Source organism: Castor canadensis, chromosome 19 (assembly GCF_047511655.1).
Source record: "Castor canadensis chromosome 19, mCasCan1.hap1v2, whole genome shotgun sequence".
NCBI classification, from domain to species: Eukaryota; Metazoa; Chordata; class Mammalia; order Rodentia; family Castoridae; genus Castor; species Castor canadensis.
Window position 1 is genome coordinate 36,594,719 of NC_133404.1, and position 71,695 is coordinate 36,666,413.

At 46.6% G+C, this 71,695-nt stretch overlaps 1 protein-coding gene and 1 non-coding gene across 2 annotated transcripts; both read right to left on the reverse strand.

Moving 5' to 3' along the window:
• Nucleotides 1-6,321: 6,321 nt before the first annotated feature.
• On the reverse strand, nucleotides 6,322-45,966 carry St8sia2 (ST8 alpha-N-acetyl-neuraminide alpha-2,8-sialyltransferase 2). The gene is made up of 6 exons (XM_074061682.1): nucleotides 45,935-45,966; nucleotides 40,380-40,442; nucleotides 36,265-36,393; nucleotides 30,155-30,412; nucleotides 25,699-25,992; nucleotides 6,322-7,930 (listed from the first exon to the last, which is right to left on the reverse strand). The coding sequence occupies exons 1-6, from the start codon at nucleotides 45,964-45,966 to the stop codon at nucleotides 7,645-7,647; spliced, it is 1,062 nt and encodes a 353-aa protein (XP_073917783.1). The 3' UTR covers nucleotides 6,322-7,644.
• A 7,323-nt stretch (nucleotides 45,967-53,289) lies between these two features.
• LOC141419352 (small nucleolar RNA U109) lies at nucleotides 53,290-53,427 on the reverse strand. The gene has a single exon (XR_012444131.1). It is a non-coding gene; the product is annotated as a small nucleolar RNA U109 (small nucleolar RNA).
• Between the last annotated feature and the right edge of the window lie 18,268 nt (nucleotides 53,428-71,695).

Genomic DNA, 71,695 nt, shown 5'->3' on the forward strand with positions numbered 1-71,695 from the left:
AAAAGTTTTTTTATCTCAGCCAACAAACACAGAAAACCTGTCACCCGGGGTCTGGAACACATGACATGGCTGAGCAGTGGAGTGGTTTCCTGCTCTTCCTGAGGACCTGGTGTTCCTTATACAGGAGGGATTTCTCCCCACTCTGGGGGTCATTGGGGTGTGAATATTTGCTCGCACATCTGTATACTCTGTCCTTGTTCTTTTGTTCACAAATTGAGTCTATGAAGTGCTTTCTCTGAGCCAGGCACAATTTTAGTGTGGGGAGCAGCTTTCGTGAACAGGCCAGTCAAGGCCCCTGTCCTCACGGTGCTGGGAAGGAGAGGCAGGCATATGTCACACAGGCCTTCCTTCCACCACCAGCACACAGCAGTCCTGAAAAGCAGCAGCAACAAAACCTAGAGACAAAATAGAGCCAAGCTTGAAACCAAGGAAGGAAACCCTCAGAAACCAGAAACCAAAGAAAGACCTCAAACCAGAGGCCCCAGAGAGGCTGCTGTGGAGGAGGCACAGGTGTTCCGGAAGTGGGTCTGGTAGTGGTTCTGGCGAGGGCCGCACCTGCCACATGGGAGCTTCTGGAGATACCCACACCCACTTGGGATCGGTCACCTCCGAATTCCTGTGTTGAGACCCAGGTTCAGAGGATTTTAAGCCCCTCATGGATTCCAATGAGCAGCTGATCGAGGGAAGGCCTTTGGGGTGGGATGGGGGTCTAGTGCCTGCTCAGACTGGGAATGGCCTCCCAGGAAAGGCAAGAGCCATGGAGCGCTCTGAATGGGTCACATGGGACAAGAAAACCTCCACCCATCAGCTGGCTTAAGAGGTAGAAACACTGGCCAAAGGGCCAGTCACCTTTGAGAAATTCAAAGCTGATTTGTGGCTCTTAAGAGTGCCAGGAAATGATGACATTGACAGCACCCCAGGCAGACATTTTAGCGATCACCTTTGAGGATGGCTATTTCCACCATCCAGAGCACGGAGAGTTGTATGGAAAACAAATCATCCTTGAATATTCTAGAAAGGCAGCAGACAATAAATAAGAGAGCAATTCAATATACTTGTATATTGTAATCCTTCTATTTTATTTTTAGTTATTGTCATTCTCTTACTGTGCCTAATTTATAAGTTACTCTTTATCATAGGTATGCATATATGGTAAAAGACAGTATGTAGAGGGCTTGGTACAGTCTGGAGTTTCAGGTATCCACTTGGGGTCTTGAGATGTATCCCCCACAGATAAGAGGGAACTACTGTATCTTATGAAGACCACCTATGAGGATAATGTAATAGAAAGTGATTCGTTGAAGGAGACCAGAAAAGGACTTCCCAGAAGGTGACATTCGATTTGAGACTTGAAAGATGAGAGGGAGGTGGGGAAGCCTCCAGCTTTCAGGCAGAGGTAACAGCAAGTGCAAAGGCCCCGAGGTTGGAATAATTCAATAAAGTCGCATAAAAAAACTTGTGTGCCACAGTGGGGAGGGGAGCTCAAAACTTTGTGAGTAGTAAGATGCTTGGAATTTTATTTCCAGGGTGAAGGAGCATCACTGATGGGTTCAACCAGGACAACGACATGATCTGATGTTGGACAAGTAGAAGACTAAAAACTCCCACTGCACGCATTTCCTTTGCTCTTTGGTGCTGGGCCTCCCTGACTCTTCCCTACCCCATTTTCCTATCTAATCTATTCTAGATTTGCATTTTCACAGTGGCTCCATAAAGGAGGTAGGTAGGAGAGATGAGAAAGTCCCCTGGCTCCTGATTGACAGATTTCTGGTCATCTGGACCGTCCCAGAGCTCTTGCCCAGGCTGTGGAGTTTGTGAGCGCAAGATGCAGTCAAGCAATCTTTCCCACGGTTTCTAGAGTGAGTTATGTTGTCACCACCATTGGACATTGGAAAAGAAAGTACAACCCTGGGGAGCAAATCAGCTCCCCACCCCAGACTGTCTTCCCTGCAGCATCTAACTTCCTCTAAGCACTAACGGATGAGCTGGGCCTTCCTTCCCCACCTCTGAGGTGGGGGGCTCTACCTTTATGATCTCATTTTAGTGAATGGAGGCACTTTTAATCACATGGAAGGGGTGTTCCCTGCACCATCCCCTTGGCTCACCTCAGTTTGATGAACAAGAGGAAGACCTTATGGTTGGTGGGGCCCGCCATGCTTGGTGTTCACATGGGCCATGGGGCAATTTTCCACTTCTTGGCTTGTTGGGTCCTTATTTCCCACTAATTCCCCACTGGATACTCCTTGCTGGTGCTGGTTTGATTTTGGAGAAGACTCTAGTATTTGAAACTTGTCCTGGTTTGGAGCATTTGGATCTTTCTTGACATAGTTCTTGGAACTCCTTGGGAGCCCCATTTCCTACACCAGGTTCTGGGGCAAGGTGGGATGGCTGAGGAAGCCATGAGGAAGATGGAGAAAGGCCACAAGGGCTCTTTAGTGTCCTGATGAGGTGACTCTATTGGGCTTTGGTTTAAGACCACTAGTGTGATTGTAGACAAACTATATGATGGAGGACTGCATGGCTCAATGCACCATATGTGGAAATTGCCCCACCACCTGGACTGCTAAGGATGAAAATTACACTACCCTGATCATAAAGCCCAAAGGCCACTAAAACATTGCTTCTAGACTATAACCATGGAAACCACCCATTGTTGCAGAAGGCCCACCACCAGAACAGAAGCCTGTTTGGTTTTGCCTCCCTGAAGGATAACACTGAGTACCCCCCTCCCTCTCTTTCTGCCATCTTGTAGTGTTGCTCTAGGTCAAGGCTCAGATGCCCAGAAGAGTTGCAATTGACTCTCTGGGATCACCTTGCCAAGGGGAGAGCTTTGGAGAAGGGAGGCAAAGGGATGAGGATGAAGGAAGGAAGAGATGCCATTCAGAAGGGCTGGTAAGAGACAGCGGGTGGGGCCAGGCTGTTGGTGTCATTGGGGATGCTATTAAGGGCATTCATGAAGCAGCATGCACCTCTGGGGTCCCATCTGATCAGCAATAATAAACGTCCCTGTTCCATTCATTCTGGAAGGGGAGTCTTAATTAGGCATGAAGAGATTTATCAAACAGCAGTCCCCTGAAGCTGTTGGTCCCCCTGCCATCTGGAAGGATGGTTTCCTACCCTGTGACAGCAGCAGTGGGAATGATTGATGAGATCCTACAGTTCCATGCCCCAGGCCTGAGAAAACCCAAATGGCTTTTGTCCTTCCCAGAAAAGAGTGAGACTCTTGCCTGTATCGATGGGCCCATGTGCTGGGGTTCACGCTGGGGTTTGCCCTGATCTTCTGAAGGTTAGGTCCAGACATGTGGCAGCAGGCCTGTGCTTAGTTTTCATTTACAATATCCCAACCACATGAGTTAGCAGGAAAGCCCTGGGGTGAGGACAAGACAGGGGTGAAAATTCTACAGTGAGCCCGGAACAGAGTGAGCTCCTCAGTTTTATGCCCTATGTAATGGAAATCCTTATTTGTGCTTTGGCTCAAGCAACCCACATTATTTTTTTGACTTTCTTGTGACATTATGGATGCAAAATGATTTCATTAATTATAAAGGTCTTTAGGATTTAATCCCACAAACATTTATTGAGCAACTGCTGTGTGCTATGCACTACACCTAGTGCTGTGATGGATACAGATGAATAAAATAGTCCCCTGCCCATGGCGAGCTTACAGTCTAAGAACAGTCATACGACAAGTGTACATATAACTATAATACAAGGCAGAGTATGGTAAGTGCCGTGAGAAATGTACAAATAAAGTGCTATGGTGGCTCAGCGGAGGGAGAGATCCCAGTGGTTGGTGGGTCAAGGAGGACTTCATGGAGTATGTGATCTCTGTCTGGGCCTTGGAGGCAACTCAAGAACAGTTCTGGAGATGAGAACCACGAGGCCAAAGGCACAGAGACAGGAAACATGGCGCCCCTTCCAGAAAGGACAACTCTTTCGGGTTGGCTGATGCAGGGTGCGAAGGAAGAATGGGACCTGATTGGAAGATGTGTGCATTTGTTTGTGGGCCAGGGAGACTTACAAGGTTTGTGAAGAGCTGGGGATACACAACACTGCGCCTGCTCAGAAGGGGCTGGAGAATGTGGGAGAGGAGACTGAGATGTCACTAAGTTGTCCAAAGGACAATAAAGAGATGAGGACAGGGCTAGTGGGAAGAAGTAACAAGGGAGCACGTAGAAGAAGAGTTAAAGATGACATCTTTCTGTGTCTTCCAACAGAAAGATGAAAGATCATAGGGAAGGGAGACAGATGATCCACTCAGCCCCAGATGTGTGAGGTTCATGGTGCTGCTACAGATAGAGTGTGTGCAACAAGCTGTGAGCCATTCAAGCCTGGCACTGCAGAGCTGGGCTGGGTGGCCGAGAAGAGTGGAGACTGCTTGTGGGGAGGAGATGGTTACATCTGAAGGAAGGCGTGAGGTTGCTGGTGGAGGACGTGGTGATCTGTGGGGAAGACACCAGAGGAAGGAATGGCTGCATTGTGGGACAAGAAGAGAAAGAAATGATGGGCTGATCAACCTTGACTCCTTTTGTAAACCAAGGTAGGAGTGTCAATAAATAACTCATAAATACATACATAAATATATAAATAAATGGCTAAGAGGGGTTGGGGAGGGAGGGGAAAAACATGAGAACATGGCATCTTGGTGTCAAAGGGCTAGAGAGTACCCAGAAAAACTCACTGTAGAGCCTCGCAGTGAGAAGGGGATTTCCACGTTGACACATGGCGGGTGCTGTGACACTGGTCCCAGGGGCAGGCCAGAAAAGGATGCTGAAGCATGGAGGGAGAAGGGCAGCAGACCCTGCTGAGGTCTGGTGGTGAAAGGAGATGAGTGAAGGGGCTACAGGAGCCAGGATGGGTGTCATGAGCCTGTGCTGGTGGACAGAAGGGCAGAAAGAGGAGGGTGTGTGAAAGATCACATCCTGGCCAGAGGAGGGCTCTCATTTCTTCAGAAATGGGAGAGAGACCAAAAGATTATGAGGTGAGATCTCACATCAGAGGGCTCCATCTCTTCAGTGAAGGGGTCAGTTGGGGACTTGAGGCAAATGGAGAAGGTCTGAAGAGCTAAGGTAGACAAATTGGGGATCTTACTGACAGCCAACAGCAGAGGGGGCCAGCTGAGGCTGGTGGGATGCCTGACTGTAATTACAAGGTGGCAGTTAGCAGGGTAACATTACAATCTGTGACTCCTTAGGGCCAAAGTCAACCAGCCAGTGCTACAGAGTTCAGCGGACCTTGGCTGCAAGTGAGCACTAAACAGGCAGGGGAGGCCTGTTGGCTTTTTAACTGTGTGTGCCCAGATGGACAGTGACAAGGAACAAGGGAAGCTTACGCCCATGGAGCCTTTGTGATCACATGGCCAAAGCATTATGGCAGCGATGGACCCTCTGAGTTAGGGAGTGGTGTATGAGTAGATAGTCCTGGGGACTTCTGCCCCAGGACGGACATGGGGGCAGGTCTGAAGACTCTGTTCTCCAAAGAGTTCTGATCTCTAACTCCCCTGCAGGGAGAAGGTACTGATCTGATCAGGGCCAACTCTAGGACCCGATCTCTGGGCTTCCCTCAGGAGTCAGCATGAAACACTGTGGAATCCAAGGCCTTGACTAATCCATCAGGGCCCTGCTCCACAGGGCATTGCAAACTTGAGAAATTAAATGTCTTCTAGGGCCTTTGAGATCCTCAAGATGAAAGGCTCTGGAGACATGTAAAATATGATACTAATTATTTCCTCTGCTCACAAGGAGGCTGAACCACTTAGTTCCCATCAGGCTGTTAGGGCTATTGCTTTTTAAAATATTCATTTTATAATGCAAATCCCAAACTTCCGACTTTAAGCAACAACACAAGAATAAAGGGAAAAATGAAGAGATGTATCTTCGCCGTCCTGGTTTGGGATTGGAGCATCTGTGTGTGGGGTTAATGGTTCTGGGTAGCTCTCTATTACTTCCACTTGTTTCCCATCACCCATTAATTTAAAAGAAATGTCCTGTTCCAAATTGCCATTGATTAATTGTGTCTGGCTTGATTACTTTTCTTAACTCTTTTCACCCTCAAGATAATGGTTTTTTTCTTATCTTTCAAATATGTTTTAAAACACTATTATTTATCAGACAAGGAGACTACACCTAACAAATCAAGCTGGCTTGTGCTTCTCTACGTGTGGCCTATGACTCCAGCCCCTAAGGTACTGGCATTGAGCCCAGACTCTTCTGGAGAGTGTGTCCAGTATTTGGAACTGCATTTGGCTTTGGGTTTTTACAAGAAAAGAAGTCTTAAATATGAATCTTAACAGGAGGAAAAGGATTTTGCTATATTGTGTAATCATGGTGCCTGTATGGAGATGAGGGTGGGTGGCTGTGGGGTGGACATTAGACCTCTCCCTGCAGAAACTGCAGCATTGGACCTCTTGGTGTGGGCATGGGTGACCATCAGGATGGGAAAGTGACAAGTAAGTGACATGGGCACAGCAGTCTGGCTTCAGGGGCCCTGCAGAGTGCAGGATGCAGAAAGCAAATAAATAGAGCAGCCAAAGAGCAGGGAGCTAGAAGCTTCCTGCTTCTTCCAGTCTCCCACTCTGGGGCTCCACGAGGCATCCAGAAAGGCGATCATATGTATTTTAAAAAAGGATGTCATTTATCTTGACAGTGCCCTTTCAAGCTTTTGCTGTGTCTTTCTGGTGGCAGAGGGGACAGCAGAATTCCTCACATGACATTCTAAGAGGGTGGGATGGAGGCTAAGCCGGAGTAAAGTCCCAGGGTCTCTTCTTCCTCAGTGGATCTCAGATGCTTTAAAGAACACCCAATGGAACAATCACACTTTGGACACTCTTCTGCCTTATTCCAGGGGGTGGAGTAAACCCCCAGAAGAAGGTCTCAATTTTTCAAAGACATCATGTAGGACACTGTCTCTCTTTAGGGCTGTATGCCACTCTACCTGAAGCCCTTGGCAGTTCTTGTTCAGCCAGAAGATGGACTGTCCATTGTGTCTCCATTGGCCTTCTCACCATTGCTGTAGAGGCCTGTCTGGGACATGTGTGTCACCCACGGTGTATCCCTTGGGCAAAACAACTCTAAGTTCATGAACAAGGCTCTCAGTTCCACTGTGGCCTCTGCTGCTTGGTTTCCTTGTGCTCCTTCACCCAGCTGACCTCCAATCTCCTCTCCTCCACGAACAGCACCACTTAGACTGGCTCACGCTGTCCTTTCTGGGTCCTGGCTGCCCAGAATTCACATAGCCCAGAGGTCCGGGGCAGCTGACACCAAGTGGCTCTCCATTAATCCATGAGCCCAAAGATCCCTCCAACCTAGGAGGCAGGTCTTCATCCAAAGTCATGGGACTGGTTTCCCTGCACATCAAATCCTCCTGCCCCCCAAAGATGGACTGAGTCTCGATCTGGTTCAGGTGGATTATCCACACTTTCTTCCTGTGGTTTATCTGCCTAATGCTAGATGAACACCACACAGTTATAAATACTCAGGTCAATATATATATGCACGTATAGATATATATATTCTGGTCACTGTTTTACACTGTAACAAAGAAAACCACTAGCTTGTTTCTATTGTTTGTGCCACCCCGACTCCCATCTGCCTGTGGTGTAGCCGGCAGGAAATGTGAGCCACTGAGTCCCATGGTGTGCCCACCTTACGTGGCCCCATCACACTGGCCGACAGTCAGTTTCAATGCCCCTTGCTCATGCAGGCTCTTGAGGGCCTTGAATTCCAAGGGCATGGTATGGGGGCTGGCCTGGGAGGTGTAGCCATACTTGAGGCTGTCATAATAGTGATACTTGACAGGGTTCTGGTTCTGATCCAGTGGAAAGGGCCAGAAGCCATAGAGGTAGATCTGATTGCAGAAACGTGTGGCCAGGGTGTACATCAAGAGGCCAGTGGTGGGTCTTTTGATGTGGACTTTGTTAGTTAGCCAGTATCTGAAAAAAAAATGTCAAAAAAGAAATAATAAAGAAATGTGAGTTTGTGAATCATCCTTTCTAGAAAGAGGAAAATTTTATCCTGCCCCACAGCCCACCTCCTGACACTCTGGGGACCAATCAGATTGCAAGTTCCCTTTTCAGAGGAGACACCATCATTGATTCAGCACCTGGACTACCCTTGGGCTGGGTGCTTTCCCATACCTGAGTCAATGGGATTTCCAAACAAGTCTGTCCTTAGTACAAATGGGGCTCAGATGAAAAGTGGCTGTACAAGGTTGCCCCGCTGGAGAGGGGTAGCACCTTAACTTTGAACTGGGGCTATTGATATAGAGTGAAAGCAGAGGATGGCAACATTTTTCTATAAAGAGCCAGATGCTCAGTACCTTGACTTTGCAACCCCATAGCTCCAGTTACATCCACTCAGCCACTGTGAAGTTGTAGCATGAAACAACCACCGCCAACACACACGGGTGTGGCCAACTTGGCCTTGACCTTTGTTAGAGCACATTTTCTTGCATGGTGCCCATGGCCTCGAGGCAGCCTCACTGTGCCTTCCTTGTCAGTTGGCATCTTCAGTTGGACTTCCTTGGTGTCCCTGAATATGGGAACCCCACCCTCTAAGGCAGGTACCCTTCTCTAACCATGTGTGACCTCTCTGGAGAGCTCTTGGGTTCTGGACAGAGATCTGTCCTGTAAACCTGAGTTCTGCCTACACATTCTCTTCCAAAGATCTGTCACTCCATCTTGTTATCCAGCTCTAATAGGGAGTCCTTGCTTCCACTCTCTGGGAATCTGTCAAATGGTCATGAGAAGCAACACAGAGAGCTGGAGAGAGCAGGGACTAAGCAAGTTGAACACTGTATACCTAGGGGTCTCTATGTACCTTAGGGAAGGACACAGTGAGGAAGGGACCCTTTCCTTTCCTCCTGCTGGGAGGAGGGAGGTACATAACTCAGACAGCTCTGTTACCAACTCTCTGTGTGCCTTTGGGCAAGTCACTTCTTCCTACTGCTCCCAATTTTTCACATTCAGGCAATGACAATGCACATTCAAAATGGCCTCCAAAATATCCTCTAGGTTTCAATATTCCAAGACAATCAAGGCTTACTATCATTTGTGGCCTAGCCGCCTTAAATCCCCCTAAAAACAATGCTTATGACTTGATGGAAAGATGTAATTCTTTTTTTTTTTTTTTTTGGTGGTACTGGGGTTTGAACTCAGGGCCTCACACTTGGGCTAGGCAGGCACTCTACCACTTAAGCCATGCCCCCAGCCCAAGATGTAATTCTTTTTTTTTTTTTTGGGTAGTAGTGGGGTTTGAACTCAGGGCTTCATGCTTGCTAGATAGGCTACCACCTGAGTTACACCCTCAGCCCTTTTTGCTCCAGTCATTTTTGAGATAGGGTCTCTTGTTTTTGCCAGGGTAAGCCTGGATCCTTCTATCTATGCCTCCCAGGTAGCTGGTATAATAAGCTCATGCCACCACCACAGTTTATTAAAATGGGGTCTTGCTAACATTTTGCCTGGGTTGGCCTTGAACCATGATCCTCCTGATCTCCACTTCCTGCATGGTTGTGATTACAGACCTGAGCCATGTGCCCGCCATGAAAGATGTAATTCTTGATAACAAAGTCCTGACTGTGCTCTACCTTTTTCTGTCCTCAATGTCTGTGGGACTCCCTTCCCACAGGCTGCTATTGAACTGGGAAGGCCAGCACAGTTTTAGATCCCAGCATAGTGACAGATTTGAAAGTGAAAGTGTGCAGACACAAAACAGCAGTCACATATTGCTGAAGGGCGGAACCGTCTTATATTACTGACATGTTTTAGCTAAAAGGGCTGGGTTTGAGGGGCAGGCTTCCTAGAAGCCCAAGAACACCCGCCCTTCTGTAAAGCAGTTCCTTCTGTTAGCTCAAAAAAGGGAACCCCCAAAACACTGTAGCATTAACCTTAAAGCCTTATTTTTGGCTTATTTATTTGGAGAAAGCATTAGCTTTTAAATCAGATGAGGTTATAGAGTTTCAATAAGTCATATAATTTCAGTAAATTATGTAATATTCAATCAAAATGCACGGGAAGGATCCCCACACCCACCCCTCCAATCCAACCATCAGTCTGGTGTGACTCGAGTCTCCCCTTCTGCTTTGCTGATGGAGGCTGTGGTTCCTGATGACTACAGAGTGAACATGTGTCTCCCGGGCACAGGGGGAGCCTCCTGAGTGGCCCTGTAGACAGCTACAGTTGTTCCATAAGCCTGTCACCCTGAGTCTCCTTCCTTGCACTTTCTCCTAGTTCATCTTGTCTGGGCCTAGAAACTTCCCCAGCTCCTGAATTTTCCAAGAGGGAATCAAATAAAGGGACAGAGGCAGAGAACAAGGCAATGGGTCTGGTAACCCCAAAGCAGTGCAATTGAAAAATAGGAACAGGTGATGTGGATGCACCACAGATCCCATCATGTCTTCCCTGCATCGAGAAGTCTCTGTGGTGAGAGTTGACCGTTGCTATCTATCCTCCACCTGGTAGCCCTCTGGGCTTTTCTCTCTGAAACTTCTCCCTGAAGTTCTACAGATACAATCAACCCAAGTTCCACTGTGAAAAACAAACTTGGGGAGACCTGACCCCACTGTACCCCAGTTTCACCTCCCTCTACACTACACCATCTCCCCAGAATGAGTGGCTCTGTGCTATTTCATCGAGTCACCTCCATTAAGACTCCTATGTTCTTTTGTTCTGGTTCCTGTGAGCATCTGAGGTCACCCGGGCACCAGTCTCACCGGGCTGTGTGTCTTTCTTGTTGTGCTGTGGACTTCCTGGAGAGCCGTCTGTCTTGCTGCCTCTGTGCTAAGTTGCCTGTGCTGCTAAGAAAGTAAGTGGCCTTTTTTGGGTTGGGAAGACATGCTTTCCAGAACAGGTACAGTCAACCCTTGGCATTCACAGGTACCTCTTTCCAAGGGGACCACTTGGAAAAACCATGCACGCTAGGATGCATGGAGTTCAGTGCTGTGCTGTGGATGCTTGGTTCACTTTTCCCATCATGCCTCCCAACTTCTGCTAAAGACATGCGCCTTTCAACCCATCTCACATTTTCACTTGATGACTTCAATTATGCACATTCACTTTTACCAGGCGTTTGGAGTATTGTTTGCTTTTTTGGGAAGCAGCTTTTCCTAAAATGAAGGCTGGGAAAGCATTTAGATCACACACGATTTAAACACAAATGACAATAACATGAGACTGACTGAGGGCTTCTCCACATCCACTGAGCTGTGGAAGGCACACAGGGGAATTAAAAATTTTTGTCTCTAAAAATTTTTTTTTCTTCTTAGATTTGAGATCCCAAGGGGCCATGTCCAATTTTCCATGGGTTGTGCAGGAGAATGGGATGGGTTGCTACTTGTCTGCAAGAAAAAGTTCTGGGAATGTGGAGGACAGCCTATAAGTGGCAGGTCCCACTGGGACCCAGGCTGGGTCAGCCAATGTCCCTTGGTGGCCCAAGGTATCTTCTCCTTGGCCACAGGGAGACCTGAGGTAGACAGAACCCAGAAACAGCATACCTGCCTTCCAGTCTGCTCTGCTCCCCAGGATGCAGACAGGGTTGGCAGTGATGCCCCACTCTGCCCCACTGGCCCCTCCTCTGGGGGAGTATTCTCCTCAGCTTTCCTGACCAGGAGGGACACCTCAGGCTGAATTCACAACAGGACCACATGGTGCAGCCCTGGGTATGCCTGGTGCTGGGTTGGGGGGGAAGCTGACATCAGCTGGCCCAGCTACAGATAAGGCAACTCTGCCAGGACCCTGATGCTAGGGACCCTCTTCTTCCCCAGCCATGTGGGGTACTCGTGCCACTGGTTCAAGAGTTCCCAAGATGCCAGAAGTACTGATTGTAGCTACCTGGTTGTGTCAAAAGTCTGCTCAGAGCTCTAGGGAAGGGTAAAAGGTCTGTTTTAAAAGGTCTTTTTCTTGCCCTTGGCCCTCTCCGAACCTTTCAAATTACACTCTATACTGCTCCCCTCCTCCCCATCACTCCACTGAGGTCTCCTCAGTGGCTCTCTGTCAGAATTATACCCATACCCAGTTCTTTACAGGGTGGGCACGCCACCCAGGCAGGGCCCCAAGGATTGAGCAAGGAGCCCAGCTGGCAAGTGGTGGGACTGGGGCTCCCCTTCACGCCCTTTGATTCCAAGTTTACATTCTTTCTCCTTTGTGATGCAACCCCAACAGACCCATGGGAGGCCAGGAAAGTGGCTGGTCTAATATGATTCTGCTAGGCTTGCCGCCCCTGGCCATCTGCTTAGTCACCAGCTAATATGTCAGAGACAAAGTGTTGACTTTGGAGTGCTTGACGTTCAGTTTGGGGGCTTACTGGACAAGGATTACTTCCTGTGGGGGCATGGTGCCTCTTGCCTGTAATCCCAGCTACTCAGGAAGTAGAGGCAAGGAGCATCTTGGTCTGAGATTGACTCAGACAAAAGTGTGAGACCCTATATGAAAAAGAAACTAAAGTAGAAAGGACCGTGGGCATGGCTCAAGTGCCGAAGTCTTTGCTTAGCAAGGCTGTGAGTTCAAATCCAAGTACCACAAAAAAAATTAAAGGGGTAGGGATATTTCCACAGAGCCCTTGGCTCTGTGCTCAACAGGATTAAACTGAGCTTGGGAAGACCCTGGGACAAAGGCCAGGGCGGTAAAGAGAAGAACCCCAGATTCCCAGAAAAGCAGCAACTGATGTTAGCTCCTCCCACACATTCTGGCCAAGTGCTCCTCTGCCTTGGCCTCACCAGGCCCAGGAGTAGGAGCTCGCCCCCTCCCCAGCCAATCCATTGTCTTTTCAGCCTAAAGCAGAATTCCCATTTAGGCTGCATGCTGGATCACCTGCAGTTTTCGGAAGGACCTGGCTCCCAATCGCAGGTGTAACCTGGACACTGAGAGTTTTACAACCTTCTCCAGTAATCCAGTTACGCAGTCTTGACTAACAACAACTGCTCTGACTGGTAGATGGATCAATGAAAGAACCCAAGAATGAGATATATTTAGAGAAAATGAGGGAAAGAAAAGAGTAAGTGTAAGGAATAGCTGTAGGGTTTTTAAGACAGTTGGACCCGGGGAACTCATTTAGCCCAGCAGCTTGGCACTGACATAACTGAGAAAGCTGGGACTCAGGGTGAGTATAAGAAAATCCAGTATCCAGCTTTCATATTGCCAAAGCAGTAGGGAGTAGTGTGGACTGCGGTATCTCCAGGGACAGGCACTTTAATAGTTGTTCAGTGTGGTGGTCTCAAAACTTCTGATTTTTTTCCCAACTGTATCAGAAATAAGGATTTTTATGCAAATTCTTTTTTTTTTTGGGTTGGGGGCAGTACTGGGGATTGATCTCAGGACCTTGAGCTTGCTAGACAAGTGCTCTACCAACTTGAACCATACCCCTATCTGTTTTTGCTTTAGTTTGCTTTTCAGATAAAGCATCATGCTTTTGCTCCGGGCTGGCCTCAAACCTCAATCCTCCTTCCTCTGTCTCCCATGTAGCTGAGATTACAGGCACACACCACCACGTCCAGCCCACATTCTCCAAATGTTTAAATTGTTGGCAACTAACAAAAATATTTGGGAGGGAGACTGGGGGTGAAAGCACCACTAAAAAAAAAAAAATCAAAATTAAGAACAAAAAAACCCCAGCATGTGAGATTCCACTGGGTGAATCAAATGGGTGTGAATCGAATATATGTCAAATCTATGGGCCACCTGCATTGAACCTGGAATCCAGGATGATTTACCTGACCTGGTTAGGTCTCCTGACCCCTGCTTCGTGGGCATCTTCACCCCATGGCAATTCTGGGAGGGTTGAGGCTGGGGACAGGTTGCTGCATTAACAGCCAATGTTATCCAGGAAATGGGAGCCACCTGCTTGAGGATTCACTGAGATTCTCTCTTTGAGCAAATTTGAACCTCAACACCAGGCAAATGCCATCCGAGGGATTTGTGGTTTGTTTGTTTTCCGATAGTAAGGCCTTCGCAGGGGGAGGACTTTCAGAAATGAATTTCTTTTCAGGCCAGCAATGCTCTGCCCAGAAAGGGAGAGGGAAGGATTTAATCAGTGGTGAGACATCCAAGCAGCTTGTAGCAGAATTTTAGGTGACATGCACACTTGCTGAGCCTTCATATGTGCGGGGCTCTCCCCTGGGTGCCTTTCCCCACGTGCTCCTTTGGTGAATTTCCCCCTCATCGCTCCCCCAAACCTTCCTGGGAATATCCCCTTTTTTCTAGCCCTTCCTCCCCAGCTCACCCTTTAATCAGCTCTACCTGATCACTAAGTGCTTTGTTTCGACTCTTACTGTGCTTAGCAGCCAGGACCGATAATGTATTACTGGATGGGCTGGTTTCCCACATGAAACTTCTGTGATCTCCCCAAGAGCAGGGGCCATGCCTTCCCTCCTTTGTAGGATTCAGAGGCATCTGATTCCACACACACTACATCCCATGTCCTGTGGTAGAGACAGCAGCTTCTGACAAATACTTCCTGTGTTCCCTACATCTCCCAGCATCCTTGTAATTGAGCAACCGTCATGTGGCCACAGGTTGCAATAAGAGTGGCTTTTCATCCTATCCACTGACTTGAAAAACTTCAAAGCCTTTTGCTGAGATGATTGGCTTAAGAAAGATGCATCTGAGATCCCTGGATCAAAGAGCAGAAGAGAGACCTGGACATCTCATGTCACTCTTGTCATGAGTGAGAAGTAAACTTCTGTCGTGCTCTACCACTGGGGTTTGGGTTTTGTTATGGTCGCATGGCTTAGTATTGACTATCCTGAGTTCTGGTGTGCTCAGAACAACAGAAAAATGGGAAGATGTAGAAAAGAAGAAGCGGCAAGCTGGTAGTGTATGCACCTACATAACTGTGGCCAGGGGGACAGGAACAGAAGGTCCCAGTCCTGGGTGCTAGACTTCCCTCCCAGAATCACTAAGTGGGAAAGGTGTTAATGGTCAGCGAGGTACCAGGATGAGTGAAGAGTGTGGTGGCTGTCAGTGGAGGGACCTACTTATTTCCTGTTCTTCCTCCAAGGGTAAACAAGAGCTCCTGGGTGATGTCTGACAGGGACACAGGGGAGCCTTTAATGAACAGCTTGCAACAGAAGCCGACTGACTTATGCAGGAACAAATCACTCTCCTCTTCCTTTCCATCTCCTCAGTCATTCTGGCCAATTTAGAGACTGAGTGCATGGCTGACTTGTAGACTACGTCTTTCCTTAGGATAACAGCTGGGTGTTAAAACACAGACTAATTAATTACGCCTTCCCAAATGAGGTTAGCTGGGTGCATCCAGAATGTTGTATTGAGAACGCACCTTTAATATCCCAGTCTTGAGATTTTAATTAGAAGGCAAAGTAATCTCAAAGAAGCCAGTGATTATTCTTTTCAAATTGGCCATCCCAATGGTTGTGACGATTAAGCGCTGGATTTTATGAGCACGGACAGCAATTGATGAGGATTGCCAAAACCATCTCTAAAGCACACCTGTGCTTCCCCTGGATTCCTGGCAAGGATAGTGGCTGTCGCTGTTGGAAAAGGGACCAAGAGGGACTTTTACAAGAAGGTAGTAACACCGTGGGACAGAGCTCATAATGTCCATAAGGAGCAGAACTGTCTCACAAGACCAGAAGCAAAGCCGGAAACGGAACACTCAGGCTGTTACTTCCTGTATTCTGGATCCAGGGGCTCTGTCTCCATTGCTGTCCTGTCCTTGGGAGTGTTGTTGAGGGCTCTAGTGTGCTATGTGATATCTCAGGTTTAATCTTCCCTGAGAAAGATGTGATGGAGAGATGTGGCTTTTGTCTCAGAATTTGGGGCTGTCATGAAGAGTTAGTTAAGCCATGGGGATGCTGGAGACTCATTTCTGTTCCTCTGATCTCCAGGCTCATCTACACCAATGCTGTAGCTCAAGTACACAGGCTACCTCAAATATGAGCATGTCACCAAAACTATCCAGTGACTCCAGGACTCCACAGAGTAAGTCCAATGGCCTCAGTCAGGCTAGGATGTGCTCATGAAGTGAGCCTGAAAAATCTCTTCCACCATCTTACGGGAACCACCCCATAGTCAGGAGAAGCTTTGGGTTCTTCCAGGACACTTCCCTGTGTCAGCAGTCCCTCCATACAGTCTTAGCTGCAATGTCACTTCTTGCCAGAAGCCACTAGGACCTCCCTAGATGGTTTTTGTGCTCTATGTTGCTCACTCCTATCACAACATCTATCATGCTACTCTGTAATTCCTTGTTTGCCTGTCTTTCCTTCTACACTTTAAAATTCTGTAAAGAAGTGGACTCCCTTCTGTATAACCCTAGGCTCTAGCATAGCACATGCATAAAGCAAGTGTTTCATGAATCTTTAATAAAAACTAGCAAGCAGAGGCTTGTCAGGACAGGTGAATGGGACTAGGCTCATTGTAAACCCTTCTAGGCAGCCAGGAGGCCTGTACATGTGAAGGGTGGGCTAACACCACCCTAGACAACCAGTTGCCAAAACAAAGGAGGGAAGACACGATGGTTGTTCATTGAAGGACTCCTGATAAAGGGTGGTTGCTCAGGTGTGGAAAGACTGTCACTCATGCCTAGGTATCATCTCTGGCCCTGTGGAGTCAGCTGGGGCCCTGCAAGACCATTATAGGGAAATTAAGCCTTGTGGCTGGATTCTGGAGTTTAAATTGGTATCACTCCAAACAAACAAATTACAGCCAACCTCATGCGTAATCAAAGGAATCCAATTTCTAATAACAACAACCAGATATCATTTTTCACTGGATTGGTAAACATAACAAATGTTGATAATACCTCTTTTGGAGAGGTTAAGGGAAAACAGGTATTTTCAATAATCACAGGTGGAAGTATAAATTTGTATCTGTCTCTTGGGCAATTTAACAATAGCTTCAAAAATTACCAATGCACAGCTCCATCTCTGTTTAGCAAAGACATGTCAAAGGAGCAAGTCTATAGATATATATATGCACACATCCTAACACCTCCATGCTACATAGATCTAGGTACATGCAACGTCCTGCTTGGCAACTGTGAGGAGCAGCGCGGTGGTGTGTGTCAAAATGGAATAATTTCCAGAATTTAGCAAGGTGCAATGTAACACAAACTCTCTTTCTGGAAGGACACACACAGAGAACACCAGCTTCACAGGTTGCCTCTGCAGAGCCAGGCGAGGGATGGGGGGGTATACTTTTCACTTGAAATCCTTTCATGCAATTTGGATTTTCCTTTTTACTATTTGAATTGCTGTTTTTAAAAATTCACATATATATCAGGAGACTCCATTAAACATAAACAAAAGCTAGGAGCCATCTGTGCCCTTAATGCCACAGACATTCCTCCTTTTCTTTTCTACAGAGCATGCTTCTAGAAAGGTGAATCTGGTTCCTCTTACTCCCTATGCACTGGACCAGAGTAAGACCAGCAAGGAGAAGGATGTGGTTTCTGGATTAGGATGGCATGCCTGAAGGGGACTCTGCCAGCCTGTGCTTTGACCTTGCTTACTGTCACCTGAGCTGTTCTCTGGCCCTCAGACTTCTGCTCCCACTGATAGGCAGCTGGGCCTCCCTCCAGTCCTAGCAGGAGGCGAGCTGAATCAGTGCTATCCTAAGGCTGAAGCTAAGCACTCCTGGTGCCTAATTAGGCACCAATTCACAAGCCTTGTCTGCACCAGGCCAGCAGGCCGCTGTCCTGCCAGAGGGGCGGGAAGCCCTCTCTGTGGGTCACAGCCTCCCCAGTCATTGTAATTGAATTAGAGCCATTCATGACAGCTGCTGATCACCCTCCCACTTCCTGTGCCATACTTAACTGCCTTGCTGCTCTTCCCCTCTGTGGCTCTCATTCCTGGCCAATATCCAGCCAGGGTGCTGGGCCACTCTGCAGGCTGGCAGAGCCAGAGGCCCCTTGGGAAAGGAGAACAGGCCAGGGCCTTGCTGGCACCAGATGCTGGCCCCTGCCAGCTGCAGGGTTCTGCACTGGGTTCCTCAGTTCTTGCAATGCCTGGATCACTGCCTCAGATGGCCTGGAATGTGGTCAGTGCCCTCTGGGTCACTCACTCCACTGGCACCAATGCGTTGAACCAAAGACTCTTGGAATGGGAAGGGACGCCATCTTGCCCAACTGTTAAGGGTTGGATTATGTCCCCCCCAAATTCATTGGTTGAAGTCCTCACTCCCAGTTCCTTTGTGTGTGATCTTATTTAGAGATACGTCTTCACAGAGGAAATCAAATCAGATCACTCTAATATAACTGATATCCTTATAAACAGGGAAGTCTGGAGACAGATGGGGCTACAACGAGAATGCCATGTGAACATAAAGGCAGCCATTCCCAGGCCAAGAGAGAGGCCTGTAACAGATCCTTCCTTCATAAGGGACCAGTCCTACCGACCTCTTAGTTTTGGGCTCCCAGCATGTAGAACTGTGAATCAACACATTTCTGTAGGTTAAGCAACCCAGTCCGGTGCTTTGTTATAGCAGCCCTAGTTAAACTAATGTACCAATTCCATCTGTGTGACATGGCTTTTCCTGCTCATGGCCCCCGCCAGGGGGATTGCTGCTGTAGAACATCTCCAAAAAATGCCAAATTCATCACCTCCTAAAAGAGTCATGCTTGTTTCTGAAGATCTTACGTTGAAATGTTCTCACCAGTGCCTGGATGGAATTTGGCTTCCTGGAGACCCTCTCCCAATCCTACTTCCACACCTGGAGCCTCCCAGGGAAGAACCTCTAAGTCCCTCAAGGGTAGGATCCTTGTTTTATTAATTTTTGTATTTCTCTAGCACAGAGCACCCTGGTGCCTTTAGGTGCCAAATGACTATGGCTGAATGAAGGAAAATGGCAATCATGGTCATTGGAGCCTTCTTGTCTCCTCAAATCTTTCAAATTTTCATTATCTCTGCCACTGTATTTCCTTTTCAGCCTAGTACCCCAAAACAAATGTAATACTCCAAGTAGGATCTGACCAGGCAAAGTAAAACAAAGCCAGGCTGATCACCTTGACTCCCAAAGATGTTAGATGTCCACTGCAACAGCCTAGGGTCACGTATCCTTGAGCGACCACCCACAGATGGCAGGCCCTGTTCATCTCTCTGTACTGGTACCATTGTTTTGCACTACATGAAGAACTTTTTATTTGTCCATATTAAATGTCTTCCCTTAGATTGACCTGGGTTTAACTCTGAGACTTTGAATAATAAGAATTCTCCAAAAGCTATGTCACTGGTGAATTTGTTAAGCAGATCATTGATACTCTCATTTAAGTCACTGGCAAAATGGGGACAGGGACTGAGCCTGGTGGCAGGCTCACAGAGATCTCAGTAAGGTCAACATTAGCCTAACAGGTTACCTAGTAGATTGGGTATGAGCAGTCAGCAGAGTGATGACTCTTATCTGGTAAGGATCAGAGAAGGAGATGGCAGTGGAGAGACCTTTGAAGCCTATATAATCCCAATCCTGCCCTCCTTATCTGCATGGCTTTACACAATTTATATAACATTTTTGAGTCTTGGTTTCCTTATGAGTAAAAGGGGATGATATTGGTATCTATTTGTAAAGTTCCAAGGAGAAAGCTAACAGTTATCCTCTTCTGTCCCCTGAATTGTCAACCAGGCCATGGCTCTCCAAGTTGTCCATGAAATGCTTGGTCAAAGTGGCTGACTTGAGTCCTGATATAAACAACTACACCGATCCCAGGGTACCTGGCCACTGTCCTCCTCACTAAGGGACACCAGGATAATGTACCCTGGCATTTTCCAGTGAGCACACCGGCTTATGAAGTTTATCTCCTCATCTTTGTGTTCGTGAATCATTGGATTGATAACCTCTTTAAACTCTGTCGAGGAGTTGATATCAAGCTCACTGGTGCCCATGGCTTCCGCATGTTTAGAAGACTGGAGCAAAGATGCCAGCCCACATCGTCCTTCTCATGATTTGGAGGAGATCATGGCCAGCTGCCCACTGGTCTTCCTGCAAGTTTTCCCTGGGATGTAACTGGTCTTGGTTTTATTGATGGCAGTGGCTCTAGGATGTATGCCATGCACCAGAACCACCTGGAAGGCCTCTTAAAACACAGACTGCAGGATCTCAGTCCTAGAGTTTCTGATTCAGCAGGTCTGGCATGGGTCTGAGAACCTGCATGTCAAGTGAGCACTCAGGCAATGCAATGCTGCTGGTCTGGGGACCGACTGTGTGCCATTGGTTTAGAGCAGCAAATTGGCACTGTAGGTGAGATAGCAAAGACCTTGCTACCCTGGCTAGTTAAAAGATCCATCCCTTTTGTTACGAATAGGGGCTCTGAGGAGTTCATTTTACCTCTGTTTTTGGTGACGTCACCACTATCTGCCCTTAGCTTTTTGGTTCTTACTTGAAACCTAATATACACTTTTTTGTTTTTATTAATAATGTCACAAACTCAAACGCATTCTGGCCTCAGCCTTCCCGACATTTTTTCTTCCAGGCTCCCATCACTGTTTTCTGGTCATGTGCCACAGAGGCAATTGGGTGGTGTTCAGGGACAGTGGGAGAGCCCTAGATCAGTTCATTACCAACCAGAGAACCGTCAAAGTTCGTTTCTCCCTAAGTTTCATTCTTTCTAGCTTTAAAGTGGGGCGAGTGATAGTATTCCTATTACATGTGCCTGGCAGGTGAGCATTAGCTACCTGTCCTGTTTCAAACCCTCCACAATAGAATGTGTGGTTGAGCAGTTTCTGCCTGAGCATCTCTGCTTTTCTTCTGAAAGATATCTTGGATGCAAAGGAACAGCCAAGCAAATCTGAGAGGGAAAAGCCAAAGACCGCCTGGTCAAGGGCAGGTGTCTCTCAACAAGACGATGTCAAAGTCCAGATGCTGGCAGGTATTTGGTGGAATCTTGACCTTTCACGTTGCTTTGCCTGGTAGGAAAGCTGCCCTATGCTTTGAATGAGTGCCTTGTGCATGGGGGGTCTCCACACTGTCCTAACCAGTGTCAATTCCCAGCTCATTGTGCTCCTCCCTCAGCCCCGCCCACCCAGAACAGGATGGGTTCAAATTTCTGTCCATCTGGTACATTGTGTAAGAGTCAGATAATACAATTCTACTTCCGGTTGTGCCATAATGGCTGGGTGACCCTGTATAAATCCCCCAATTCTTTTGAACATTAAGTTCCACATTTATAAAATGAAGATACAAGGGAGCCTTGAAAGTTGATTGGCATTTGAAATTCCCACTGGAAAGGCACAAGACTTCTAGTTTCTCCACATCCTCACTAGTACCTGTTATTTTTTATTTTTCATACTAGTCAAGCTAGTGGGTATGAAGTGGGACCCCACTGTGCATTTGATTTGTGTTTCCTTAGTGAGAGTGATGTCTAGCATCTTGTCCTGCTAATTGGTCATTCGTATTTCTTCTTTGGAGAAATGTCTACTCAGCCCCTTTGCCCAGTTTTGACTTAGGTTGGTTGTTTTTCTGCCATTGAGTTGTACAAGTTCTTTTCATATCCCGGTTATTAATCCCTTATCAAAAAGCCTTAGTCTGTGGACTTCCTTTTCCCTCCCTTGGTAGATTGTCCTTCATGTATGAATGCTTCTAATTTTGGTATAGTACAATTTATCTATTTTTTCTCTTGTTGCATGTGCTTTTTGGCCAAACTCAACATGAAGATTTCCCCGTTTTTTTTCCTCCCAAGAATGAATTTCTTCTGAGTGAAGTTTATCCTTAAAAATGACCGAAATGGTAAGTTTTGTTATATTTTATCATAATAAAAAGTATTTTCATAATACACCTCATAAACAGGGTCTTCTTGGGCAGTAGATTCATTTTTTTCTTTCTGATACTAGGGACTGGACCCAGGGCCTTTTACATGCTTGTCAAGCACTCTATCATGGAGAGCTACACCCCCAGTACAGGCAACAGCTATTTAGATAAGGAAACAAGAGTATTCTGCACAGTACAACCCGTATGGGGGACTTCAAAGTGAAGCGCTCAGGACTGACTAGTTTGATTTAGTCCATTGCTCTGACAGCTCCAGAGCTCTGAATCAGATTGAGCCTAAATATCCTCCTCTCCTTGTAGTCCCAGCCTCTGCTCTAGTTCTACCTTCGGAGTTTACAGGACAAGTCTAATAATCCCTTTCCCCTGTGATAGCTCTCCAAGTGGTTAGTGGCAGCTATCATGACAATGGTGGCCACCACTGATTGATCATATGCCTCCCCCATGTAGCATAGGGTTCCCCAGGGAAGAGACAAAGGCAGTATGTCTCAGGGGTGTGGAGAGAGGCAATATAACCAAGCAAGTAGCAGAGCTGGGATTTGGACCTTTTGGGGGTGTCTCTAACTTCAAAGCCTGGATTTGTGATGTTAGTTTGGCCGGGTTCTGGGTTCCTCCTCAGGTTTTCCCCCTACAATCCCTTGGTCTTTTCTTATGTGGCTTCATTCTGCATCCCTCACTAAACCAATCCTCCATTTGCACTAGCCCCAGGTATGGCCCCATCAAGACCGAGGTGAACCCTTCTGCTCAGTATACACAATGCCCACATTTCTGTCGATGCCCTGTTGGAGTCAGAGCTCAGGAAGGTCCAGTGAGCTAAGGAAGGGAGAGGGCCACTAGTGGAAGTCCACTTCAAGGCCTCGGCAGCTCCTCTCCCTCCTTCCTTCCCTGGCTAAAGGCAGAGGCCAGCCCATCTGTTGCTCCTGCAGTATTTTCTCCTATAGCTCCCGCAAAGGGAGATGCTACACTCTCAGGATTAACAGCCTGTTTGTTTAAAGGGACCATTACTGGTGCTTAATGCTATTTTGACAGATGAAAGTGAGTCAGTTACAGCTGGAAATAGCTCTGGCTGCAGAGGTTTCTTCCAGATGGCTGCCCATTTTCCAACCACGGGGCTTCCTCTCTGGTTATCAAAGGGTATTTCTTATCCTTTTATCCATGGGAAGCCCCAAGGCATCTCAGGAGTTTGCTCCTTCCAGGGAGAAATGACATTTAAGGCATGGAGCCTAAATGCATGAGATGAAGGTTACTGTGGTAGACCCACTCTGTGATGGGGTGAAATAAAAAGATGCTGAAGGGGTGCAGCCCAATGACCCCTGGGTCCAGTGGTGGTTATAGGCTTTGGTACACAGAGCCATTTTCATGAGGACAAGAGTCCCTTGTGAGGGGCTTAGAGGGCTTCCCAGGGTTATGCTGGGCCCCTCTGAAGAGCATCCAAGGCCCCTCAATTGCTGAGGCATCTGTACACTGAGCTTCCTATGTCCCTGGAGCAGGGGTGTGATCCCCATGTGGTTGGAAGGACAATTGGGTCCCGGCTGGAGTATGTATGTATTTGTAACAGCCTCTCAATTATATGCCCAAGAAAGAACTCTCTTTCTCAACATCCCCAAACACACAGGGCTTCTGCAGGCCCCCTTATCACAGAATATGAAATTCTGGATTTTTCTCTTCTCTCACCTATTATTGTCCTTCAATAGAATTCACCAGCAAATTCTGCTGTCTGGGCCTCCACAAGATAAAGCAAATCTGACCAAACCGTCACGAATACCAGGCTACCATCTTGTCTAAGCTATAATTACTTCCTGTCTGAGCTACGCAACAGCTCCTCAACACCTATTCCAGTTTCCATTCCCACCAGAGGGATCTGCTAGAGAGAGAAATCAGTTCTCCTCCCCCCTACCCCCCATGATTGCCTTTCAAACTTAGGTCAAAGTCAAACTCCTTACCACGTCCACAAGGCTGTGTGTATGTCAGTCTTTGCCTCTCTCATCAACACCATCTTCTAACTCTATTTCTTTTTTATTGTGTACAATAAAATTTATTTTGTTCCTCTTTATTAATTTTTATTATGGTCGTGCTGGGTGGGGGTACATTGGAGTATTTACAAAGGTTCTTACAATGTGTCAAATATATCATACTTGAATTTACCCCCTCCACTGCTCTCTTTTCTCGTTGCTCTCTCTGCTTTAACCATGTGTGATTCACTGCTGATCCCTGAACATTTGGGGTCTTTGCACTTGAGTTTCCCTCCTAACCCAGACACGCACATAGCTGCTGTCTTCTCATCTTTCACATCTCAGCTCAAACAAACTTATTTCCAGAGAAGACCTTCCTGATAGCACTCTATGAAAGTATCTGATTCATTTGTTTATCTGTAATTTATTTTCTACCAGAAAATTTAAGTGCTAATGATATCAGGAACTTTACTTTATTCACTACTGAGTCACAATGTCTAGAACAGGATCTAGCACATAGTAATCACTCAATGAATATTGTTGAATGAATGTACATAGGTTTTAAAACATATCCACAAATTACTTAGTACTCTTCCATTGAGAGGTGGGATTCCTGCCCACTCCCCTTGTTTCTGGGTCACCTTAGTGGTTGGCCAGTAGATTGTGATAGAAGTGACACTATGTAGTCTTAAAAAGGAACTTAGCTTTTGCCTTGGTCTCTAGACCACCTGTGCTGGAGTCTGTGTGCCTCCCCTGGCCCATGAGTAGCCTGACTGCTCTGAGGCCACCATGATGAGAGACCACAGGGAGAAGTCCTCAGATGATGGGACAAGAGATGCCATCGATCCCAGCTGCTCCAGAGACCCCACTGTTCTACTGCCAGCTACTATCTGACTGTAACTGTGTGAGAGACCCTGAGCAAAAACCATCCAGTTGAGCCATACCAGAATTCTAATAACAGAAATTGTGAACAGTAATAAAATGTTGTTTTTCTAAGTCACTAAGATTTGGGGTGATTTACTTCACAGAAATAGATAACTGGAACTGAGTGAATGAATGCTTAGCATCCAGTTTTACTCTGGTGGCTGCTATGATGGGCACTCCTAGCCAAAATACTGCCTGGTCTCATGGTTGGGAGGAAACAAACAGAAAGCTGAGGATTACTACTTGTTTGCCTGGGCCATTGAAGAGTCTTGACTGAGCTGAAATGGACTCCAGAATCTTCTCACCATTCCCCATCATCATCCTTAATTCTTGGAATCCTTTTTCTGGAATTCAAGACCTAGGCCTGCCCAGGAGAAGTCCTATCTGACTGGTGACATCAATCTTGCCCAACAATTTTCTCAAAGAGAGTGGATGCCATTGTTTTAATGCTTCCTATTTCCCCTACTCTCTAGGTGAAGTTTCTCCTGTCTGGAGAGAGGACCTTTTGGACAAAAATACCTCATCAGACCCTCTCGAGATCTCTTAGCTCTATCAACAAGATATGTTCTGCAGAGCTGGGGAATATTACACGGTGAAGATGATGGTGATGACAACGAATGACGATGAAATCACTGAGTGTCTCTACTAATAGTGTACCTGCTGTACAAGGCATCTCCCATTTCTGTTTTGGTCTGCACATCCCTCCAATGTTACCGTTCCCATCCATGTTTTACTGATGAGGAAACTAAAGTCCAGAGAGATTAAGGAGACTGTATTTGAAGCCAAATCTATTTGGGATGGCAGACACATGACACACCAGTCGCCATCTCCCCTCCCATGTTGATGGCATCTGTTCTCACTGAGCCCCAGTGTAGAATCAGGATCATTCTCAGTGCACCAGGAAGGACTCTAGCAATTGGTCAAAATTGGCATGCCAGGGGAAATCCATTTGCTAAGTCCCCTTATTTCTGAAGAATGGAAATTCAGAAAGGCCAGGTGGCTTGTAAGGTCATCCAGGTGGTGGCCAGTGGGAGGTGGAGCTGGGATGGAAGGACCATTGCCTGTCATGCATGCCCTTCCCTTAGCAATGAGCAATGGCCCCTCCCCATGGGAGGCACTCACCCGCGGACCGCATGCAGCAGGCGCAGCGACGGGTAGGCGGTGCGCACGTTGACGCGGTGCTTCAGGATAAGCGCGTTGACCCACTCCACGCGCTCCTTGCCACCCCTGGCCATGAAGGCGGGAATCCACAGGATACTGCCATTGAGGCCATGCAGCCTCTGCAGCAGCTTTTCTCGCCACGTGGCATTGACTAGGTCCTCAAAGGCCCGCTGGATGACTGAGGGGTTCATGGTCACCAAGTCTGTCTTGAGGCCCACATCCCGGGCGTACTCCTGCACCGGAGCCAGGTTGCACCTGCAGAGAAAAAGGCCACGTGGTTCTTTGGGGAAGCTGGATGTCCTTCCCTATATCAAACTTTCTCTCATGCTTTTTCTGTCCTTGTTCCTCCTCATCGCCAAAGACAAACCCAGGGTTCTGGCCCGATGGCCCTGGCGATGTGGCAGGGCACTGCTGGGAAGGGTAGGTCACCGTCTGGCATGGAGGATTTGGTGATGGCAAAGTCCTTGGACCAGTGGAAATAAGTCTGAGAAATTGGAGTCTGTATTCTACAGAGGTGGGAGACCAGGAGCATGTGCCATCCTCAGTAATGAAGTCCACAAAGACACTATTTATTCCTGCCTTTAAGCAAAGACTTTCCCATTTCAACTGGGAAGAAGAAGTAATCAGAAAGAAAGCAAATGCTGGGCCCTGGTGGCTCACGCCTGTAATCCTGGCTACTCAGGAGGCAGAGATCTGGAGGATCGCCAGCCTGGGCAAAAATATCCACAAGACCCTATCTTGAAAAAACCCTTCATAAAAAAAAAAGGGCTGGTGGAGTGACTTAAGGTATAGGCCCTGGGTTCAAGCCCTAGTACTGCAAAAAAACCCAAAAAGACACAACAACATCACCAAACCCTTGGCTAGTCTGGTGGCATAGATTGGTTGATTTTACTGTGACCCAGTGAGATTCACCGTCTTTCACATATGAAGAAACTGAGGTCACAGCATGTGAATTAACTTGCCCAGAATCCCAAAGCTAGTAAGGGGGCCACCAGCATTCCGGCTCAGAAACCTGGAAACTATTCAGACTGAGCCTCCAAAATACCCTTCTCCTCATTCCCACAACCTGGACTTTGCTTTTGACCATGGATAAAAATTTAGGGAACAGAACCGCCTGGGGACACCTTCAGAAGCCCTTGCCACAGGCCACACATTGGCCAGTCTGGGGCCACCTAGGTCTCAGTTACTTATTGCCCCAAAGCCTGGCTCAGTGAGGCTTCTGAATCTTCCCTGTGTGCTGGAGGCCTCTTCCAGATCAACTTCCAGGTCCCGAGAGTGGGGCCCGGTTGCACTCACTGCAGCTCAGATTTATTGGTAGCAATCACCAGGTGGCTGGAGCTGTGTGGGAGGAGGTGAGGAAGGAGGGAAAGGGACAGCCTGCTCCTAGGGGGCTTACAGGGTGGTCAGGGAGGTGGAATACACTGCTACAGTATCAGCCATTTGGGATGTCTCCACTGGAAGGTGCTGCAGGATATGGGAGCCAAGCTTGTGCGCCCTTTGGGGGCAGGGCTCAGCTGCATTCATTTCTGGAAGGAGGGAGGGGTCAGGAAGGTGTTCAGCCTGATCTGGGGAAGAGGCAGTGGGAAGCTGCATTGCTGGGTGGGCTTGGCTATGGGCAGGAAGGGAAGTAAACATCAAATAGTCTGCAAAGTGAGAGGGGCAGCTGGGCAGGCTCTGAAGCCAGGCTGTCCAGTTCACTGCATAGCTCTGGCCCTTACTAGCTGTGTGACTCTTGGCTCTCTGTGCCTCAGTTTCCTCATTGCAGAGCTGGGATAAAAATAAAATGCTCCTTACAGTCTAGTTGTGAGAATGAAATAAGTAATCACAATACATGTGAAGTGCATAGAATAGTACCTGGTACACGCTAAGTGCCCCAAAATGTTAGGAGGGGATGGTGCTGGTCATCTCATCTCCCTATGGAAAGAGCATCCCCTAAAGGGTTCTCCCAGAGAAGGGCTGCGTGTATCTGCGTGAGCACAGAGAGTGAGGCTTTGGTCCCTGAACAACCTGCTCTGCACACACGATCCTCAATCAGGCACTCACTGTCTCCTCTCCCTGCAATTGCAGGATCCTGTGTCCTCTGAAGACCAGGTGTCCTGTCCAGCCTCAGTTCCCAGCAGCCAGTGCTTGCTTAGGCAGCGCCTCCCTGACCCATGATTCTACCTTCTAGCTTCTCTGCCCTTCCTCACACGGTTCCCCTTCTCACCGCTTTCATTGGTCCAAGTCAGCCATGCCCACACTGGAAAGCATTTTGTGCGCACTGTGTCCCATCAGAACTCCCATGTTTGTGTTCTCCACGCAGGGGTTTCTAAGAGGGGCAAAGTCCTGTGTGTCCCTGTATCTCTCACACAGGAAAAGGAACCCAGAAACACTGGGCAAGGGGGACTGCTTTTGAAGACTTGGATTGACAGAGACGGGGGCATTCCTTTTAGGACCTTCATGGTGCCTATCGTCTGAGTAGAGCCATGAGGGGCCCCGCCTCCACACTGGGCACAGCCTTGGCCTGGAGGCTTAGAGATGGACACAACCTCTGTCTTTGGAGAAGCTTGCTGGCTGGGGGGTGGGGGGTAGAGATGCAGGGCTGACAGAGAATCAACACTCAATGTGCCATTGTCATATGGGATGTGATTTGGAGCACGTTCACATCTTGTTTAGCGATCATGACATTACACTGTCTTGAGTGTGTGTGTGAGTGTGTGTGTGTGTGAGAGAGAGAGAGAGAGAGAGAGAGAGAGAGAGAGAGGGAGAGAAAGTGAGAGAGGATCGAGGCAGCAGAGCATGCAAGCGTATGGAGTCTCAGGCCCATCTCAGACCTGATGACTCTGCATTTTAACACAGTGGGTGACGCATAACCAAGTTCAAGTTTAAAAAGCACTGGGCTGGGACTTGGACAAGATTCCTAATGGAAGAAACTTAATGCCAGCCAGTTCGACCCACCCATTTACAGACGATGACACTAAGGCAGGCTCCCAAAGGAGGAGTGACATGCTCCAAGTCACATAGCAGATATCCGAGCCAATACTGGACTTCAGAATCCACACTGCTTGCTTTGTACATCCAAAGAGAAAGCGCTAGGCCAAAATCGACCATTGCTTCTGGAAATTCCTGGCCAGGGCTCATGGGGCATGGAAAATTCCCTGTTGGAACTCATTCTTTAGGACAAAAGAGAGAGGCATGGCCTGTCTGTGTTACACTAGGTCAGAAAGGCCTCCTCAAGGCTGCTCAGACCCTACCAAGAGGACGCTTTTGCCCTATGGCTTTTCCCCTTAACCACCCACTCCCACCCCTCACTCTTCTGGCTTCCAGTCAGATATCCTGCCACACTTCCTTTTATCCTTTCCCTCCCCAACCCTCCCTCAACCGATCTTTAGACTGAAGGGCTTGAAAACACAGGGACAGAGCCATTGGCTCTGCCAGGCACAGATTGCTGGCTAAGGCTAACAAAAGAGAAGCAACTTCGGCTCCCAGGGGATGCAAGAGTACTCACGCCTGTTTCTTCCCACGTCCTTAGTTCAGGTTGCTGTATGAACACGCTGCACCCAAAGCCAGGGGACAAAGCCCTCCTTGCATGAGGACGATACCAGTGGAAACATGAGATATGGTTTGTACTTGTGCATGGCCTGGGAGTTTTTTTGGAGTGAAGCTTGAGGCTCTGTGTAGCCTGTTTTTGACCAGGAGACAGCAAAGCCCTATTTCCAAGTTTGTATGCACTGGGGGAGGGGAGGGTCAGGGCTATGGGCAACTGTGTCCAAATGTCTCCAGTGGTTAAAAAGTGAGAGTTGTGTTACAGAGAAAATGAAGGTTAAGTTCGAGATTCAAGTTTCCCAGTCACTCCCTCACCTCTCAGATTTTGACTCCAGGATAATTAAGTTACTAGCAGAGCACCACCTTCCAGAACACCAGAAACAGCTTTGCAAACTTGACCCAGCAACTAACAGGTCCAGGAGATTATCATACTAACTTTTCATACCAGGCTCTGTTTAGGGGTCTACAAACTTTTTCTGTACAGGGCCAGATAGCAACTATATTCATTGCTTCAGCAACAATGCCTCAGCTATACACCACTGCTCAACTCTGCATTAGAGTGAGAAAGCAGTCATTGACAATGTGAAAATGAGTCAGGGTGGCTGTGTTCCAATAAAACTTTATTTACAACAGCAGGCTGAGGGCCAGAGTGTGCCTGTTTCTACTGTGGATCAGTGAGTCCCATCCTGGGCTCCTGGGGTTGCATATCCCCACTCCTCAGTCTGAGCACAGGGGAGCAGAGCTCCCCCAAATAATTCTGATGCACAGTAAATGCTGAGAAAAGGGATGAATCGAACTAACTAATGTGTCTTGATTCTGTCTCTTGGGACAACTGGCAGTGGTCAACTTTAGGCCTGCTGCTTTGGGCCAGAGAACCTGGCCAGGTAGTTACCTTATGACAAAGCTGTGTGTATCAATCTCCTCTCCACAGCCGCTGTTCAGCAAGACCCCCGAGTTGCCCACAATGGCACAAGTCCGGAAATGCTTGTTCTTCAGGGGGGAGGTTCTGGGGAGGAGCTCGTAGAGGTTCTGGGACACGTTCATTGTGCTGTCTCTGTCAAAGATGTAGTGGATAATGTCTCCGGGCTTGAGGGTCCCTTTGAGGACAGAAATGTCCTTCTCGGCATCCAAGAACTTTAAGATTTGCTTCCTGTGAAAACCAAAGGTGCATGAGGAATGTTCCATGTTGCCACTTTCCCTTTGCTAACCCGGATTTTCTTGTTCCATGTCACCCTGCAGGGATGTCACAGCCTAGCAAACTGGTGGAGCATGACCAGAGTTGTAGACCTTACAGAGGGCCCTTGAAAAAAGGGTGCCTCATTGAGGGGTGATGTCCCTTGTCCTAGTTCTCATGACCCACGTGAGCTTGTCCTAGAAACCTAACTGGGGGCGACTGGAGATGCAGAAAGGACAAACGATAGAAGACAAACATGCAGTAAGCTGGGGTCAGGTGTGCTGGGCACTCAGATGGAGATGCACAACAGCCTCATCGCTTCTTTTCTCTATTATCTTATCTTACTTCTTTTCTCTATTCTTTAAAACCTTACTTCTTTTCTATTCTTTAAAGTCTCTTCCCTTAGACTCGCACTGTCCCATGTTTCCCCTAATCTCTGTTACAACTCCTAAAGTCTCAGTCCTTAGACTCTCAGACACACAAACAGCCACCTCAGCAGCAGCAGCCTCGGCAGCGTCATCAGTGGCAGCCAACCTTGCAAGCAGCCAACATCACAAGCAGCAGTGGCAGCTCCCGTGTCCTCCTTCTGCAAGTCTTTTATGTACCGTGGCAAACAAGGAGGTGAAGCAACAGCTCTCAGGAGGGTGAGGAATTGTAATTATTGGAAATAGGAAAGACCTGCAATCACTACTCTCTGAACATAAATATCTTAGGGAAAGCAGCTGTGCTGCATTTTGCCTTCACCCCCTTCTGTGGCTGGGGTCCTGCCAACTCAGCCTGCAGATTATTGGGCATAGCTGTGCTTATGTCAAGTTCTCATCTCATACTCCACTCCCCACACTAAATAACCTTTTAGTTTTGGGCAAATCCAGACATGTGGTCCCCCTACAACACACCTCTTCTTTTAGGGGGACTCAAGGCCACATTTGATAAGGAGTTCCCAGCTGGAAACAACAGCCAGGATGACATATGCCTTCATTCTCATTGGCCCATTTTCATCCATGGAAGCCTTCTCTGAAAAGAGAACCCCCCCCCACAGTAATGGATAAGAGTGTGGGACTGTAAGGAGTGTCACCACTTCTACCTTCAAGACCCTGAAACCGAGCCTGCCAGCTCATGGGCTGGTCCATATTTTGGGGTGTGTTCCCTGCTCCCTGAGTCATGTCTAGTGTGGGGTTTGTAAATTCTAACACTCCATGGTCCTACAGAAAGGGAATCCTCTGCGTTATTTCAAAATGAAGTGATCAAAAGACAGCTCTCTAGGCTCCAGAGTCACTTTGATTTAGAGGAAAGATTCTGGAATCACCTAGAAAAGCAGTGAGAAGGGATGGAATCAGGTCCAGAAAGGAACAGCTGTCCTTATGGAGTCATTGGGGGAATTTTATCCAATATGCACAGCTTCCCTAGGAGCCTGAGCAGCCCAACTGGGGCTTCTACTTACAGAGCTGCTTAAACTCCCCAAAAGGTCTTTAGAAATGATGCAAGCCTTAAAGAGAAAGGAACTGGGTATTTAGATCAGCCAAAATTAATTTCATTCCTGGCAGCGAGCTCCTATCTAGGATAGGCAGGGATGCTGTTCTCCCTGTCCACAGAGCCCCATGGGGACAGAATCTTCACACAGTTTCCAAATGTGAGAATCTTCAGGATGGCTGCCCTATTGTGCAGATGGTAAAACTGAGGCCGGAGTACGTGCTGGGTATATCCCAAGAGGCTGCACATCCAGGCGCTTGGGAACAAGGAAGAATACAGAAGCTCTGGGTGACAGCTGAGAAATCTTGATTCTTGGGGAGGCCCAGGTTGGGTGACTCTACTATCTGCCCTAGGTTTGGGAGGCTCTGGAATAGCCACAGGGCAGCTGGAACTTTTGGCAGGGCACCCACACATCATTCTGAATTTGTGACCTGGATTTCTTGCTACTGTGCAGAGGATAATCACCTTTGCTGAGCAACTCTTCTCTCTCTCTCTTTTCTTTTTAAAATAATTGTTTATCAGGATATATTCATTATACAGGGGTGGGGGTGGGGATTCACAGTGACAATTCTGATTTGACTTATATTGTACATTGTTTACATTGCCCCCATCGTCTCTCCCCCTCAATGCCCTCCCCACCCCACTTAAAGCAATTGCAAGAGGTTTCTTAGTTCTAGTTCATATAGGTATATGAAGCCCATCTGCCATATACCTTCACCTTAAGCTTCTTCATTCACCCTCCCCCTCCCTCTAGTACCCCCCCACTGTACCTATTTTATAGTCCTGTTTTTTGTTATTAATATTTAAGTTGATATTCAAAGGGGTTTCTCTAAGTATGCCCACTGTGGATATGCTTTACTTTCATCCATTCAACCCCCTCCATTGCTCTTTCTTACCCCTTTACCCCTTTACCTTTCAACAGCTTTCAATACACATCCTTACATCCTCTACCTTCACATCTTAGGGTATACAATATCACTGATGCTCTGTCACTCTCTTTTCCTTTCCCTTTTTTCCTGAGTTTTATAGAGTAGCTCCACTGTTACAAGCATGTTCTACATCTGAGTTTGTATATGATCACGATTGTTCTTGTGTGTATGTTTATGTTAGGATCTATCTTCCATGTATGAGAGAAAACATGTGGCTTTTGTCTTTCTGATCCTGGCTGACTTCACTTAATGTGATGTCCTCCAATTGCATCCATTTACCTTCAAACCCCATGTCATTATTCCTTGTGGCTGAGTAATACTCCATTGTGTATATATGCCACATTTTCTTGATCCATTCTTCAGTTGTAGGGCATCTGGGTTGTTTCCAGAGCTTGGCTATTATAAACAGTGCTGTGATGAATACTGGTGTACAGGTGTCTCTACTGTATCCTGTCTTACGTTCTTTTGGGCAGATGCCCGGGAGCGGTATCACAGGATCCTATGGCAGTTCTAGCTCTAGTTTTTTGAGGAATCTCCACACTGCTTTCCATAGTGGTTGTACTAACTTGCATTCCCACCAGCAGTGTATAAGGGTTCCTGTTTTGCCCCATCCTCGTCAGCAGTTGTTGTTGTCATTGTCCTTGATAATGGCTATTCTAATGGGGTGAGATGAAATCTCAGTGTTGTAACTCTTATCTCTTCATGGAAAACAAAGGTGTTTTTTTTTTTTTCTGTATGGGGTTTGAACTCAGAGCCTTGGGCTTGCTAGGCAGGTACTTAACCACTTGAGCCAGGCCCCAGCACCCCTCACTTTAGTTATTTTTTAAATGGGGTCTCCAGTTTCTGTCTGGGCTGGCCTGGACTGTGATCCTCCTACCTACGTTTCCTAGATAGCTGGGATGACAGGCATGCCCCACCACACCAGCTTTTATTGGTTGAGATAGGGTCTTGCTAACACTTTGCCTGAGCTTGCCTCCAGCTATGATCTTCCTTCTCTCCATCTCATGAGTAACTGGAATGACAGGCGTGAACCACTGTGCCCTGCTTTACCAAGGACTGTAGAGCTCAACACAGAGTTTGGAAATTGCTAAATTTTCCTTATAACTATTTAACCCAAAGTATTTAAAAGCAAAGAGGGCCCCCAGAAAGCCCATAAACAAATACCTTTGCGAGGGAATTAATTTCTAAGTAATTATGAGAAATTTCTATCAATTACTGAACATCATTCCAAATCATTCCCAGAATCTTTTATTATGAATAATTTTTGGTGATTAATTGGCTGAAATGGAGAGAAATTCTTTTCTTTTTCCCTCTGGGTGAAGGCAAGTTGTTCCTGCCTCTGTGACGGGGTTTCTCAGGCTCCCTACAGGGGCCACAGCCTAGTCCTCTTCAAAGGTGGGGTGTGTGTGCATAACACCGTCCAACAGCAAGGAAAAGTGGGTGTGTGCAGCATTTCACTCACAGGTGTTACAGTGGGTACATGGTGGCCATCCAGAATTGATGCCCATCTCCTAAGCTCTGGAACCTGGAAATGTGACCTTATTTAGAGACAGCATCTCTGCAGATGTGATTAAATTAAGAATCTTATGGTGAGATCATCCTGGATTCCCCAGGTGGGCTCTAAATCCAACAAGAAGTGTCCCGTGAGAGACAGAAGAGGGGACTACATAGAGCCAGAGGAGGGGAAGCCCTGTAAAGATGGAGGCAGAGTGACACAGCCACAAGGAACACCTAAAACCATCAGATGCTGGAGGAGGGAAGAGGAAGGGCGCTCACCTAGAGCCACGGGAACAGTGTTGAGAATTCTGGCCTCCAGGACCGTGAGAAAATAATTTCTGTTACTTTAAGTCACCAAGTTGGTGGTGTTTTGCTACGGCAGCCCTGGGGAGCCAGGTGGTGGTCCCAGCAACTCCACGGTGCTCCTTATGAAAGGGTGGCTATCAGGGCAGCATGACAAGCATGGAGTCCCATCCAAGTGGCCCCCAAAGGGTGCCGAGTAAGGGTGACAGGTGACAAATGGTGGAGCCCAGAGACAGCTTATCAGATGGTTTCTCAGCTGCCAGGTCCCCAATGTGTCACATCTCTTTAGTCTCCCCTCCCACACCCTGCCACCCACCATGTCCTAAAACCAAGCCTCAAGAGCTAGGGGTAGTGAACCTTCCACCTCCGGGGGTGGCAACTCCCTGCTGTGTGTGGCACTACAGGTGGCTGTTATTTTCTCCTTCTTTGTGCCGACTGCCTGGGATGGTCACTAAGGCCTTCCTCGTCTGGTCCAGGCTGTTCCATCAACTTTACCCACCTCTCCCCATTCGCACCTTCTGCTCCATGCTCCTGCAGCCCTGTGCACAAACACAAGACTCCATACTCTGAGCATGCAAGATGCAGCTTCCCACCCCTGGCAAACTCCTAGTTATCCTTCAAAACCCATCGCTCTGGGCCAACCTTTCCTGACAGCCGTCTTATACCCTCTGTACACCTCCTTATTTCTACCTGTGCGTGAGACAATGTACCACCCAGTGTGGCTGTCCCACCACCCTGTCCTGGCTTGCTTACATTTGTATTTCTCTCTCTAACACATCTGATTCATGTCAGTACCCCCCAGTAACCAAGACAATGCTAGAAAGGTCCTTTCTTTCTTTCTCTCTTTTTTTTTCTTTTTTGCAGTACTGGGGTTTGAACTCAGGGCCTTGTGTATGCTAGGCAGGCACACTACCATTTGGGCCACTCTGTTAGAAATGCCTAGAAATGAACAGTTGGATTATACTGACCAATATTTGGTGGGTGGATCACAGCTACATCAAAGCTAAGCATCCAAAAGCTGAAGTTATAATTCCCGCTCTACTGTTCCTGGTTCCCTCCACCCAAGGATGACTACAGTGAGAAAACACCATTCTTCAAAGGCAAGAACAAGAGCTGATCTCTGGCTTCTCTTTGAGGCCAGGTGTTAGGTCAGTTCTGGGTCTTCCAGCTATAGTTTTTCAAGTTCAAGGTCGGGAGAGAGGGGAAGACAGCTGCAAGGACTGCGGGAGTTGACAGGTCTCCATGAACAAGCTGGAGACTGTCACAGAATGACTCAGACAAGAAGGACTCCTTAGCCCTGGGAAGGAGAGTCCACTTGTGCTCTCCACTGTTCAGGTGTTCTCTCTCTCTCTCTCTCTCTCTCTCTCTCTGGCCCTGACCTGAGCCCGGGCCCTCAGCGGGGAGCTCCTGCCACCTGCCCTGCCCTGGTGGCTGCACACATTTGCCAGGCTACCAGGCTAGGCTGGGGATTTTATTTCCAACTGATCCCTTGCAGATGAAACCTGCCTTTGTGGGAGGTAAACATTTTATTTTTACCCTGCCTTCTTTAGATGATGGAGAGCAGCAATTTGCCAGCTTGTGCCAAAGAAGGCCAGGCTTGCCTCTCGTCCTATAGGTAATTACCAGTACCTGATCCTCAGAGACAGTGTCTCGTTGTGTCTCCATTTGGTCGAGGCTGGCTGAATGCTGTGTTTAATGCTTTCATTACTTCTGTCAACAACAGCTGGCGGCAAGGAGCCATTTATTACAACTTCAGTTCTGGAAGGGGAAAAAAACACGAAGGTAGACACGATCTGTTAGCTTGCCAAAGACAAGTCTAATCGTTTTGTTTTTGCACAGGCTTGAATGTAAACTTCAGAGGAGCAAAATTGCATTTATTACCTGTGATGGGAAGCAGGCAATAAAACTCTTTCTCCCTCTCCACCCTGTGTGTTTCCTCCCAGTGAGACCTGGCACACATTGCCGGAATAGTAGTATTTCCTTTTCAAGCTAAGGGTAAGAAACTCCTCAAGTAGCAGGTGGATTAGCAGCTGAGTATTGTAGGAGAAAACAAAAACGCAAACCCAGACAATGTCTTTGTAGCCTGTGGCCTCTCTCTCCTCCTCTGCATGCTTATAACTCCCTGTTTTTCTTCATCCTCTTTTCTTTTTTGGTGGTTCTGGGATTTGAACTCAGGGTCTTGTGCTTGCTAGGCAAACACTGTACTACCTGAGTCATCCCCCTAGCCCTTTTCATTTTAGTTGTTTATCAAATAGGGTCTCATGTTTTTGCCAGCCACAATCCTTCTGTTTATGCTTCCCATGTAGCTGGGATAACAGGCACATACCACCACACCTAGCTATTAGTTGAGATGGGGTCTTGCTAACTTTTTGCCCTGGCTGGCCTCCAACCACGATCCTCCTGATCTCTGTCTCCTGGGTAGCTGGGATTACAGGTGTGAGCCACAACACCTGGCTCCCATCATTTTCTTGTTGACCTAAGAAACATCACCTGTATCGGAGTTATCTGTACAGTGTCTCTCTCTCCTACTCAGTGACTTCCCTCCCTCACTGCTACATTTGTAAATGGTCTAAGATGGGATGTGCTCAAGAAATAGGTGTTTGTTAAATTTGACTTTGAAATTGATCTAGAGGAGCCTGGAGTGGATGGAGGAGCTGGCTGGTGTGGTACACCTGAGGCAGATCACAATACTGGGTATAAACCATCTTTCCATCTGACTCAGGAACCCCAGGCTTCACAGCGCTCACTTGAATTCAGGTGTTTGAAGTCTATGCTAGTAGGTTTCTAAGAAACTAGGTTACAATTCTATCTTTGCCTTTTGCTGGATGCAAGCAGATTGATGTGGGTCACATCCCAGGTTCCCTTTGTCTGTGCCGACAGCAGATTTTCCCCATTCGAATGATAAATAGATTTGTGAGGCTAAATTCTGGAGCTTTAAAGAGTTCAAACCAAACATCTCTGTCCTGTGCATTTATCTCAGAACAGTCAAGTTAAAAAAGATGAAATCCTGTTAGCAAGCTCTGAACTCAAAGCTTTATTTATTTATTTTTTGCAGATAGAGGAGAAATCCTCTTGGGGGTTCACATTGTCTTGCACATTCCTGTGCACCTCCATTCCTGAATATTTCTGATCCCTCTGGCTACTAGCCCTTGCCTTAGATTCAAGTGCATACCAGCTGAAAAAGGTTTTTGTTTTGGTGATACTGGGGATTGAACTCAGGGCCTCCTGCTTTCGAGGCAAGCACTCTGCCATTTGAGTCATGCTCCCTGACCTCTTGCTTTTAGTTTGTTTTTCAGACAGGATCTCATGCTAACTTTGCACAAGCTGGACTGAAACAACGATCCTCCTACCTCTGCCTCCCACACAGCTGGAGTTATAGGTGTGCAATACCACACCCGGCTCATGTAAAGGGTTTTGAGTAAGGTGGGTGGCATTTGTAGGTTTTTGGAAGCTGATGAGAAGAAACAGAAAACCTACCCTTTGGAATTTTTACTGTTTTCATGAAAGGAAGCAGAGGGTATGGCGGAAAGATTTCATAAGCTGTGTGAGCATGGATAAATCACTTTACCTTGCTGAGCTACAGTTTCTCTATAGAAAGAGTGTGTAGAAGAAGATACCCAGTTCTGAAGTTCTAAAGGACCACTGATGTTTTCTGACATCTTGTGGGGCACCAGGAGGAACTGGAATGGCTATATCCTTTTGTTACTGCCTACTTCTTTGTGGCCAGAGGTGGGAGCAGTGACCTCAGGACCTGAGTTTAACTGTCACATCCCAAGAGCCCAAACTTCCCTGCAACTTCCATCAGCAGGGCTGTGTGATAGAAACGCTTTAATGCTGAGGATGAGGGTTGACTTCCTAACAGGGAATTGACACTGTCATCAGAGACCAGTGACCAAGCCTAGCATCTGTGATTTTAGGTAGATTCAGGCCATGGTGATGCTCCCAGATAGCATAGCCCCAGGCACTCTCAGAGGTGATACAGCTGTGGATGCTGCAGGGGCACCCGCTCAAAAACCTCTAGAAGGGCTTTCCAGACTTTTCCTGGACACAAGGTAGAGGAAGCAGGAAAGGGAAGGAGAAAAATGCTGCAGAGATGGGGGTAAAATGCTATCTCTGCTCCTACTTCCTTGTGTAGCCTTGAATAGGATCCTGTATAGCCAGCCATGACCTTCCTCGACCTCAGCGCTGGCTGTGGGACATGCAAAGTCACTTCAGGTTTCTGGCTTCTGTCTTTGTATATGTACCATTAAGGGGATGGCTTGGATATCTTAGGGACCCCCTCTGTTCATAGGTTTTGCATACTTTGGCTGGACCACTGAGTTGTGACACCCCTCTTTAGAGAATGTGCCATCCTGTACCCTCAACTCCCCCAGGTGACACTAGAGGTACACTTCAGGCTTATGTTGCCTTGCCTTCACCTCAGTCACTATCTTCTGGTGCCACAAGTACATCCACAGTAACAATGACAAGTGTCCACCATGTGCCTTGATCATCTGATACTAGGCTAGGTAGACCCTGTGTTCAGTTATAATGCCTAGAAGAAGGTACGGCCCTGTTACTCTGAATGAATGGGAAACAAGCTCAGAGAGTGAAGTTACTTGTCAGAGATCATCAGCAAACTCAGGCCTGAGTCCAGGGCTTCCTGCTCCTAGGACTGTGCTCAGCCTGAGACTCAATAAGATAGAACCTCCTAAAGTTACCATGAGGACCTGGGCTTGAGGGAGGCACTTCTTTCTCCAACAGGGGGCATCCTTTCACAACAGCATAGAGAAGTGGTAGGAGCTCTCTCCTTTCTTCCTGCTGTATTTGCATTTTAGCCAGAACAGAAACTTCATTCATAGCTAAGTGGTTAAGAGGACATGTAGAAGCAGTGCTGTGAGAGACAGAGGAGGCAGTTCCTCAAGTCAGCCACCCAGGGTCAGGAACAGACATATAGGATAGGTTCATATGGTCAAAAGACCCAAAAAAATTCTGGAAGGGAAACTAACAAACTTCCCTCTGAATAATACGGACCTCTCATTCCCAGCAAGGCCAACATCAGACATTCAGAAGGCAAAACAAGGGCTTCATTTTGAGTGGTGGCCTTTGTCTATGTCAAATAATTTGACCCTTACCTCCACTGCTCTCTAATCTTGGGCTTTGAAGGTCAAGGCTATGGGCTACTTGTCATTGGTGGAGAATGGGGACTTAGAAGCATTGTACAAACAAAGTCAGTGGCAAGACTGGGTCACTCTGTCCCCTAGCCAAGGACTATCTGTTTCAATGGCTTCCAGTCATATGGTTGAGAATTCAGAGTACACACTCAATAATCAGAGTTGACATTACTGAGTTGACTCCCTACACATTTTAGAAGGTCTGAGCAGAGTTCTAGAAGGCTTTATTTCCATCTTAACCCCCTGGACAAGCTATCAACCATAATGAAATTGTGTTAAAGTCCTTCAGGGTCTCCACCACTCAGCAAAAGTGCAAGTCACAAGGAAGTTCTTCAAAGTGGGTGGGCTGTTCCCAGAAAGTGACTCTTCACCCATCTGCGTTTTCTATCTCTGGAGCATCTAGGCCTTCGGCCATTTCAAGTGATCTTCCATTGACAGCTCCCCCAAAAGTGATTAGGGAAATGCAAAAGCAAAGTGAAAGGAAACAGATCTATTTGCTAAGTAAGAAGGGCACCATCCAGCCAAGAGGAGAAGCAGATTAATAGCTGCCTTACAGCAAAAACAAATGAACACAAAATCTAATTTACAAACCTATTAGATTTGCTATGTAAGCTGTTCACAGCTGATCTGATTGTACCTCTGCCTCCAGAATCCCTGCAAGACAAAAGAAATGCATTATTTATAAACCCAGCTCTTCTTTTCAAAGCCCTCTTCAATCACCAGGAGACCCCACAGCTGACCTGGAGGACTGCAGAGGGAGGATGAGCTCCCACCCTGGACTCCCCAGAATGGGCAAGGTCCTGGCCCCCAGGCAAAGCCCGGGCACTTTATAGGGAAGTGGGCCTCCTGTTTCCTTCCCTGCCTCCGAGGTGAACACTTCCGGGTAGCACCAAGGTTCCCACTTGAGACATTCCCCCCTCTTTGTTTGGTGGTAGTACTGGGGTTTGAACTCAGGGCTTTGCACTTGCTATGCGGGTGCTCTACTGCTTGAGCCACAGCTCCAGCCCTTTGTGTTTGGGTTATTTTGGAGATAGTCTCATTTTTTCGCCCAGGCTGACCTGAACCATAATCTTCCTATTTTATGCTGGGATGACAGGCATACTCCACGATATCCATACTTTTCTGCTGAGATACGGTCTTGTGAACTTTTTTGCCCAAGCTGTCCTGGAACCATGATCCTCCCAATCTCAAGTAGCTAGGATCACAGGAGTGAACTTCCAATGCCCGGATGAGATACCCATTTAAGACCAGAAGTAACCCCACCCTGGGGATTAGTCTCCCCTGGTCAATCCCATGTGGTGACACGATTCAGCATGACTCAACATGAGTCTTTATTCACTACCTTCTCTTGCTCTCATTCATATATGGTACATATTCTCCATCCTTTTCACTCTGAACTTGAGACAAGTTCAACAGAGTCCACGGGATCAACTCACCAATGCCTCTAGCCAAATATGGTAACGAATTTCTTTTCAGCAGCAGGATAAATACTACTAATGGCATTACTTTGTAGGGTGTGGAGGGCAGGAGGTAGGTGGTTATGAGGTCCTTTATTCCTTCCTCAAAGGACAGGCTTTTGAAGTGGAAGTGTTCTCAAGCCTTTCCAGCCTACTCCCTATTCAGCTCAGTGAATGCCATTGTCTGACCATGGTTTCCTCCTGCTTCCCCATCACACAGGCTGGGGGTGAATGAGTACAGGCGATCCTAGTACCTCACTTTGTGCCCTGTGTGTGTTAGAAAAGTAGGATAGGAGACTACTTGTATTTATTAATCAAAACATTTTCCCCACTGATTTATACGGTATGTGGTTTTGCACTGTTCTTTTCTTTGGCGTGTTGGTGCACTCCAAGGAAACAATTAGAGTCATAGGGCAAGCTATGCATTTGGAGGAACTCTGTCATTAAATAAGAATTCTATGGGGAGAAAGTTAAGACCTACCTAGCTACACACTGGTTTTAAGTCTGGATTTTTCTGTCCTTAGTATATTTGCATATTTATATACAAATACGTATGTATATAATACTGTGTGCACACATGTGTGTTTATACATACATGTCTTTTCCTGATATGCTGAAATGTCTTTTCAACATTATTTGACATTTTTCTCCCATTTCACAGGCAAATGACTGGATAACTGCAAGGGTGTTAGGATTTACCCAGCACCTCATCCCAGGTGTCCTTTAGGCCTCAAATCACATCCTTCCATGTCTAGTTCTTAATGACACAGAATAGCATAGTAGTTTACTTCTCACCTTAAGACCTATATACACTAGGATCCATCTATCTATCTATCTATCTATCTATCTATCTATCTATCCATTCATCCATCCATCTGGTCTCTCTCCATTTCCCCTTGGCAGGCAGAGCTCTTATACTTCAACTTGGAGTCTGGCAATGTCCATCCAGCTCCCATGCTATAACAATAGTCCGCTCATCCCCAAGGGCTCTACTTGGTGTGCTGCTGTACACAAGTCACTGTCCTTTCACCCCTCCCTTACCCCAGCCCTCAAAATCAGCCATCTTTGTGGGGAGAGAAGACCTACTAAGCCAAATATTAAGTTGAGCACAGTGATTAAAAGCACGGTAATAGGTTGTGACTACTGGAAAAGTAACGAGACAAAGAAGATGGTCCAGTGATGCTGCACATAAGAATTCATGTAGAACTTTAAAAAATCATTATCAAGGGGGCAGGATGCATTTAGTAGATGATTTGGAGTAGTTGGCTAAAACTGGGGGCTAAGATGGAGGAAACCAGTTGAGTCCCTGCTCTAGACAGCAAGCTCAACTTTGAATGGATTTAGCTAGTGTTCCTCAAACCTAATTAATTCTCACATCCCTTGCTCCAGTTTTCTGTATTAATCACCCACGTACCCTATTATCTACTTAAATTTTAATACTGACTCATCTTTAAAAACTTATTCTTATCCTAAACAATACCATTTGGGAAATACAAGTTTGATACCATGGTTATATACTCATTTAAAAAACCCACAAAATCATTAATGGAAAAATATTTGTCAATGGAAGTCCTAAAATCATCTTATATTATCACAAGGAGTACCAGGAGTACTAACCACCTCTGAGAAAGACTGGATTAAACAGGAGGAAAACCATGAGAAATTGATACGAGAAAAATCATCATATCTTTAATGAGGGCTGAGGCCTGTATGTGCAGGAATTTTAAAATTCAGAAGGATAAGAAGAAATCATAGAGAATGTAGACAGATTTGACTTCATAAAAACCTAAAACTGTGCTTATTCACAGAGCAAATCTTCACAAACCCAGCTCAGTGTTTTTCATCAGACCTACCAGGGCTCCAGGTAAGGATACTACTGAATCAAATTTAACTTCTAGAAATCATTCATTCCACAAAAATTTATTTAGTAACATTATATTTGGGGCACTGGCAAAGGTGGATGCACATATATGTACTTCCTGTCTTATAGCCTAAGGGATCTCCCTCCCTCCCTCCCTCCCTCCTTCCTTTCCTCCTCTTTCTTTTCTTCCTCCTTCCCTCTCTCCTCTCTTTCTTTCCCCTCCTTTCCTCCCTCCCTCTCTCCCTTCATTCCTTCTTTCCTTTCTCTCTCTCTCCTCCCTCCCTTCTTTCCTTTCTCTCTCTCTCCTCCCTCCCTCCCTCTCTTTCTTTTCCCCTCCTTTCCTCCCTCCCTTCTTCCCTTCTTTCCTTTTTTCTTTCTTTTCCTCAATTCCCTAATAGCTTCATTAAGGTATAATTGACAAATAGAAATCATGAATGTAACTTTATTTTTTTATTTATTTTGGTGGGACTTGGGTTTGAACTCAGGGCTTTGTGCTTCCAAAGCAGGTGCTCTACCACTTGAGCCACACCTCCAGTCCTAAAAATCATATATACAGTCAGTATTTGTGGTTTCCATATTCATGGAATCAACTAACTTCAGATCAAAAATGTTTATAAAAACCTGGGTCTGTACTGAACATGTACAGAGCTTATTTTTTTTGTCACTTTCCCCTAGGCAATACAACTATTTACATAGTATTTATATTGTATTAGGTATTATAAGCAGAGATGTCACAAAGCACACGGGAGGTGCATAGGTTCTTTACAAATGCTACAGACTTTATATAAGGGCCTGGAGCACCTGTGTAGTTTGGTATCTGCAGGGAGTCCTGCAATCCATCACCCACAGTTACTGAGGACTAACTATTTATGATATTCAATGTGATATTTTTTTTTTACTGTTTTATTATTCATATGTGCATACAAGGCTTGGGTCATTTCTCCCCCCTGCCCCCACCCCCTCCCTTACCACCCACTCCGCCCCCTCCCTCTCCCCCCCACCCCCTCAATACCCAGCAGAAACTATTTTGCCCTTATGTCTAATTTTGTTGAAGAGAGAGTATAAGCAATAATAGGAAGGAACAAGGGTTCCTGGTTGAGATAAGGATAGCTATACAGGGAGTTGACTCATCAATGTGATATTTTGATGTATGTTTACTTTGTGAAATGATTAATTTAAGCTAATTAACATATCCATTACCTCACATACTTGTCATTTTTGTGTGCGATGAGACACTGAAGACCTACCTGACAGCGATTTTCAAGTGTGCAAGGCAGTGATACTAACTGTGGGTCCTATGCTGCACGGTAGACCTCCAGAACTTACTCATCCTGTCTAACTGTAACTTTGAAGCCTTGGACCAACATTTCCCTTCCTCCCCCACAACCCCTGACAGTCAGGTTTAGAGGGGACCAAATGCCCTGCAACCGCTCTCTTTTCCTGTCTCTAGGCTAGTCCTGGGGAGGAGCATGGAGTGCTGCTGACTTGAGCCAACTTGAGTGAACATTTTTGTACCAATTCTTCCTCTAACTCAGGGTTTCCCAACTTAGAACTATTGACATTTGGGTTGGGAAATTTCTTTGTTAGTGGGGTTAGGGGTGGGGTGGCCGTCCGTATGATACAAGATGTTTGGCAGCACCCCAAATTCTAGTCACTGGGTACCAGTAGCAGTCCTCCTTCCCTCCTTAGGATGACAACCAAAAATGTCTTCAGACATCACCCATGTGTCCTGGGGCTTCCAGTTGAGAACCTCTGCCATAACCCTTGTTTTCTGTCTGGTGCCTCTCAGATGAATCCCTTCACTCCATCCTACCAGTCAGCCTATCTGTATCACCTTTCCATCTTCCAAGCTAACCCCCAAGCCCAACACCTCAGAATCATCCTGGATTTCAAATCCCACACAGCATTTCCTTCTGCCAGAGAACTCAGGTCTGTGACAGCATTAACTACCTTCTCCTGTATTTCATTATTTCATGGAACCATGGATGGGAGCCTTTGAAGAAAGCTTGTCTTTTGCACAGTCGAAATTCTTCCTCTCAGAGTTGGGAGACTGTTGTATCCCAGTGTCAGCTTTCCTGGATGATCCATCCACTGCAATGCAAGGCCCATTGAAGGTGGGCATTACCTGTGTGTTTCTTATTCCGTATTCTGATGTTTTGACATCTGGGGACTTGCTGGCCCTGAAGGACCGTCCTTCCCAAGGTTAAGAAATTCTAGAGACATTCTAGGGGTTTGTGCCCTTCAAGTTGCAGACTGGTTAGGGCTCAGCTCACACTTCACCACCACATTTATTGAGGTCTCACTAGTGGTTACTCTTCTTCTGTCCAATCACCCGAAGACCAGACACCAGACAACCAGAGACAGCTCCTACACCCCACAGCCCACAAAAGTTGTTCAAACTAGCCAAACCTAGGCCCGTTTAACCTGCTTTGCTCCATCCTGCCAATGAAAACCACAGTAAAGGATTCTTGCCAGTTTGCCCTCTCCTTCTGCCTCTTGACCTATCCCAGTCTTCCCTATGTGGCCTCCATGACATGGTGTGGCATGCTGGCTCCTCCTCAGATTTGTGAGAATGACAAGCCCTCTTTTCAATGACAGAAATCTCCTGCTCTGTTGGCTTCCTCATACCTACATAATAACAAAACCTCTATTAAAACTGCTGGGACCCTGTTCTGTTCACTTTTTTAGCTTGCACAGTGCCTTGCCCAACTGGGGCTCAGTGAATCAAGTCCAAGGTCAACATTAAAGGAGACTTTTCTCCTTGTCTTCCCTGAAGTTTGCATCCCTGTTCCTGTATGCTAATTAATATGTATAAGATGCTGCCTCACCTGTCAGTCATCCACAGGACAGGGCAGACCATCATTCAACAATAACAAAAAAACCCTACAGTGTTTGGCTCCAGAAAGACTTGCATGAAATGAGAGATTTGTTTTTTTACTGATTAGGTTTTGCCTCAAATGTTATTAAAATAAGCTGATACCTGTTTGATTGAATGACAGAAGAAGATGATCAGGTGAGAAAAATTTGCTAAAGGTATTTCACAAAGTGCTGAAATTATAGAAACATATATACTTAGATCACCCCAATGATAAAATATATAAGAAAGCACTTCGGACAGTATAAAGAACTCTGGAAATGAGGGTCTAGAATTGGTGATAACAGTCCATTTGACCTTTCTACAATATTCTCAGCCAGAGTGGTGACAGAGGTTGACCCCTTTCAAGGTCTGCCTTTTACAATGTCAGTTTCCTTCCTGCCACAGACATGATTCTCTTCTAGTAGAGTATATAAAGTAAACTAAGACAAGAAATAGAGATCATATGTTAACAAAATATAACAAAATCATGCAGTGTTGGATAGTTTAGTGAAAAGCAATCAGCAAAGGTGAAAACTGAATTCCTATTTAGTCTCTTCATCTAAGTCCACTCATTTTTAATATTTAAATTTTATTACGATTTTCAATCATCAAATCATAAATGTATACACTTGCGTGATACAAGGTGTTGTTTTGATACATGTACACCAAGTCCAATTGTTCACAGGCAAGGTCATGTCCGATGTCTAGCTGTGTTAGAATTTCCCATGTTTGCAGTTTCTCACTGGAGAGTCAGGCTCAGAAAATGAACTTTCAGGAGGTGTCAGCTTTAATTAAGAGCCTGGACTCAACTTAAACAGTTGATTAGTTGTGAGAATAGAAGATTAAACCAAAGTGCAATTCATGGACTTGCAGATGGTTCTCCCTTCACATTTTTGGGAAGATAACTGAATGCCTTTTTTTTCAATTTGTGCATAAAAATCAGAGTTTCTACCTGCTCACACCCCAAGAAAACACTGTCATTAATATGTAGCCCCATGGGCAAATGGTAGGGGAAAAAATGAGGAAAAGAATGAATTGGGGTGAGTCTATGAGCAGAACTAGGTCTTTGCTTAGTTTTAAAGAGCTTTTTCTCCATTTTTTTTTCACCATAACCCCATCTTTATTTTTCTCCATTTTTTATTGTGGTAAAATATACGTGTCCCACTGGCATGGTGGTACACACTTGTAGTCCCAGTTACTTGGGAGGCAAAGATTGGGAGTGTGGAGTTTGAGGCCAACCTTGGGTAATATGTGCGAGACTCTATTTTAAAAAAAACCTGAAAGAAAGAAAGGGCTGGGGACATGGCTCAAGGGGCAGAGTGGTTGCCCAGCAAGCACAAGGTCATAAGTTCAAACCCCAGTATTGCCAACAAATAATTGCCATCATCACAATTTTAATTGTACAGCGCAGTGGTATAAATGCATTTATAATGTACTGTAGCCACATCGTCCATCTCCAGAACTTTCTCATCACCCAAACGCAAGCTCTCTATTCACTAGGCAACCCCCACACCTTCTCCTTAGAGTCAACTCTCTGTCCTTAAGATCTGTATGAATTTGCCTATTCTAGATATTTTATCTGAGCAGAAGCATACAATATCTGGTGTCTTTCACTTAGTATCATGTTTTCCAAGTTCATCCACAAAGCAGTGTGTGTTGAAAGCCTTGCATTTGATGAAGTGATTCTAGGAGGCAGAAGGACCATCACAGATGTTCTTTGGAAGAAACTCCCACCACAGATGTCCAAAGGTGAGCACCAGTGATTTGAACAGGAGGAGAAGTCTTCCCTTTGACCAGCATGTCAGGGCCCAGGGGCTGCCCTGCTTCCTTGGCTAGGAGCTTTCTAACTTTGTGGCCAGCAAATTGAACTCTGATGCCCATCCATTTCTCCCGCTGAGAAGCTGGCTGCCTTTTGCAGATGGGCGGGGGGCCTCAGCCTAGACTGAAATGGTGGGGATCCTCACCAGGAGGTCAGCAATGATAAGATCATTGCCTACTGTGTGTGAGTCCTTGTCACTAGCCTTTATAATTGATTTTGGACTGGTCACAGTAAGACAATTGTCTACCACTTGGATATGACCTTACGAGTGGAGACTTCAGTCCCAGCCTACCAGCGATCAGGCCCACTAGGTAGTCTTGACGACGTACTTGTACTTGTCCACTACCTGGATTATGGTGATATAACTGCTTGGGGTTATCAGGAGACCCAAAGTTCAAGGTCATATAGATATAACTGCTTGGGGTTATCAGGAGACCCAAAGTTCAAGGTCATAGTTCCCAAACTCTAACACCTGGATGCTACTGTATTCATGCCATTCACTGTGCTGGCCTTTCTGGTCATTGTCTGGCAACTTCAAGGTTCTGCATCTTCCAGGATGTGAGTTGGCTAACTTTTCCTTTAAAGAGTCAGACAGTAAGTATTTTAGGCTTTGTGAGCCAAGAGGAAAAACTGAAGACATTAATGCATGTCCTTAAGTAACGAGAGAGAAAAATTTCCACAAATGTTTTATGGATGAAATTAAAAATATAATAATTCAGTACAATCTTTTTGTACTCAAAAATTCCATCAGGTCTGCTAATGAGAAGAATGTAATTCTTAGCAAGATTCAGTGGTTCATACTTGTAAACCCTTGCTACTTGGGAGGCAGAGATCGGGAGGATCATAGTCTAAGGCTAGCCTGGGAAAAGTTAGCGAGACTCTCATCTCAATAAGCCAGGTGTGGTGGTTCACGCCTGAGGTCCCAGCTACACGCAAGGCAACAGGTGGGAGGATCACAGTCTAAGGCTTGCCCTGGGTAAAAATGTGAGACCCTACCCGAAAAACAACTAAAGCAAAAACGGGGTGGGGGTGTGGCTCAAGTAGTAAAGCACCTGCTAGCATCTCAGGAGGCCCTAAGTTCAAACTCTGGTGTTGCCATATTCTTTTATTTTTTTGGGGGAGTGAGGGAGGATAAGAATTTGTTTAACTAGGGTTCAAGGTTAGTGTTCCTGTCACCATGATGGAAAGGTGGCCTCACTCTCCCCCTAAGCCTTCCCTTGAGTCTCTGTTACCTGAATCTTTCTTTTGGAATGAATGCTCTGCCCTTGTGTTATTTTGTTTTTTTAGACAAGTATTTTGGTTTTTTTTTTTTTGGTAGTACTGGGGCTTGAACTCAGGGCCTCACGCTTGCTAGGCAGGCAGCGCTCTACCACTTAAGCCATTCTGCCAGCATAAATGCTGCCCTTAGGAGAACTATCTAGAAGCTTCCATTTGCTTCCTCATCTATAGAATGAGTAATACCATTTACTTCACATGGTTGCTGGAAAGACTACGTGAGCTAATAAACGCAAAGATTTAGAACAGTGCAGAACACAATGCAAATTGCTCTACATAAACGCTTTTCTTCTCTTGATTTTTCTCCATTCTTAGCTTGAGGGCTGCATGGTATCAGGGAGTCGGCTACATTTGACTTGTGAACAATAGAACTTTGCTGTTCTGGGAGTAAGGGAACAAGATGTCCCTTGTCCTTCATATAGGTGACATCTTTGACACATGTGTTTTGAGAACATTCTGGTGGTTTGGCAGGGCCTTCCTAAAATCAGATCTCCAACAGGGAGGACCATAAACCCCTGCACAACCAGCTCAGTACCAGTGTGAGAACCCGTTATGGATCGGGCTGAGACCTGGAACCAACCAGTCACTTTTGGGTTGCTTACCAAGACCCAAAGGGACAGCACAGGGGGCTCCTCACAACAGTTTCAATGTCACAAGAAGCAAGTGACCTAGAATGGCATTTGTACCAAATTCAGATTTATTCTCTGTGCCGCCCATGCCAATTGCCAGTCTCTCTCCTCCTGTTCCACACATGTCTTCTTGCTCAGCAGGTCAGATCTAACAGTTTTACGGATGTGCTCACAGTGTCTGAGACATGTTTCCTGTTTAGCAAACCTTGTCCTTGTAGCAGAGCTCTTGAGCCATAGAAACTGAGACACAGTAGCTCTGGAGATGCATATAGTTTTCATCCTTGATAGTGGTCTTTCCGTAACAGTTGAGATCCCTGGATCAGGCTTTCAAGAGTGTCATAGAGGTCACAGGGAGTGCTACTTTAGCAAGCTCATGGCTGTCTGTCTTCTATACCTCTGAGCTTTGCTTATTGGTAGCTCACACCTTTCTTGCCATCCCTTTTTCACTTTAAATACTAGTTAGATTTGATTTATCCATTTGCTTTGATTTCAGCAAACTTTTGCTTGCTAGTCAGCTTTTATCGGAGTACAAAAAGGTACCAGCTCACTCTTGATTCTCCCCTTTGTTTAAGTTCAGAAAGAATCCCTGAGAACTTAGGGCTTTGATTATCTTCCAGCCAATTTTCCCAGGCTTTCTGTAAAAGTAAACAAGTAACCCAATGCCAAGCCTTTCCCACCATGCTTATTCCTGAGCCTTCTTCAATCTCATCATCAAACTGTGGGTCACCTATAATCAGAGGGTGATGATATAATTTATCATCCAAACCAGAATACTTTGAGAGTGAATGGCAGCCTGGATCGGAGAAGATAAACCAAGGATACCAAAATTCATGTGGGACTGCCCTTTTATCTACACCCATCCTATAAAGGAGAAGAAACTTTATATATAGATGTCTAAGGTATTCTGCATTTTAAAATCCCTACCACTCAACAATCCAGAAACTAAAGCACTCAAAACTCAAAGGTGATATGTATTTATGCTGTTGGTTGAGCTGAAGCTGGGGAGAGGCTGGTGGGGAAGATTTCTGTGGGGTGTTTAGGGCTATCGAGCCTTTTTTTGAGTCCTCAGGTCTACAGAGAACCAGGGCCTCTTGTTGTGCCTTGGAATTCTGGTCACACCTGTAACATGTGATCCCTCCACTCACCTATCATAGACTCATGCATTTAGCTTCATCAGTGATCTACCCAGACTATCTCAGTATTGCCATGGGAGGCACACTTCCTGCACATCCAATGTGCTTTAGAGGGGATTTCTGAATGCCTATGTATTTTCTGAGCCAGAAAAGTTAGGAGAGGAATCAGCCTCCAGGAAGCATGTCTTGGGGAGGAAGGTGGGAAGTCCCAGTCTTACTGCTACTGCCCATTCACTCACCCAGCAGGTATGCTCCGGGCCCAGGGCCTTTGTGCAAGCTGTGCCCCCTTCCTGGAATGTTTGTCCCACAAATATCACTATGGACACTGCTCCTCCTTCAAATCTTTGAGCAAATGTCACCCCGTAGACAGGCCTTCCTCGACCATCGATTTAAGATAGCATCTGCTCTCCTCTGTCCCCTACTCTGGTTCTCCTTGCCCCCACCCTCTGGGTTCCCAGCTCCTTTAATCTTTTCACCGCTGTACTCATTCATTAAAGATACTTTCTGACTCTGCCACTAGAATGTAAGCCCTGTGACGGAAGCATGTGTTTGTCTTGTTGTTGCCACCCCCAGGATTGGGCATGGAGCCTGCTAGGGTCAATAAATATCTGTTAATAGAGGGATTCAACCTCTCACCTTCCTCTTGTTACAAGAGAGGAGCCAGCTGTCCTCTTATCTAAAGCCACCTGTGTTCTGAATTGCATCCCTCCCTGTCATTTGAGACTTCTCTATCAAGTATGTCTTCCCTCTTTCACGAATTCAACATTTTCCTTTAGCTGCATAATAATTTTGATTTTTAGGGCTGAGGTATAGCTCAAGTGGCAGAGTGCTTGCTAGAAAGTGTGAGGCTGTGAGTTCAAATCCCAGTACTGCCCATAAATAAATGGATAAATAATTTTGATATTTATTATGAACACAATATAAGTTGGACTCTGCTCCACAAATTCTGCATTTCTTCATTTGCACCTCACAATAGTCCTGCGAGGCAGGAATGATTACCTTTTCTACATAAGAAGAAACTAAGGCACAGGGAAGGTGAAAACTTGTTTGAGGCCACAGAGCTACTACATGGGGACATGGGGACTTGAACCTGGCAACTGGCCGAAGAGCTCTTCATTTCTATGCCATGCTTCTGGCGCAAGTAAGTTTGCTTAATCTTATCTTTGTCTTAGACAACACTACTGCTTAGGCAGGCTTTCCCTCCCTCCTTCCTTCCTTCCGCTCTCCCTCCTTCCCTCCCTTCCTTCTTTCCTTTCTGTATTTCTCCTTTCCTCCCTCCCTCCCTCCCTCCCTTCCTTTCTCTTTGTTTCTCCTTCCTTCTTCCCTCCCATCCTTCTTCCCTTCATTTCTCTCTCTCTGTCTTTCTCTCCTCCCTCCCTCCCTTCTTCCTTCCTTCCTCTCTCCCTCCCTTCCTTTCTCTTTCTTTGTCTCTCCTTCCTTCCTCCCTCCCATCCTTCTTCCCTTCATTTCTTCCTCTCTTCCCTCTCTCGTTCCCTCCCTCCCTCCCTCCTTTCCTTCCTTCTCTGTACTGGGATTTGAACTCAGGGCCTTGCAGTTGCTAGGCAGATGCTCTACCACAGAGCATCTTCAAGATTCCTTCTGGCTCAGAATACATTATTTTAAACTGTTCTTAACATTTCAAGGTTCCATTTACACTGGCATAAATCCCTCCTTGATTCTTACTGTTCCCTGGCAGACAGTGCCCACTTAAAAATCTCAATTTTTCTCTATATTCATACCCAATGAGACTTTCTTCAGAACTACTTTCTACAATTCTTCTAACAAAATGATAGCTTTATAAATTTCAAAGTACAAAACATTATAAACACCCATACCCATTATTTCTAAATAGTCTAAATAGTCTCCCTTCCCCCACCAAAGTTTATTGCCTGAGAGTGATGTCTGAGCACAGATGGACCATGTGGACAAAATGCTATCTTGGAAGGAGATACAGAGTGGAAGAAACCAGTTAAAATATTAATATTTCATTTGCTTATGTGTCAGGGACTAAATCAGAGGTGGGGCATATTCACTTTCTTATCTCTAACTTGATTTTAGGGCTAGGACACCTAAGGATGTGCCCAGGCTCATCCTACAGAGCAGGGATTCAGATCATGGTCCACCTGTGGCCAAACCTCACAGGCCTGCAGAAGCTTGCTTTCTGCACCTGTCCTTCACCTCCACAGGTAAGAATTTAATACACAGTTGAAGAGGTACTAAGAACAAAGAGGAAGTTACTCAACAGAGTTATGATGGATAAGTAGCTAATTGGGAAAATATTCAAGTTAGAGACTCCACTTACCCCACACCAAAATGTGACACAGACATTACAAGCTTCTGCTTAGGAATGGTTTTTATATGAAATTCAATTCAGTCTTCCCTTGCCTGGTTTCTTATATCCATTACTGACAGTCACTGAGTCTCATGCTGCAGATATAGCCTTAACCTTGGCTGTCAGTTTTTCCTTTTTTATTGTAGAAGAAGTAAACTACTGCAAACCCTTACCTGGGAGATTGCCAGCCTTGAAAACTTCTCATTTCATTCATGTCGCATGGTATGAATAATCCGTGCTCTTTAAAGAGAAGCAGAGCGCCTGTCCGACATACCATGCTTTGCTCTTGAACCTGCCTCACTGGGACTTGAAAGGCTTCTGCGTTCAACCTGACTTTCTTCCCTCCCTTTTGTTCCCTTCTTGATGGACCCGAATTCAGACACAGGATCCCCACTGTAGTCTTTTCGTGAGAAAATTCCTGGAGGGTATGGGCTAGGGAGGACTTTGAAGTTGCTTTGCTTTGGGTGTTTGATGTAGCTCCTGGATCCTGTCTGGTCCTAGGGTAATTGCCACTCCCTCTGCTCCAGTGGTGGTGACTGTCACCACTTAGGAAGTCTCAGTGTCAGGGGGAGGATGTATGGGACCATCTGTTAGGGAGTCAGAGTTCTGGCTCCTGATGGGTTCTGGTTGGGCGGCCCTGACCCCTCTTGGTCTTGACATTCCCACTGTAAATCAGGTCTTTTTGGAGGATTTAAAATGCTGAGCCCTGACCCGATGCTAGCTGTACTGCTGTTGAAGGTGATGGGTCTGTCCTTCAGAACAGGACAAACCAGCTGGTGCTTGTGGAGTCTGACAAGTCCCCTTGGGACAGCTGTGCTCAGGGAGGCTGCTTTGCAACAGTGCAACCCGTTAGAGGAGAGAGAATGGAAAGAGTTAACCATGGCAGGACCGAGATTCCCGTTGCTCAGATGGTGTACTGGGGGCCCATCTTGAGCGGAGGTCTTGTGCATCTTCTGTTCTTCACAAGAGGGGCCGATCTAAAAGTCACATGGCTGAGAGATGGGCGAGACATGGCCAAGGTCCACAAGGCTGTGCAGTCTGGAACACTAATGGGACCCTTGTGTGGAGACCCTCACAGCGTGGCCCCTCCCTGAGTGGGTCCAGCCTGGTGTGACTCAGGCTGTGTCTTCTGTGACTGCTCAGCCAGTGAATGGAGCTGGACTCCCTCCTCCTCCCACCTGTGGACAATCTCTCCAGTTTTTCTTTGAACTTCTCGGTTTAGCTTCCTCCCAGCCCTTGCCTTGGACATAGCGGTTGATCAGACAGCAGCTCTAGCTACAACGCCACATCCACTTTCCATCTATAGGCAATGAGTCCTGATTCGCCCCCGTCCACCTCATTCCTACCATACCCTGGGTTGTCTTTGCACATGGCTTGCCACCCTCTCGCTCTGCTGGCTCCCAGTCTGTCTCCACTCCCAATTTCCCAGCTCATCTCCCAGGAGAGATGAGGTGTCAGCACCCCCGTCACCCACCCCCATCACTGCTGTGACTTCCAAGGCTGCTTGTCTGCCAGAACCACCTCCCCACCCCAACGTAGGACCCTGCTTTCTGCAATGCAAACCACAGCACGGCTCTCCTTCCTTTAAATGTCTCAGGGTTCGAAACTCAAGTTTAGATTCCTTTGTCCAGCACAGAAAATCCCCAAAGAGCTGCCCTCCCGTCCTGGCCTACTTTTCCACACACTCACCTTCTCAGTGCCTAGCAATGGGCAGGTTTAAAATATGTGACTCAGTTCACAAGGCAGTGCCTTTGAATGTCAAGTTCTCTCTCAGGAATCACCTGATTCTGCTTTTCATGTGCTGAATTTAATTTATCAACGGCCAGCCTCACAGCATATCTGGCCTAAGTATGTAGCTGGGGTCTCGTATCATGTTAAATCTTTTAAAAATCAGTCAGTAATTTAAACTTAATAGACTAGTCATAAAATATCTCAGCTGCTGGCTTCTTTTGAACAGTCGAAAGATCTGGCAACACCCAACCGTAGTAATTACCAGAGTCGAGAAATGGTTCTATCCACTGGTTGGCAAGGATATGCTGCATTTTCCCACAGTCCACACCACTCCCTATTGTCAGACACTGAGCTGCCTCGCTTATGCATGTGGTCCTGAAGTCACGTGAGTTTGTGACCCCTCAACTCACTCCTGTCATGTAACACCACTTAGCTCATGTCACCTTCTACACAAACGTCCCTGATGCCTCTCTCCTGTGGGGTATGGTAGGCTGGCAGGACCTAAGGATGTCGGGATGCTAGTTCCTTTTTTATTCTCAGAGACAGCTGACAAGATGCTTACTGATAAAGTCAAGCCTACACAGAAGGAGGAACACCCCGGGGCACGGTTCTCTTCCTTGTAATGTTCAGAAGACAGAAGTGCTGGAAAGAAAACTGGGGAGCTTTGTGCTCCCTAAGGTGTAAAGCTATTTTCCTGGTTGTGTTTGCTGACTGACCACACAATAGCATAGGAAAAGGAAGCTAGCCCTGGGGTCTGGAATGATGCTCACCTTTAGGGCTCTTTAGGCATCAACCTTCCACCCCCTTCTCCCACCCCATGTTCTGCGGGATTCCAAGGCTCTGAGAGGAACTGGAGATGGAGAGGACTTCTGTTTGTAGGGTCCTTTTCCGCTTGCTTTTGGGAAAACCCACTGAGAGCGTGTACTCAGCATGGGAAACATGAACTCCAACCTTGTTCATTTAGGGAGTGACAAGTGACTAACTGACACATGTCACTGAAGCTTGCAGCAGGTAGGGGCGGAATGGGGATGGCACTGAGAGGACCAAGATAGTGGCTAGGTTGATGCTAGAATCAGGTATCTGTGTGGGGACTTGAAGATTAGGGTTGGATGGATGGAGTGGGATAATAACCAGAGCTCCTCCTGCCTGCACTCTCACTACAGCAGACCTCCTTGAGGGTTTACTTCTCAATCCCATGGGACCCTATAAGGTGGGCATTCTTTTTGTGTGTGTGTGGTACTGGGGATTGAACTCAGGGCCTCACACTTCCTAGGCAAGCACTGTACCACTTGAGCCAGTCCTTTTGCTTTTTAGATAGGGTATTGTGCTCTTGTTTGGGTTGGCCTCAGACTAAAATCCTACCTCTGACTCCTAAGTAGCTGGGGTTATAGGTCTGAACCACCATGCCCAGTTTATTTTTGGAGATAGGATCTCACGAACTTATTTTTGTCCAGGTCTGGGATCGTCCTACCTTTGCCTCCTGCGTAGCTGGAGATTACAGGTATATGCCACTGTGCCTGGCCTGCAATTGGCATTCTTATTACTCTGGTTTTACTAAGAGACATTAAATATCATATCCAAAGGTATACAGCCAGGAGGAGACTACAGGCAGGATTTGAACCTGGCTGTCTGACAGCTTATCTCCAAATGGGGAATGAAGTGCAAAGGTGGTGATGGAGGGCAGTCAGAACCTGAACCAAGTCAAAATGAGACAGTATGAGAGGATAAACTAGAAGAGAAGCCAAAGGGTCAGGTCGGGTACTCAACCGACCTGGGCCACTCCATCTGATGTCAGATTCCAGAAGCTTCAGCAGCCACAGCTGACAGGAGGAGGGAGAAACCGTGGCAGGGATGAGGTTCTGGGTCAAAGCTTTGAATGTTTCCAGTGGGGTCTGACAGGGAGTTCAGGCTGTGCCGAGGCTGGGAGACTGGCTTTTGTCTACACACCCACCGGTGAGAGGTACAAAGGTGGAAGGAACGGTAGCCTGTCCTTTGCTTTTCCTGTTGTCCTGAGTCTCAGCACACATCCCCAGGATGGGCTGAGCCTGGAAGGGGCATCAAAGTCTGAGGCCGGTTATGCCTTGTGGACAATGGCTCAATGTATCCAAGGTTCACATCCAGGGGCTTCCCCAGAGCCTCACTCTCTTCTCACTCCTCCCACCATCAATTTCCTATAGAAAATCTCAGGAGACAAGGCTGGGGTGTGAAAGTGGAGAGTTGGGGAGCCTCCATTTTTGGGGTATACAATTCTTGTTCAGCTACTTTTCCATAGGAAGGCAACACACTGTCAGCATACTGGAGATTGAACGCTGTGTCCTAGACAGATCCTATACTCTTGAGAGACACCTAGCCTGTGAAGAGCATCACAGGAGCACATTGGGACCCAGCAGTGCTTGGACAGGTGTGGGGAGAAGATACAGAAAAACTTCCATACTTGACTGGTGGGGGGTGGGAGGGGGCACTGGAGAGATGGGAACCAGCTCTGTTTTCTTGCCAGAAATGCTTCTTTGGTACAATGCTAAAAAAGGTAGCAAAAAGAACACGAGCCTTGGTGTGATCCCCAGGCTACTTTAAGTAGCGGTGGGTGCAAAGTGAGTTTCCACACTTTTCCAAATGAGTAAACTGTGAAAAGCATGAGAGAATGAAACACTGATACATGGTGTGGCAGATGCTGTTCTTATTTTAATTGTATTTGTATGATTCTTACCAAAATCCTCAGAGAAGAGAGTAGGTTCGAGATGGCTTCCTGTCTTACCTTCTTTTTGTTCTAATTAGTATGTATTTATTGAGCTCCTACCATCCGAAAGGTACTGGGCTGGGCTCTAGGGTCACAGCAGGGATGCAGACAGAGTGTCCAGTCTGAAGGTGCTTAAAATCTAATCTGGCAAAAGGACAGGCACACACAAAGACAAACACCCCAGTAAAGAGCATAGCTATAAATACCTACCATGCCTTGGGGGGGGTTGCTGAGAAGCAAACACAAGAAGCAATGACAGAAGTAACATAGTGGGGACACACTCAGGAGTGGACAGGAAAGGGCTGCCTTAGGAGATGGCATTTGTCAGAATCCTAAAGCAGGCGGGAGGGGCAGCCTTGCAAAGCAATTGTGGGAAGAGTCTCGGGGAAGACTCTGACTGGGCCTTGACCCTGAAGTAAGGACAAGCTTGATGGATTTGTGGATGCCAATCTTCCCTTCTTTAAAAGGTGTTTCTGGTCCTCTTCACCCCAGAAGAGGGTCTCTGACTCTGCATCTCTCCTTGTCCCCTCCCTGCACCTGTTATTGGGTCCTATCTTACTTTGAGGTTGTGATTGTCAGGTCCTCACCCTTTTCTTTCTCTCCTCTCAGCTTCTTTACCTTATTTTCAGACCTTATTTGTAGACTATTCTCCTTCTACCTGCCTACACCACTCACCTGCTTCTCCTTCCTTTTCAAACCCCGGAAAAGGCCAGCCTGTTGTCACTGCCCCCTTGATCAGGGACCTCTCTTAGGAGTCTCATACACCACACCGTTCTAAGGAAAGAGGTCTCTGAAATATCACAAGAACCTGCTGATGACCAAACACAAGGGCCCTTGAGCATCCTCAGCCTTAAGGACCTGCCTGGCTGGAGCACTCCCCTCTCTTGCTCCCTGTTTGAGCTCTTGGTTTCCTTCTTCCCTCTGGGCACTCTCTCCTTGGCCTTTACTCCTCTGGTTTCTGTTCCAACTCTCTGATTGTGGGCAAAGACCAAGGCTTAATCTTGGAGTCTTTGCTACTGTAAGGATTTCATCTACACCAATTAACTTCAACTACCATCACCCCCAAACCCCAATGGCTTCAGGTCTCCATCTCCAATCCTGACTTCTTTCCTGAGTGATATTCCTTTATGAATTAGTTCCCAGTGGTCCACCATCTAGGTGACCATGGACAGGTCACTTCTCATCTCAGGGTCTTAGTTGTTGTATCTATGGTACAAAAAAACTCTTATGTATTCCCTCCAATAATTGGAGATTCCATGATTTTTAAATGTCTGCATTTGCACAGAGATGAATGCATTCTCTTAAATCATCACATTTAAAACCAAATTGACCCAAGGGCCATACAACATAGCTTCCCCTCTGGAGTCCTATAGCCATGGTAGGCTCAGTTATTCTAGACACCACTGACAGTTCCCAGAGAGCTGGGGTGTTGTCAGTTCTTTTCCATAAACCTCCACTCCCTTACTCTCTCTGCCTTGCCATTGATACCACGCCAACTGAGATCTTCAAACACTGCTACCCCCATGGTGGTGGGGCTGGTCTTCCCACTCCTGCCCCCTCTGAGCACCTTGCACCCTGTCTGCACATCCTTGTTCTCAGCCTTTCAAGGCTCCTGGTTGTCATAGCAGCTCCTCTTGAGCCTCTGTGAACTCCCTTAAGAATCCTTTGAAATGAGTGGATCCTCTGCCCAAAAAATGCCCATAACTTAAGGGGCTCTTGCCTCTCCTAAAACACCCATCACAGCTTCTTTAACTTGGACCCCGAGTTAAATCAAAGACACCACCCATGCCTCAAGAATCAAGAATCAAATATGAGTTCCTTAGCCCCTGACATCTTGGCTCTGAGCTTTCATCCAACCTTCTTTTCTTCCACCTCAAGGTCCTTCCAATGCGCTGGTCCAAGTACACCCCAGCTCTTCGTACCCTGGTCCTTCTTGGTTCATGTCATTCTTCCTATCTGGAGCATTAACTTCATTTATTTCTTTAGCTAAGTCCTTGGACCCTTCCTTCAAATCTCAGCCTGTCCTGCCCTTCTCTAGAACCATCTCTGTAGTTCCCAGTCCCATGTGGGACTCTTTGGAACCCCTGTAGTAGGAATCATTAGAACCACAAACAAAAATTGTCACTTCTGTTTTTATTACATGGCAGGGTTCACCACAGAGGCCAGGAACTGCAACTAGGCTGGTACACCATACATGCAAGACTTCTGTGGGTTATGGTGAATTTTCTTGATAGTTAGAACCACCAGACTTAGCTATGCTTGACAACAGCTTTTGTACACCTAGTTACACACACTGGCATGCTTTTCTGAAATGTGCTCTAATGAGTGGAATTATCCAGAACACCATTCCTGCTGTATGGCAATGATTCTGCAACAGTGTGGAGAGGGGGGAATAGAGATGCTATTGACCCCCATCTTGAAATCGATCAAGGTATTCCACTGAGAGCTGAAAGTGTCAACTGCACTGCCTGGCATGGAGCAGATATTTGGTATGTAAGTTTCTCTCCTTCTTCCCTTATGGCATCTGTCCCCCTTCTTTCACACAGAGGAGGTGGTAGTGAAAACAGACCAGCGCCTATTTATTCCCTTACTCTAAATTTCCCCGGCAAGGAATTCAGCAGCATAGTAAAAGGATTAGCTATCTCTACCCCACAGGGAAATTTGCTGAGGCAATCTCCAGAGAAGACTTGTGGGTTCATCTAACTCATGTTTTATAGATGGGGAAACTGAGGCCCAGAGAGGTAGACACCTGTCCTTATAACAAAAGTCTGCTAGTGACAAGGCCACAACCAAAGGCCAGACCTCTGAGCTCTTACCTCCAGACACACTCCCTGCCAGCACACAAGCACTCTGTTCCCACCAGACCACAATCTCCATGTGTGCCTTACCTGGGCTGTGCCCACCTTTGTGTGTTATTTTTCCTTTTTCTTTTTGGCAGTACTGGGGTTTGCTGACTAGGCAGGCACTCTACCACTTGAGCCACACCTCCAGTCCTTTTTGCTCTGGTTATTTTGGAGATAGGGTCTCGCTTCTTGCCCAGGCTGGCCTGGACCACTGTCCTCCTATTTTATACTTCCTGCCACGGCTGGGATGACGGGGGTGTGCCACCATGCTCAGCTTTATTTCCTTCAAGATGTGGATGCGGGCTCATGAACTTTTTGTTCCCCTTGGATTGCCTGGAACTGTGATCCTTTTGACCTCAGCCTTCTGAGTAGTTAGGATTACAGGCGTGAGCCACTGGTGCCAGTCTACATTGCTAGCATCGTACACCAGGTTTAAGAACATCTGGGTGTAGCAACTCAAACACAAAGTGCTCACGTGGCTTTGTGACAGCGCCTCAAAGCTCATGGCAGCTGTCACAGAAACCAAGTACCAGGGAGCCATCCCAATGCTCTCCTTCAGGGGCACTGTGAGCACCCCATCAGGCTCCTGCTTCTTCGCCTAATCGGGACCAGATTGGTTTTTCCGGCACATTGGCTCATGCCACATCGTGTGTCCTGCTTTTGCTGAAATGTCGCATTTGAGAAATATTAACCAAGCATTTACAGAGCCATGCACTAGGAACAGAGAGGAACAGGACAGACATGGATCCCTCCCTCACGGAGAACCATCTAGTGGAAGATGAAAAGAAAAAAAGAATGAGAACAAAAAAATACCATCACCTTGTCCAGACAGAATGAGGCTAATGTCATCTGTTTCCAAGACAAAATAAAAACAACAGTGCACAATGGGACTCTGATGAAAACCACAAACCTAAAAGTCAACACATTTTACTTTATTTTATCTCAACTGATCTCAGCTATCAAATGTTTGAGCTTCAAACGGCAAGATTAGGTACCAGTAAGCCAGCCAGACCAGCCCTGATTTGAAAGCCCTCTTCCACGCTGGAGGATCGAGCTACGGACACTTATTAATCTCCTTGTTATCGGCTGGATCTCAGCCTCCCAGGGGCTGGCTCGCCTGATTCCCAATTCTGGCCGCATCCCCGCGGTCCCCTGGTTTCTGTCTATGAACCCTGCATGGAACCCTGATCAGCCTGGTAGGAATCCTTACTTAAACTGTGTGCTGGTCTTTATTGAATTGGGGAAAAGGCAAGTGGGCTTTATCTATTAATAAGATTGGACTCAATGGATTTAAAAGCAGACAATTTCAGGGAGCTGTACAATGCTCCCCTCCACCTCTGCCATATTTTCTCTCCATGAGCCATGGAGAGAAATAAGTAAAAGATCCTAAAATGTAGGCGACAGAGGGCCTCACTCAAGAATCTAATCTCCTCCCTTTCTTCCCTTGCTCTTCCTCCTTTCTTTCCTTGGTGTCCAAACAAACATCTACTCTCTGCCAGGTACCACCCAGGGAGCCTTGCACCACAAGGCACAAATCTGAAATGGTCCTAGCTGTTAGTGAGCTACAGTCTAGTAGGCAGGGAAGACACTGCTCAGCAAATGGGCAGAGGTGACTGAGAGAAACAGAGCTCCAGAAGAATGAAAGATGGGGTCTGACCTGGGGGTTCTGCATGGACAGGAGGTTCCCTTGGTCCTACACCATCCTCTCCTCTTGGCGGAACCACCCTCTTCCAGGGATGTGTTGACCACACCATTGAAGCCATCTGCAAGGTTGGTTCATTGAAGGGTTCTTTGTTGCGCACTGAGCAATTTCCAAATACAGTGTTACATCATTTCTGTAATTAGGTACATTTTCTTTGGAGGATTAACTCACTCACACTCTATAGAAATCTCACAGGGCATTGTCACTGGGTAGACAATGACTGTGGGGGACAGTGAGGCTGGCCCATCGCTGCATAAACATCAACCATTTTCTGGATCTACCTTCATGCTGTTTTGGTAACTCAACTTTATTGACTTAATACTTGTCTATAAATTGACTCACTTAAAAACTAAATGAGTTTATCACAAAAGGCATCTTTATGTCACTACCATAAATAGAATATCAATATCCTTTACCCTAAATAGAATAAATACAGTAAAATTCCTGGCTGCCAGTGTGCCCAGAGGCTCTCTTTAGCTGAAAGAGCAGATGGGTTTTAAAGGCTCCCCAATACTTGCCTCCCATCATCCCCAGAGACTTCCCTTCTCAATTCCTTGGCATTTGGGAACTGACAGTGAAGTTTACAATTAGTTTGCAGGCTGGGCAGGCCACCAAATCCACTCAGGAACTCCCAGAACTCTGTGTGTTGCTGTGTGTGCCAACTGTGAAGTGAGGCCATTTGCCGTGTGAATGATCACAGTCTAGCCACCTCACTGAGGGGCCTAATGACATGGGTGAGGAGTGCTTTGCTTTCCAACCTCTCCAGAAATTTCCATCGGGGGACTGCAGCTTCTTAGACTCATTTAACAAGTCAATTCAAACCTTGGCTGAGGTTTCTTCTGGCCTTACCTCATGGCTCCAGCCTCATTTTGGAGGACTAAGAGAGGGAAGCAGGTTAGTCCACATGGTTGAACTCCTGGCACCTGGGAACACAGCCAGTTAGACCCTGAAAAAACTCAGGTCCTTTTTCTGGCTTTATGAAGCAGTTACTCGACTTGAGTTTCAGTTTACCTGTCCATAAAATGGGTTTTGCAGAATTTTTTATAATAAATGAATGAAATAATGCATGAAGAGTTCCTGGTACATTCACGGGCATCTCGCAATGAGTTATTATTCATTTTTCTGACATCTCTTAGCAGGTCACCCTAGGCAAACTCTGATGGGCAACAGAACTAATGGCCAAGTTTCTCCTTGTGAGAAAGACCAGGGTCACTTGCTGGGGTCAGTGAACTACAGAAATAGGCAATTACACTCATGTCTTTTAATGATGGGGACATGTTCCAAGAAATGCATCATTAAGTGATTTCATTGTTGTGTGACTATTACAGAACATACATACAAAGCGGATGGTATACAGCCTACTACACACTGAAACTGGATGCGTAGCCTGTCATTCCTAGGACAACAGGGAGTGCTATTGTCTCTCTAGCACAGCTGTGTATCTAAACCTATTTAAACAAAGAAACAGTACAGTAAAAATGCTCAGTGATAAGGAGTTTTCGGCTCCTTTGTAAGTTCGTGGGACCACTGTGGCAGCTGCATTCTGGGATTGACCAAAACGCCATTATATGGTGTGCATGACTGTGTTCCCACCAGCAGAGCGTGTGTACACGCGCTCTCGGTACAATGCAGATTTAGATTCAGAGATTCATTCTGTCCAGCAAACTTTCAGAGCATGATCATGTTGGTGGTCCAAGGACCACTCTTTGAGTAAAGAGACCCTAGCCCACTGGTCCTCAAGGCAAGGCCCTCAGAGGGCATAAATGCCACCTGGAACTTGTCCAAGACAAATTCTCAGGTCTCAGAAGTTCCCAGTGGGGCCCAGCACTCTGATTTTGAGATGTCCTGGAGGTGATGTGGATGCTTTCCCAAACGTTTGAGAGCCATCTTAGGGAGGCTGTGCCTCCCAGAATCCACGTCACCTGTTCCTTTATGCTCTTTTGCCAGAAGTATGTGGCTTGAACCGGAAAAGAAAGAGATTTGCCAGCCTGGTGGGAGCCAAATCCCAGGACCAGCATTTGGAGACCCTTTTGTTAGGCTCACCCTTGAACCAAAAACACTGTTTTGATGCTCAAAGTGAGAGGGGAAAGGAGAAGGGAAAGTTGGGAGGAACAGCCTTGGCCTTGGCCTCTCTGCCTTCTCCCCCACCACTCTGTGCCTTCCATGTGCTTAGGTTTTTATGAGACCTTACAGGCCCCTCCACCAAATTTAGAGAGGCTGCCCAGTGAGGACTTTACACAGTGGCCGTGTGTTTGCACTTCTCACAGTCCTAAGTCCCAGCTGTTGGGTGTCTGGGGCACTCCAGCAAGTGTATCCAAACATCACAATGCATGCAGCTTTTCAATTCTGTGTCTGTGCCACTCCCTCTTTATCTCCCTCTGTTCTCTCCTTCCAGCTCCTTGGCACCAGGTTTTTTAAATTAAATAATACATTGATGTTGCTTTGTTCAAACCACAACTGTGCTCTTAAAATAAATCAACAAGTCCTGAACATCTACCAGGCATTCTTTTGGCTGCTTTCATTTGTGTGAAATCAGCAGCAATTCTACCTTAGGTATGTATGAATTTGACCACTTAGTAGGAACCTCACGAAAGTGGAACCATACAGTATTTGTCTGTTTGTGGCTGGTTTGTTTCACTTGTCCTCAAGGTTCATCCATGTTGTAGCATATGTGAGAATTTCCTTCTTTTTTAAAGGCTGAATAATATTCCATTGTATGTGTGGACCACATGTTGTTTATCTGTTCACTTGACATCAGACCCTTGGGTTACTGCCACCTTTTGGCTATTGTGAATACTGCTTCTATGAACAGTTGTACAACTATCTGTTTGGGTGTCTGCTTACAATTTTTTGGGGATGTATACTCAAAAGAGGGATTGCTAGATCAAATGACAATTAATTCTATGCTAAATTTTTTGAGGAACTATTCTTGTTTCCCACAGTGGCTGCACCATTTTATATTCTGTTATTTGTGTTCTACTTTACGCTCTGGGTACTGTGAGTTGGTTACTATCGACCCACTATACAGATTCAGAAACTGAGGTTCAGAAAGGTGAGGACTCTTAGTCTGAGTCCACACAGGTAATAAATGTTTCCTTAGACAATAGCGTCTCAATCTCCCAAAAGTAGCTTCCAGCTGTTCTAAAAGTATATCCCAATGTATTGCATATGAGCAGTAAGTACAGCTCTAGGAAGAATTTAGTCCTTATAGACAGAAGTAAGCCCAGGTAGCAGCTAGGAAAGGTGTATCTGAAGACCTAAGTGAGTCATTCTGACACAGCAGGTAGTGTGGGCAGGCTGGGGAAGGGGCTGCAGAATCTTGGCTGGCTCCACACCAAGGCTGGGCTACTGTGGGTCACCCTTTTAGGTGGCCGATGGTGAGTTTAATCCTAGGTCTGACAGAATACAATGGAGAGTTTCTCTCTTGCCTTTTCTTTGATTCTCCTGGGAACTATACATTTTGATGAAGGCACAGTTTAGACATCACCCAGGGTCCAAGTGCAGTCCCGTCCACTGGCGGGCCTTTGCTGGTATAGGAAAGCAGCAGACCCAATTCACCTGCCCTATCAACTTACCAGCTCACCTCTCCTGATATCTGATGCCCTGAGCCTTCCTTATTTACCACAAACAAAGGTGTGAATTACCCTGGGCCCTGCTCATCTGAGTGCGGACAATGCTCGTATTCTAGAAATTAGAGACAAGGAGAGTTGATAGCAGACACTTGTGCCTCCCTGGGTAGAACCCAGGTGCCTCTTTCCGAGAATCCACTGTGATGCTGTGCCAAATAGCCATGGCTGTGCTGGCAGGTTATGGATCTTCATGGCAGGTTATGACTTTTTTCCTATAGTTGGGAAAGCTTCTAGCATCCTTCTGTAGACTTGCTGTGTGGTACCAAAAAGTGGAATAGAGCATACGAGGTCCAAGCAAGGGGTAGAAGGCAATACAAAACCTCCAGTACAAAATGTGGCCAAGTACAGGAGGGTGTGGTCAGGCAAAGCTGGCCAGCTTTTCTTGTACCAGCTCTGTGACCTTAACAAGTCCTGGAACCTCTCTGAGTCTCCTTTCCTTGTCTGCCAGTGGGCAAACAGTGTAGTTGGGAGGGTTAAGTGAGATGACCAAGGTGAGCTCTCAACAGAAGGTTTCAGTAACCAGGAAATGGGGCTCCCTGGACTGAACAGTCTCCCAGCATGAAGCCTGTCCCCTCACTTCAGGGTTTCTTTTATTTTTTTCCTTTCTCCCTGGGCTCTTATCAGCTGGTGTGGCACCAGCCCTTCTATCTTTCTTCAAAAGAAAATTCCTTAGGCCTTAATCATGTATGTTGTTTTCCTCTTTTCTCAGTGTGTATCTGCCTCTCTAGTCATGAAATGGTCAAACAAATGCCACACTACACAGCCATTCTGATGAGACTTGCTGGGGGCAAGGAGGTGGCCGGAGGAGAGGGACAGAGGGGAGACAGAGGCAGAGAGGTCCTCCCCCCATTCCACATTAAGATGTTTTGGAGCTGGTACCCAAATTGTATCCATCTCTTCAACTGCCCTATTCCACCTAATGAACTGTCCTGAAGGTCTCCTTTGGCCTTGCTGTGTCCCCAGACCCCGCTCCACAGACCTCAGCGTGTCTAAGTCTCGTTCCTTGGGACTATGAGGGTATGTTTTGCCCACTGGATGTCATTTTATACGTTTTTGGACAGTTCTATTTGTTCCCTGGAGCTTGGGCTCAAATGCCAGCTCTGTGCCTTACTAAGCTGGGTGATTTTAGCTAAATTATTTAACTGCTTTGTGACTCAGCTTCCTCACCTGTAAACTATGGATAATAGTAAACTAGGCTTCATGGGGTTGTTAGGAGCAATACAGGTGTGAACAGAGCTAAAGTCTGAGAGTTTACAAAAATGACCTCATTGTTGTTCTCTGTTGGCAGCAGCCTCTGTGGGGACAATAACCATGTGAGGAGTGAGGCTGTGTCCCCAAAGTGACCCCTCCATTCACTTTCAGGACCCAGACTATTAGGTTTCAAGAACTCAGAGCACCTCCAAAAAAAGTGAGGTTGACACGCATTAGTTACCAAGCTCTCTGGCCAAGAAAGAACATTATAGATGACACCCTTTTGCATCACCCTTTTTCTTAAAAGCTCATCTTAGTGCCCAAAAGAAAAAAAACCAAAACAAAAATGAAAATGTAGGAGTTCTCCGAGAGCAACAGCTGGTAACTTGAAACTAACTTAATTATTTTGCTTATGTTGTACTTTTTCTCTTTTCTTTGCTTTTTTCCTTTTGGATCACCACCTATCTGCAGTGCATATCAGCATTTGGGAACCACCTGTCATTGACAGAGACTAGAGGAGGAGGAATGGCAACCTTTAACCTTAAAGAGGGAGCAGGAAGCAGAGCCAAATCCCTCTGAGTTCCTCCAGTAGCACACTGGGGAAGCCCTGTGACAGGGAGGAGTGTCCCTCTGAGGGAGCAGTTTCAGGGCTCAGATGTACATCCACACAGCAAGGCACAATGCTGGAGAGGATGGATCAGAACCTCAAGTGTTCTTAAGTGAAGGGGAGGAGTCACAGCAGCCAATGTGGGGTATAGACACAAGTCATGTTGGGGCCACTGCTCTTTCTGGTTGAAGCCATTCTTGTCACCACAAAGTTAGTGACAGCTGAAGCTGAGAAAATGCTGGGACAAATGGGTCCCCTCAGGACACCGGGCAGCTTCCTAGCTGGTGATGAATTGCGGGTGACTGGGGAGAATTTAAAAGCAGCCCAGCTGCCACCCAGGAGAGTGACGAATCTTTAACACTTGAGGACAAGCTTCTGTACCAGAGAGACAGCAAACAAGTCCCAGACTGGCAGGCAGTCAGCCCCAAGGGATGGAGCCTCACTCCAGCATGCCTCGAAGAAGGACCTGTCCCCATCCCTGGGCAGGAGACAACCACCTGACTCATCCGGCTGGTGGCATTCCTGTTGCTGTGTATCCTGCCATCTGTCTGTCTAACTCATATTTTTTTCTTGAGGCAGCAGAGATCAGATTCTCTTGAGAATATCAAGAGCCACACAGCTGTCCGGGTCTTGACCCATCACCACAAATCCCTGTTTTGTCCAGGGTTTTAAAATAGAAACACCACTTTGAAGTGCTTGATAAAGAATGTGTCACAGATGACACCCATGGGCGGGACCTCACTTTCATTCTACTCTCCTTGTCTCAAACACTCCTCTTGTGGCATCTTTCCCATGGACCAGCCCTTGGAAGGAGACAACTGTCCCCAAGTTTCAGGTCTGCTCTCAGTGTCAGCACACTTTATCTGAGGTGATAAAGATAGAGCTGGCTCTCCAGAAGGAAGGAGGGGGCAGTCACCATGGTGCTGTGAACTGTGACAGGGTGAGAAGGGTCTGTCTGTAGAGCAAATAGCTGAGCAGAGGTTGGAATGTGGGTTCCACATCTTTGCTTTGTAGCTGAACTGGCAGGGGGCAAACGTGCCTCTGGACCTTCCTATTTTACAAACTAGAAAGGGGTTTTCTTTTATTCCCATTGGACGCCCCCCAACACTGTGAGACAATGAACAATGTCAAGGCCAGGCTATACCCTCCTTATTGGTCATGGGAGGAACCTATGGCTTTCTGACCAAGCAGAGGGTGTTTAACTGCTATGGGAGTAGGGTAGACCTTTTGGTTGGTTGTTTATTTTACTATGTCTGAAGCCTGCATTTGTTCATTCAAAAATATCTTATAAGCTCCTCATCTAAATCACATACTTATCACCAGAAGCTGGGGATAAGGAATAAAGAAAGCAGAATTGTAGACTCCATCTCCATGGGGTGCTGACATGATGGGATGCTAAGGGTAGAGGCAGGAAAAGTAACTATCCAAATTGTCTGAGGAGGGGGTGGGGGCTGGGAGTGCTGTGCAAAGGAGGTGATGGAGAGACCTTAGCCTTGAAGGAAGAGACAGAGCAGTGTGGGGAAAGAGGACCTGGGATGGAGGCAGGAATGACAGAAAGGAGGATTATTAGCACACGCAAAGGCACAGAGGTGTGAAACCATGGTACAATCTGGAGGACTTTGAGTGATCCTGAATGGGTGAAGCCCCCGGGAGGCTGAAGAGAGCTACTTTATACTTTGCATTGTATGTCCTGCTCAAAGAAATGAGAGCCTTTCTAAAATCCTACTCTCTTTGACAAGTATTTAATTTGCAATTTACGACATTCCCAATTTGCAAAACCTAAACAATTTTAAAACCTTAGCAACCCTGCTTCACAAGGGGAAAGAGGCCCCTAGTGTTGAATTGGTTTCTAAGATGGATATCTATTTACAATTTAAATTTGACTCTGGGAACAGTTGGCAAAAGGGAGTTGGAGCAAGTGAGTTAAAAACCAGCCCTTGTTTCTCTTCTATTTTATCCTGCAATTGTGTTTATACTTGGGTGAAATATTCTAAGACAGGGGAAAAAAATGGGCTTTTTCCAAAAGAAAAAATTGCATCACCTTGCACAAATGTGTGTTCTTATGGAATGCTCAAATTGCAACTGCCCAAGGTCATTTTCTTTTACATCCACCTGGACTTATCTGCTAAGTTTGCACCTCACCGGGCTCTTGTACACCTGTTCACAGGTCTAGTCATGGCTGGTGATGAGAAGTAACCCTCCTTGTCAATTACTTTCCCAGACAGGGCATGATGTTTGGTACAGACCCCTGCCCAGGACCCCTGGCATGGTGTACGAAATGTGCCAATCCTGACTGGTCAGATGTCCATTTTAACAAATTGGTGCCCAAGAGGAGGAACCAGATGCTAACGGTCTTTGCCATCACCTTTCCTCCAGATGCTGGAGTTATGTCTGTGTGGAAGTGAGGAAGCCCGTTCAATGGTCACCAGAATCACACTTACAATGGAGTGACACATCTCTCTCTCCAGAAGATTTAGCCCAGAGAGTCTGGGATGCTCTTGGCCATGACAGGTGACCTTGAGTGGCAGGCAGGGGTCTGATGTGCCAGCATGGCTGGAGTGGAGGGACATCTTGGGGAGATGGGCCCTGACTCCTTCTCCAGGCTTCCTCATTCACCTCCTTTCTTTTCAAATCAATGAGAGGGAAACTAACGAGGTCAGGCCAAGCTCTTAGGAAAACTCTGGACCATTGGAAGAACCTGGGAATGGAATGAGGAAACACAGGGGGAAACGATTCAGAGGATGTGGAAGTCTGGCATGGTGGTCGAGAGCATGGACAATTGTCCTCTGGACAGCTGGGGCCAAGTATCTGCTTTATCACTGGCAAGATAAACAACCTCTCAGCCTCAGTTTTTCTATGGATAAACTGGGGAGAAGAATTGTACCCAGCTTGGAGGAGCTTGGGGAGGGTTCAGTGAACAGGTGTTTCAAAGTAGTTAGCACCGTGCCTGGCACACAGAGTTCAACAAATAGTTCTTGGTGTTGCTGGTTGCTGGTCACTGCATTGCCATGAGGGCAAAACATGCCAATGTCTGCGGAGGCTGTGGAATATCTCTTGGCTAGCAGGAATGATTCAATTCACGCTAACCATTACTGTTATCTTCATCACGGTCACAGCTGAGATTGTTATTACTAGCTACTTACTGATGCTTTAGAGTTCTAGAACTCTTTTCTGACTACAATAGCTCATTTGGGGACTAGGGCATCAGGTTACAAAAGAGAGACCTGTACAAGTCTGCTCTGCTTGTACCCAGCCAGTGTGTGGCCTTGGATAAGGATGCTACGTCTTAGGGTCAAAGAAGGGAGGTTTCCTATAGGGGGAGCCCTTCCTGTTCTGGGGATCTGTGAGCCGTAGTCTTGCTCAAGGATGCTTTGTGTGTGCCCAGCACCTGTGCCAGACTCAGGAAGGATATTCATCCAACCGGTATGTACTGAGTGCCTTCTATGTGCCAGTTCTGGGGACACTGGTGGACATGACAACCATACCGCTCCCTCCTCACCATGGAGGTTACGTTCAAGATGAAAGCCCAGGGGCCAAGCAGCAGGACTCAGCTTACAACTGGACCAATTGATTCTAAAACTCAGGAGGTACAGGAGTTGATCAGAGACGGTTTCACCAAAGCCCCACCCAAGTTCTGACTTAAAATTTGAATTCATTCCTTGGCTCTCAGACGGGACTGTCTGGGTGTCTTGCAGAGAATTTGTCTTTCTACGCTTCCTTTTCTCATTCAGCCCCAGCTGAGCAACAGCAAGAGAGTCAGAAGTGGAACTTTGAAAACAATCACTTAGGAAAAGAGATAGATGTGTTAGAAAAAGCTCCTTCAAGAGAGTCCTGCCCCTTGCCACACAGGATCCGATTCCTTGGGCAGGTCAGGACCTCTGAGGCTACCACATCAAAAGCCTAATTTTCTAAGAGTTTCAGAAAAGTGGATCTTAATTTAATTCCTCCAGACAATACTGTGTAATTTGTTTTCTTATTTTATTTTCATTCCTCAATCCTTGGAAAATTTACTCCCCAAAGTGATTTCTTCTGTCTTTCCTGCCTGCTTCTCCCCTCTCCCCACCCCAAGATCACAAGGTCCCATTGTCCACTGTCCTCCAGAAA

Bases quoted from the DNA above. Each gene is read 5' to 3' on its own strand.
- St8sia2 (XM_074061682.1), bottom strand. From the start codon at position 45,966: ATGGTCTGCCCTGTCCTGTGGATGACTGACAG. The intron at 30,413-36,264 runs GTACTGGTAATT...TGGTTTTCACAG, and splicing joins ACACTGTCTCTGAGGATCAG to GAAGCAAATCTTAAAGTTCT. The intron at 7,931-25,698 runs GTGAGTGCCTCC...TTTTTTTTTCAG, and splicing joins CTGCTGCATGCGGTCCGCGG to ATACTGGCTAACTAACAAAG.